The sequence below is a fragment of the Ruditapes philippinarum genome, unplaced genomic scaffold, assembly GCF_026571515.1.
Source record: "Ruditapes philippinarum isolate M1 unplaced genomic scaffold, ASM2657151v2 ctg3830_1_1_1_1, whole genome shotgun sequence".
NCBI classification, from domain to species: Eukaryota; Metazoa; Mollusca; class Bivalvia; order Venerida; family Veneridae; genus Ruditapes; species Ruditapes philippinarum.
Window position 1 is genome coordinate 10,952 of NW_026855848.1, and position 72,089 is coordinate 83,040.

A 72,089-nucleotide genomic window follows, 5' to 3' on the forward strand; every position below is an offset into this window, starting at 1 on the left:
CCGACAGTGCACTAATGCGATAGTGTGATGCCGATAATGCGATGCCAACAGTGCGATAATGCAATGGCGACAAATACGATAGTGCGATGGTACTAGAAATTTACATCCAGTCATAATTTTATCTATATAATTATCTAAAATAAGAGGTCAGCAATTTTCAGTAGTTTAACTGGTCAGCAGTTTTTTCGCATGACGAACATGAATCAATATTGAAGAGCACATCTATCTTGCTATATATCCATTAAATCGAATATCCAAGCTACCAATACCTACCAATTTTACGCTCCGTGTTCTATACACCTTTAATTTTATTTTTATCAATATATACGATGGGGCATTTTTTGGTACTTGGTAAACCAAACGCCCGAACTATTTCTAAAAGACAGTAAATAAATATGATGAGATAAACAAACATTTTGCTTATAACTAGATTCTGTGTCCTCAATGTTTAAATATATATATAAATGTAGTTCTCAAAACAGCCTTAAAAATTGCGATGGGTAAAGGAAGAAATATTTTTTTTGTTACAAGTATCAAACAAATTAACAGGACGCCAAATTCAAAGTTTAAAAAGTAGCGTTTGACCCTTCAGAATTTGTCAATACATTGCACGCCGGATGAAATGAAATTTTTAATCAAATTTAAAATGCTATTTTTAGGCGATGTCTAAGGAATATTAACAGGAAAAATTACATACAGATATAACAGTACGAAATTGAAATTGCAAAGAATCAGAAAATATCACAGAGCTTGCAAAGCCCTTTGATTATTACTTAGGGGACAATAGCCGCCTTCATGGAATGGCACTTCTGTGGTCACATTGGAGAAGGGTTCCATGATTCCCGCCGTTTGAACACATCTGCGGATGTTTCTAAATTCAAAGTTTCACCATTCCATGTTAAAATGTTGAATTCTGCTAAAGACGGTACAAGGGGGCGTAGACGGTAGTTTGCACTTGACATTACCGTCCATAAACAGGGTCAATCAAACCGAGCATGCAATATTTTCAAGTTTGACGAGTTTGGTCTTTAGGGATGACACTTTCCGTGCCTTCATAACGCGCCGATTAATACGTGCAAATTCATTTTTCTTTACACAATTGAAGACAATTATAGATTGATCGAAAAAAATCTGGAAACAAAGTGATCCACAGGAAGCATTAATCACAACAAAATTACATGAAAATTGCAGACTCGGTTTGATTGAGTCTATACATGAGGGATAATAAATAAGTGCAACATCCCTCACGCCACCTAGATATTATAGCACAGAAAACAATAAAATACGATAATAAAAATCGGAAAATTTTACATTATATACTTTTAATAGGTTAATTACAAACTGTGAAACGGGTGCCCTTTTGATAAACTATACTCACAACTTTTCACAGTTAATTGGCGACAGTCGATGTCACGCGTTATACAAACATATGAACACCGGTACAAGTAAAGGTCAAGGGTTTAATTTACGATCTTGATTGAAATTTTGAATGTACAAAAAATACAACATTTCTTCTGTTTTTCGAATGTTCTTATTCGTTTTTAAATGTTCGAATATTCTGTAGTGTTTCGAATATTCAAATATATTTCCCGGCCTCTTATCAATCGTTGCTTACATTTTCAATATGCATAACGAATTAACGAAATTACATGACGGGGGAACCACCGCAAACATACTTCCTTTCCTTGTTGTCTTGTTTATCATATTTTAAAGTAAAAGTTTATACAAATTATCGACGGGAAATATGTGTTTTGGATTTAATGCAAATGATGAGTACTCTTTAAGGGACGGTAACTTTTCCATTTTCGCTTCAACTAGAACATTTCTTGAAATTGATGTTACTATCCTAAAAGAATGATTATTTCGCGCAGGATTGATTCCGTATGATTTGATGATGGGCCACTTAATTCTTACACTCCTGCCTATCCTGGTAAATATAGTACCATCAGAATAAAATTGAAAATTAAAACATTCCACAGACCACTTTATAAATGATACTAAAATATTTTACAAAGATTGACTATATTTTCCTTTGGATAGCAAATTAATACACTCATTACTCATTATACCAAGAATTTGCGCATTTTTGGGGACTAGCAGTTGTTAAGGGCCGATTTGGTTAGGGGGCGAAACGTCCTGTTTGCTCGAGATGATTCTTTTGCGTTAACGGAATATTTTTACAAATAAAAGGTTATAAGGGTGCCCCTCCATAACATTTGTACCAATGCATCTCCCATCATTTCCTTGTCTTTTCCTTAGCAAGGTCCTTTATCACGCAGACTGCATGATACTAGAAAGAAAGCCCGGAAACTAAAAATGTAATTGCAAAATATTTATAACAAAATTATGGTGTTTAAAAGTTATATATAGTTTAACAAGTAAAGTCTGTCATTTATGTTATTATATAAGCATATTGTAATAAATGCCGCTTTTCATGGAATGGTACTAACGTGTCACATTAAAGGTTTCCATGATAACCACCATATGAACACATATGCAGATGTTTCAAAATTCTAAATTTACCAGTTTATGTTAAAATGTTATATACTGCTTAAGCCGGTGCTAGGGGACGTTGACGGTAATTTGCACTTACCAGTAAAAGTAAAGTAATTGCATTTTATAGTCTAAGTTTCATGCTTACGCACGTTCACCGACTTTACAGCTACTAATATTACCCCTGGTCATCGGGCTACTGATATCTATCTATCAATCTCCCTAGGGAGTCTTTTAACTCCGCTTAGTGCAGCCGACACTTTGGCGCAACGGAATTATACCACCATCGCAGGTACCCATTTACACCTGGGTGAAGTGAAGCAATCGCTGGTAAATTTCTTGCTCAAGGAAATTAGCAGTGCCCCTGGTTGGGTTCGAACTCAGGACCTCTCGATCCCTAAGCGCGCATTCTACCACTGGACTACCAGTACCGTCCATGAACAGGCTCAAATTTTCAAATTTGCAGTGTTGGGCTTTCTCTAGGGATTCTTATTTTTCTCTGTTATATAACTACCACTCAAGCTTTATTATTATTATTTAGCATAAATGATTATATATTTGATCCTTGATCTCATAATTATTGTCATTTTAAAATGTCATATACAATCTATTCTAATTAATAGGACCCGTGGTTGAAAAGATATTCTTTGCGTAAACTTTAAAATTTTAACATTATATTCCTTAATATTTCATTTGCCATGTATAAATTTATAAAAAAAAAATTCAAAGAAAAAATGTTTTTTTTTTTCATTGATAATATTTTGCCATGACAAACTTTTATGCAATTGCCATGGCAAATTTTTTTGCCATGGACATGCCATGGAAAATTTTTGGAATTGCCATGGCAAATTTGCCATGGCAGAAATTTGCCATGGCATTTCTATGGCAAAAATTTGCCATGGCATAATGAAAAAAATTAGAGATTACAATAAAAACATAACAATACGACCAAGAACATGTCATAAGATAAGTTTTAGAAAGTTTTGTGATGTTTTTAAAAAAATAATTGCCATGGCAAATTTGCCATGGCAAAAGTAGGAAAAACCTTGCCATGGCAATTCTAATTTGCCATGGCAAATTATTTGCCATGGCAAAATGCCGAAATGCCATGGCAAAACACACTTTGCCATGGCAAATGCAAACTTTAAATGCATTTTTACAAAAAAGTATTAAAGATAGAAAAACAAAACACATTAACTTTTAAACCTTTTAGTAAATATGACAATTTAAGATAGTTTTCATTTTTTTAAAGCGCGTAAAAATAGGGGTTGAATTTGCCAAAAACTGGCGCGGCAAAAAGAAACCGGCAGCTATTTTATATAAAAATCGTAGCATTAACATATATACAAGCCATGAGGGACCCATATGGGTCCCATTTGGACAACCCGATAAATATTAGCATGCCTGAGCAGGTGCGAGAAATTAATTTGTTTTGTTTTTATATTGGTTTTAATATTTATAATCTAAATATAAAAATGTGTTTTTTAGACTATTAATTCAGAAATTATTTATAAAAATCAGCATTTGATGAAAAATTTATTTCGAGCATGCGCAGACGTGATTTCCGCTGCCACTTAAAATCAAATTGTGAATTGAAACGTTAAATTGTAAAATTGTACACGAAAACAATATTTCTTTTCAATTCGGAACATTTAACAACGATTTCGTATAACGACCTTTCATAATATATCCTTACACATTTATTGTGTGTGTAGGTAAGTGTTAACGTCATTTATTTTTTGTTTTTGCATTTGCCATGTAATTTCGCGATAGTCGTTTGTCAGTTTAATTTGCGACATTTTCTAGAATTTACGCCCACTATAAGGCACTTTAGCTGACCTATGGATGTGTATAGTTGTTATTGTTGATTTGCTTAACTGTGACAGAGTCGACACTAACATTTTACTAATATTGTTTCTATCTAGACAAAATTTTAAGAGATCCTTTTTTAAGGGACACAAATCATTTGAAATCCAGTGACCCCTCCTAGCCTTAGAAGTCCCTTCCATTTTGTACCAATATTTCATTCATAAGCATTTTAAATATTAAATGCAAATACTTATTATTACAAATTCAAGTATTTTTTCCAAGTACCAACCAAGCCCTATGTTGCACAGGCACGAGTATCAGACCTGGGAAGAAAAAAATTGACCCGAAAGGTAATTAAACCTGTGTTCATCTTTAAAAGGTCAAAAACCGAAAAAAATTGTAAATTATACCCCCCTTTAAAAACATACTTTAAGTTAAGAGAAGGCCAGAAACTCCAGATTCGAGCCTGCAAGCAAGGGATTCACTTCCCGGGCCATCGTGAAAACAATTGTCCAGACAATTAAAAAAAATCTTTTATCACTTCCACGTTTGTATTAAGCTTCCAAATGGGACCAAGTCTTTAGCCCTTCCCGTTCATGAAATATCTATCGGGGAAACTAACGCATTCGTGCTAAAAATCCTTGGTAGACAAAACTGCGGCACAACAATTCGGTACGTAAACATAGACTAGTACATGTTTGTCAGCCGATTACGGGTCATAATCATATTGTCACTTGGCGCAATAACTCACTTAATGTATATGTATTTTATAATTACTTATTAATGTATTTTCATTTTATTGTAAATAGGCCATCAAAAAAGGCTGTATGAATCGGATAGTGGCACTAATGAGAATGAGACAGACACAGAGAGTAGGCCACCACAAGTTATTGACCAAGCAACAACGCCCAAAGAGTCACAAAGCCTACTTTCATTTCCGCCTCGCTTATCTGCACAGGCATTGCGAGAGGCCAGCAGTGATGTGCAAAGTGCTTCTCCAATACAAGGTGCTTCTGAATCTGATACACCCTTCCGTGGGCAGATTATTGGGCCCAGTAAGTATAAACTTCGGAGCTATAAATATATTTATTATTACAGTACATACTTATTAAATGTTATATTCTCAAAACAAGTCAATAAATGTTATAACAAGCTGGATTGAGTGACACAGCCAAAAATGGAAAGTTTCACCTTGTGACGCCCCTAGTTCAAAAAATATTCAAAAGAAATTGATGATTACTTGTGTTAGTCTTTATCATGATGTGAATTTGTGCGCATATTCTTGCCTGACCCCACTACTGTTATCCAAAGTTACGGTACCCCTGGAAGAATCAAGAATGTTTATTTTCACCAAATGACATGCCTAGGCTCAAAAATATGTTAAGTTTAATTCATGATTTCTTATCATTTTCACATTTTGTGACCTTGCACACTCAACAATCCTTTTGAGATTTTAGCGTTAATTACTGTTAAAGCCAAGGAAAAAATAAAAATACTGGATTTTTTTCATTTGAGCCGGGTCATGACAAAACCAACATAATGGCTTTGCGACCAGCATGGATCCAGACCACACATAGCTCTAAAAGTATATGGCCTAGAATTATGAATCCTTTTTTTCAGCTGCTGTTACACAGATTCTCCGAGTCTTGGAGACAATGCGAGAGAAGAATCGTGAAATTAAGAGGATAGTGCAGCGAATGCTGTTAAGGTCAGCAGCAGATGACCAACCGCTGCAACTTCCGAAAGATATCTCATTCCCTATTCGTTATCCTGAGCAGATGGAATCATTCGATAAGCCTCTGGGAGATCAGACAATGCTCTCTTCTGTGGTAAGCATAGTGTTAGTCATGTATGTTGCTCCATTAGTAACTGAAAAAGTATACCCCATATCCACTGGCCTAAAAGCGAAATAACATAATGGTCTGTGGTGAGCACTTGATGATAATGTATAATCATTCTGCTATATTTATGTTGGAAAATATTGCACAGTGGACAAACACTTTGCTGCATTAATTTCAAAATTAAAAACTGGCATGTTTCAATTTTTTGATTCATATTGACACAGTTATGTTATTTATATATGCTATAATAGCCATGAGCACAAGACATGGGCAGTTGGCCTCGTTTTCAACATTAATTATTAATTAGGACAAGACAGTCAATTCATTAATCAAAATGCTGGCAGCTTTCAAAATACCAGGAAAATGACTAGTACCCACAAAATCCAGGAATTGAGCTGTTATTATATTATCAAAAATTATTCTGTTGATATTGAATAAACTCTTGTATAAAAAAACAATGATAATGTGCCCCATAACACTCGGTGGAGGGGACAAACATAAAGGCACAAGTCACTAAGGTGTTGTCCTAGGCTGTAAATATATGAGGAAAGATCTTTTAATTTGTCAATCCAAACAGTTTTCTTGGCAGATTATGTTTTTGAGGTTCAGTTGACAATTATTTGTCATTTGGTGACTTGCAGCCCATCACTTAGTAGTGTTAAAATTAACATTAAAAAAAGTTTATGTTCTGCTTTATTTAAGGTGCGGTTCCTCTCAATGTTTGGTACGGCAGATGTACAGGAAACTGTTGACCGCTTGATGAAAGAAACCATGTCAAATGAACTGGCAAGAATGTACAATATGAAGTGGCTGAAGGGGAAGAAAAAGTTTGTGGGCCTCTAGATACTGAATGTATTATATAGTAAGTGATATTTTACAAAATTTGCAAAGTGGTGTCTTCAAAATAGATATATTATCCAAGATCTTGTTATTGTGTCTTCGGGTATTGCTTTAATGAAGGAAAATGCTTGACTAGCTTTTATGGAAATTAATAAGAGAGAATATTTTACATGCTGTGTGGTTTTGATCCCATGCATTGTGTTGTGATGCATAATATAAACAGAAATCACCTTCCTGTAAAGCAAGTTATTTGCTTGCCTTAACATTCTTTACTGATACACCGATAAGATGATCTCAGCTTACAACTGACTGTGCACAGCGATATCACAAAAATATTGTTAAAAGCTATGTAAAACCAGGAAACAAACATCTATATTTGGTAAAACATACCAGAATTAGTTTATATTCCAATTTATACTGCTCAGAATGCTACAAGGTGGCTTATGACCTTTGAATGGTTTCAATACCTTCATTTCACTTCATTTCATTCTTTAAGGATAAGAATGCTTGTTTTGTAGAATGTGTCCAAAGGAACTTGCCGACAAAGGCTGCAACGAGGAGGGATGTTGAAAAAGAGGTTTCAAAGTGGCTGGCTGGGGGGCGGGACCGCGATGGGGGAAGGAAAGCAAGAAACAAATTGTCAGAGACCTTACCTGAAGAAAATGAAGGAAGTGACTAGACATGTTTTTAATTTAAAAAATGCAAATTTATAGAGGATATTTGTTTGTTTGTGTGTAAGATGAAATTTTATATCATCAAGAGAGCTTTAAAAACAGTATTCTCATGAGTGGCTATGCGCTCGTGAGAACACTGTTTTTTAAAGTTCCTTCAATGATATAAAATTACATCTTCCACAACAAACAATAAAGTGTCTTTTTATTTTATGCTAATGAAATTTCCTCAATATTAACGTTAATATTAAATCTGTTTTCCCCACTGTTAACATCAATTTTAGTTGAATTTAAATCCAATTTCTCATAAATACAGGTAGTCTTGGGCTGAAAAAAAAAGTTTGACAATCAACGTTGAATAGCCATAATATTATTTATTGAATTCAAAAAATTTGAATGATGATAAAATCTTTAAAAAGTAGTCTCGTCATAGAAAAGTTTGAAATTTTAATCATTTCACTGTGAAATTATCAAATACATTTTTCACAGATACATCAGTAATACACTCAAAAGCATAAAATAAATGACTTATTTACATTTTCAAACCTTTACTTCATCTGCATATAAGTTATTCCACTGATTGAAAGTCAATATGTATCAAGGTATTTTTAAAATGTGATAAGGGTCAGAACTACAGTAAGCGGCTCATTTGTTTATCTTGTTATACTTTTTGTTGCTAATTTTAATGTTTTAGGTCATCAGCATAGCATGTCTTTCTTGTAAATGCAAAATTCTTGTCTAGTCAAATTTTGCCTTCTAGTCAGTATATTTTGCTGCTATGTTATGTTTGTTGTTGACATTATATGCTGTTTTTCTGTTGTCTATATGCTGTTGTTTTTTTTTCCCATTAAACATTGTTACTGCACGGAGGAAGGTAGTCTTGTACTGGTGTAACTCTCCAGAAACGATGGTTACGAAACTACCCGCCTATATGATGTTAAAGGCGTAAAATGAAACAAACAAACAAAAAACATTGTTACTATTTAAATCAAGACATTGAAAGCTTGGGGAATGTTTTTGATACTGATCAATACAATTATAACATCTTGTCAAAACTTGACACTAACAGGGAACACATGTATTGATATGGTATTAACCTTTAAAATAAAGTTGAAATACTTTACAATGATGATTCTTGTAATCTTTATTGTTGTTATTGTTGAAACTTTGATAATATCGGAGAAATTACTGAAACCAACTATTTTTACTGACAATTTTTTAATGAATTTCTTCACAACAAATTTGATCTTTGTGTAATATCACATTTTAATTATTATTGATTTTTACAAACTTGTACAAACTATTTTTTTACTTTTCATCAGCTGCATATTTTGTTTACATGTCTATAAACAGTATTTCAATGTGCCAAGATTTTGTGTATTATATTTGTCACTTTTCATTAGCTGCATATTTTGTTTACACGTCTATTAACAGAATTACAACCGTGCCAACCTTTTGTGTATCATATTTGTTACTTTAGCTGCATATTTTGTTAACACGTCTATATAAACAGTATTACAACCGTGCCAACCTTTTGTATTACTTTTTGTTACTTTTCATTAGCTGCATATTTTGTTGATAATTACAACAGTGCCAACCTTTTGTGTATTATATTTGTTACTTTTCATTAGCTGCATATTTTGTCCACACGACTATAAACAGTATTACAACCGTGCCAAGGTTTTGTTAATTATATTAATTTTTTTTCATCAGCTGCATAATATTTTGTTTACACATCTATGAACAGTATTACAACTGTGCCAAGGTTTTGTTTTATTATATTTGTTACTTTTCACGAGCTGCATAACATTTTTTTCTTCAGCACTACCATACCAAAGTGTAATACATGGTTGTAATGAACAACTTTTTATATTTATTGATGTAGATCTAATATCATTTGAAAATGAAAGTAATTGGTAGATAGAAATTTGTAATGAATTACAGTAAATGTATAATACTTTTTCTATGAATTATGTAGAAAGTTAAAAAAGACATTTGGGGTCATACTGTTGATTCACTGAAATTTTAAACATTATACACAGTTCCAAAGACCTTCTGTAAAGTTTTACCAGTGTCTAGCATAAGTTTCATTTTTCCTTATAGTGATCTGTAAGGTATCTAATGTTATAAAACTGCATTTTTAATTATTTTGTTCGTACATTATAAACAGTTTTCCATTACATGTTGCTTATTTAGTGTACCAAAGTAATATTTACTACATAGGACTTTTTGAATAATAATTAATATTTCTGTATTTTTGAATTAAAAACTATGTAGTCAAAATGAAATTCTGTGGATTTACAAATATGTACAGTTTACTCGGATTTTTATATTGTACACTTTTCTAAGTTTATTTACATAAGTAAAGGTTTCTTTGTTGACATCAGTCCACAGAATGTATTGAGAATCTGTATATATATGATATACACTTACCATAAGTGAGATTACTAAATAAAGTTACATTGTTAAAGCATATACATTGTGTATTGTTTTCTTGCATGATCATAAAGACTTTGTGCCATAATCTGTCTGTTCCAGGAAACAGAACGAGTTAAAACACCACTTGAATATTTAACGCAAGTACAAGAATCATGCTCTGTAGCAAGCGGTTGCTATCTAAACGTTCAGCAAACTTATAATTGAAGTAATTGAAAATAGATCTACCCCGGAATTCAAAATCTACCCATAATGGAAGTATCTGGGCTGCCCATTTGAAACCCATATTTAGTACAAGGGCTGCCCATATGGGGCCCATGTGGGGCCCATATTGTGTACATGGGCTGCCCAGATGGGGCCCATGTGAATCCCATATTGAGTATAAGGGCTGCCCAGAAGGGACCCATTTGGAACCCGGTTGCACTTCCTATATGGGGCCCATATGGGCAGCCCAAATGGGACCCATATAGGTGCCCATATGGGCCCCACATGGGTCCCATATAGAATGCTATCTGGGTTGGAGCTTCATACAGAAATGAATATCCTGAGATAAGAAGAGACGACAATGCTGATACTTTTGATGAAAAGAGCAAATATAGTACACCATGTTCTTTGACTAGATTCATGACATCTGCAGTACCTGAAATGGAAAGAAAAGATACAATTAGTTCAAATACATTAGAGAAAACTCATGTGAGAGAAAGTAGTGAAAATATTAAAAGAAATGAAGAAGAATTTGAATCATCCATTGATGGTACGTTCAATGAATTTAAAAGGAGAGTCCAAAAATTGAACTTTTCCGAGCTCATTGTAGATGATGTTATAGAAGATGATTGTTCAGGAAAGGATAGAGAATTAGAAAAGAAATCTTTGATAAAACAGGAAGAGATTACTACTGAAACAGAAAGAGAACGAAGGTAGCAGATAAGGAAAAGAGATAAACAAAGAGAAGATGCATTGATTGAAATGGAATGTTATTTGAAAAGATGAATCAGCTTGAAAGAGAACATAAGCTTGGTCAAGAATAAATGGTGCTGAGCAATGGTTCTGGTTAAGCATTGCCATGACAACTTCCTTCTCAATATGAACTACAAATGAAGGATTATCCCATTATGGCGAGGAAATACCATAGAAATTGGAAGAAGTTATTTATTCACGACGGTATTCTCTTTCATCGAATCATGTTTAGAGGAGATATTATGGAGCAAATTGTACTCCCAGAATCTGCCAAAATAAATATATTTAAAATCCTTCATTCTGATATGGGCCATCAGGGAAGAGACCGTACCACAAGTTTGTTTAAAGAAGGATTCTATTGGCCGGGTATGGACTCTTGACATTTCGTTGTGGGTGAGTCAGTGTGATAGGTGCATTCGTCAAAAGGTACCACCTACTTTAGCGACAGGGTTGGTGAACATCTGTTCTTCGGCGCCGATGGAGTTAGTATCCATTGACTACCTTTCGCTCGAGGTATCTAAGGGCGGCATAGAGAATGTACTTGTCATCATGGACCACTTCATTCGCTTTGCTCAGGCCATACCAACGAGGAACCAGACTGCTACTGCCACAACTAAAGCTCTCTTTGACCAAGCTTAGAATTTTCTCTCAAAGGTTATTAAGAGACCTTGTAGGATTGCTGGCATAAGAAGGCCAAGGAAGACCCAATACCACCCACAATCAAACGGACAAGTGGAGCGTTTTAACCAACCATTTCTTCAGATGTTTGGATGACAGGAAGAAAGACTGGAAAACAGCCATACCTTCACTTGTCCATGCGTATAATGCCACTTGTCATGAGAGCACTGGTTTTCACCTTACCAGCTGATGTTTGGTAGACCACCTAGATTAGCAATCGATGCATTTATTGGTCTCAAACGTCAGCATGTAAGCGGAACTTCTCCATCTGATTATATGCAGAAGCTAGAACAACAGCTTTGCGACGCATATCAAAGGGCTAACGATGCAGCGATCAGGAGTGGAGAACGGGGCAAGAAATACAATGATCAAAAAGGTTAAGGAATGTAAACTCATACCTGGAGATAGTGTTCTGGTCAGAAATGATGGACTCAAGGGAAAACAAAAACTTGCCAATGTCTGGGAAGAAGTACCTTACATAATTCAAAAACAGCCATATGAAGATCAGTATTTGCTGTAAAAAGGGAAGATGGCAAAACACGTGGTCTTCAAAGAAATATGTTGTAACCATTTACCAGCTTGCCGCCTTCTATCTCTGGCAACACTGATGAAAGTTCATCTGAACCTGAAAATTAATTCTGTTTTCCCTGATTCTTTTTCAGATTGTAACAGCTGTTCATCCTCTGCAGACAGATATCGACCTCCACACAGACGAGGACCAAATGAACCCGGACTTCTTCCTCGCAGAATACGACAGAAACCAGGTTGGATGACCTCGGGAGATTTCATGTTAGGTCAACATACGTTTACCGTGCCACGGGACCGCGTTGTTCTGGTGTAGATATCAGCCAACAGCTATCATGATAACACTATGACTTGTACCAATATCCTGATACACATATTGTAGATTTATAAAGTTTCTAATATATGTTATCTGACAAGAGCAATCTTATGTCAGTTTTGTAACTGCATTTATATAATGTTGTTATTGCTTAAATTGAATTGAGTGTTACATGTATATTACAATCTGGAAACAAAGTGATCCCTCGGACGCATTAATCACAACAAAATTACATAAGAATTGCAGACTCGGTTTGATTGAGTCTGTACATGAGGGATAATGAATAAGTGCATCTCTCACGCCCCCTAGCACCGGCTTGAGAGGTACTCAATTCTCAACACTTAATAGTGCTGGCATCAATGATCCCGAAGGACCAGAAAAATATAACAATTCTGGAAACAAAGTGATCCCTCGGGAGCATTAATCACAACAAAATTACAAGAGAATTGCAGACTCGGTTTGATTGAGTCTGTACATGAGGGATAATGGAAATGTGTAACATCATTCACGTCCCCTAGCACCGGCTTGAGCGGTACTCAATTCTCAACACTTAATAGTGCTGGCATAAACCATTTGTAACATTGTCCATCATATCTGAATAAATACAACGATAACACTTGATAGCATTGAACTTGTTTCTACAATATTCATGTCACCTTTATTTATGGGTAACATATCGCACACGCGAATTTGTAATAAATGCATTGTATCTACCTCGTTGCTATATTTTCACTTACGGTAATGTCGAGGACGAAATTTTTAAAGGAGGGTAAAGTGTTGCAGGTGCTTCAATTACTATATATATACTATAAATAAAATTCCCTCAAATAAATTATCCAATCATTAAATAGATAAATACAGAATCCGTGAAGAAAGCCCAACACGGCAAAATTGAAAATTTTGCAGACTCGGTTTGATTGAGCCTGTTCATGGACGGTACTGGAAAGTGCAAGTTACCGTCCACGTCCCCTAGCACCGGCTTAAGCAGAATTCAACATTTAAACATGAAATAGTGAAATTTTAAATTTAGCAACATCCGCAGATTGTTCATACATTCTATTTATCTATCTCTCTAACTGTGCACGTTACACCTTATTCTATCGTTATGCTAAATATTTGACTGTATTGACCAATCGCAATGTACAATATCGATGATACCATGTTATCATTGAATTGTATATTCGATTGAGAAATACATTTGAATAATTGCAAAATATGTATTGTTTTATATATATTTTCCAGGTAATTTTTATAGCATCTTGTTTGATATTCATGTTTCTACAATATTATATGTTAATATGTAAATCTGTTTCGTAAATAATGCTTTTGAAGATGTTTTTCTATGCGTCTTTGTGTAAACTGTATACGTCGCCATATTTGTTCATTGTTTACGTTGACAATATCGATAAGACTACCATGTTATCATTGAATTGTATATTTGATTGAGAAATACATTTGAATAATTGCAAAATATATATTGTTTTATATATATTTTCAAGTAAATGACCGCTGTCAGTCCATCTTATAACCCTCACTCTTCAGTCGACGAACTTATAAACCTTATCTACAGAATCATATGACATATATAATTATGAGACCCATACTGTAACATTAAGACAACATGTTCCTCCCGCATAAGTATGACAACATTGATGGTGATTACCCAACCCATTCGCAATGACGAAAGTGACTGTACAAATAGATAAGTTGGCAAGAAAGTTTTAATTTATATATTTTAAGAATGTTGAATTGAAAACAATATAAAGGTTTATGAAAGAAATAACCCAATGTTCATTTATTTTCGGCATACTTACTTATTGTTCTCGTATATTGATCGAGTGAGGAAATAACATGTTCAGTACTCATAACTTCATCAAAAATAAAAATATATTTCAATTTGCTTTTATTGTATATATGAGAATGCATTTGGTATAATGTATCTATTACGAAAACATGGCCATTTTGACAGTTGGCATATGCAGTTACCATCAGAAATACCCGTTTTCAAAATATCTTACACGTCAACATATATTTTTTTATGCCCCCGAAGGGTGGCATATTAAAATCGTACCGTCCGTCTGTCTGTCAGTCTGTCACTTAGTCTGTCAGTCCGTCATCCGTCCGGCTTTATACATATAAACAGTGGTGGTCGTATGACAGGATTTTTTTTCACAAATGAATTAACCATAGATGTCACTAACAAGACTCAAGTTCCAACGACTAAGATCAAGATCACTGCGGGGGTTCAACTTTGTCATTTTTTATGTTAAATAAATATATATAAATATAAAATATGGTGATAGTGTCCGCTCTGAAACTTCAGTATGCATGAAAGGACTGTAATTTTTCTTTCACATATGAAATAACCATATATGTATGGTGTGTCGCAAACAAGACTCGGGTTTCTACGAGATAGGTCAAGGTCACTGCGGGGGTTCAAACTTTGTCATTTTATTTATTTTATAAAAAATATAGAAGGTGGTGGATGTGTCCGCTCTGAAACTTCGGGATTCATGAAAGGATTGTAATTTTTCTTTCACATATGAATTAACCATAGATGTATGGTGTGACGCGAACAAGACTCATGTTCCTACGACAAAGGCCAAGGTCACTGTTGGAGTTCAAACTTTGTCATTTTTCTATTATATAAATATAGAAGGTGGTGGTAATGTCCGCTCTGAAACTTCATTATGCATAGAAAGGGTTTTAATTTTTCTTTCATATATCAATTAACCATAGTTGTATGGTGTGGTGCAAACAAGACTCGGGTTTCTACGACTCAGGTCAAGGTCACTGTGGGGGTTCAAACGTTGTCATTTTTTGTTATATAATTATAGAAGGTGGTGGTAATGTCCGCTCTGAAATTTCAGTATGCATGAAAGGATTGTTTTCACATATGAATTTACCATAGTTGAACGGTTTGTCACGAACAAGAATCGGGTTCCTACGACTGAGGTCAAGTCACTCTGGGCGTTCAAACCTTGTCATATTTTATGTTATATAAATATATATACTGGTGGTCGTTTCCGCTCCGAAACTTCAGTATGCATAAAATGATTTTAATTTTTCATTCATATATGAAATAACAATAGATGTATGGTGTATCGCGAACAAGACCTTGGTTTCTTTGACTAAGCTTAAGGTCCCTCTGGTAGTACAAACTTTCTCATTTGAAATTTTTATGTTATATAAATATAGAAGGTGGTGGTAATAACCGCTCTAAAACTTGGATATGCATGATAGGATTTTAATTTTTCTATCACATGTGAATTAACCATAAATGTATGGTGTGTCGCGAACTAGACTAGGGGTTTCTATGACTAAGGTCAATGTCACTGTGGGGTTCAAACTTACATTTTCTATTTCACAAATTAAATTATTATAATTGTACGACGTGTGTCCCTTTAGACCCGTGTTCCTAAGCCACAGTTCAAAGTCACTGCTCGGCTTTTAACTTTTTTAATCTTTATGTTATATTAATATTAATGGTTGTTGTTGTTTACGCTCTCTAATTTCCATATGCAAGAAAGTTTCCATTTTTATTTAAAAATTTAAAGTCGTCATAGATGAACAAGACCCAGGTTTCTTTGTCTTACTTAAAGGTCACTGCTTGGGTCAAATTTTTCCACCACTCTTAACATCTAATAGGTGGTTTAATACTAAAATCCTTCGGGGACATTTGTTACGTTCTGTGACAGCTTTAGTTTATTTTTTATTTTAAATTCAACATGAAAATTTACGTTTAAAATATAGAACATTCTATCACTGAATTTTTTTCGATATTCTCGTTTATTTACAGAATTAATGTTAATTTTTCTCATAATCTTTGTTAAGACATATGAAATAACCATTGTGTAAAGACAAATGTTCAATATATTGATTGTTCCATACAAAATTAAAATATAATATGATTATATAAAAGAAAGCACTAAGAAAATAATCTCATGCAAAACATCTGAGTGTCGACCAAAATCTCAAGTACAGTGGTATCTCCGAAATAGTACGGGACAGGATGAAAATAACCTTACACAGTCATCAACCCCAATTTACATTAATGGTGAATATGGTCTCAAGTCTGTGGAGAGTATACTACAATTTAGTCCAAATAGGACATCTTATAATTTACGTCTGTATTGTGAAGTGGGGACTAGAGCTGATGAATCTGATATAAAGAGCAGATAAATCATTGTAAATGTTACATGTAAGTCCACATTTTTGGTTTTAAAATCTTGTGAACTGTGTTTTTATTTCTATTTGAACAAAACAGTAACTTACATCTTGACTATGCTGAGCAATCAATAATACCCTTCAGGAAATAGTATTTTAATACTTACTACAAAATCTATCGCTACTTTGGTATTTCCCTGCTGATTTTATTACTTAATATGTTTTGTATTATTATTTAATGTCATAGCACATATTTTTATGTTCTGGTCAAAACACACCTCGAATGAAATTTAAGATTGCTGTTGAAAGTAAAAGTAACCGTCATATCTAACATATATTGTCTAATACCCTGAAGAAAGACGTTGTCAAACCATTAAAAATGTTTCTCTGATAGTTTAAAGACTCTCTGACGCTCAAGGGCTTTTGCACGAGTTAAAATTTAATCAAATACTTATAATGCAAATAAAACGCTTATAAATGCAACACATGCGATCAAGATTTGTTTTTCTTCCCTCCCTTGAAATATAGACATTGAACTTGACTACAGAAAATCTCAATTGTCCAGTAGAAAATGTTGGCACTAACTTGTAAGATTATGTTTACAGGTATACTATGGTTAAAAAAGAAAAAAAATCACCGAGTATTTCGATCCTGTTTGATTCTACAGTGAACTGTGTTTAGTCAAGATTTCCTTGACTGGAAATCACGAGTTTATTTCGTTATATTTCATTAGAATAGGACAATATTTTATATTTTCATTAAGTAAATTCATCTTTAATTCTAGAATGTATTTGTAGTCATGATCCTGTGTTATTGAACCATGATACAATTACCAAACCAAAAATACTCATTTTAAGTTAACGTTAAAATTACTTAACAAACTAGTTATGTTATTACTTTTGGGACAAGTAGTTAAAATAGGCGAAAATAAGTAAAGTTGAAATAAAATTAATGCTAGCATTTTGCTGAAGTACACGAAATATTCCAATTATGCGTAGTTAAGAATAAACATGCATTTCATACAAAAAATGATAAACTATGATATGTTTACGATTATTAAAAATAAACTAAGTTTGTGTTTTATAAGAATTTTACTAGATAAGCTATAATATATATTTGAAGTAAAACATTATAATTTGTATATTCATAAATCTCTAAATGAACAAATATAAAAGCTTCTTCATGTTCAAATTCAATTGACATAATTAAATTTATAACAAGCCTACTTAAGATAAATACTAATAAATAAATAAACTACAAAAATAGGGTTAAGAGTCAAACAGGTTACATTTCTGACATTTGTATTGTTTTTCAGATCCCCCTGATAATTCACCAGTTAAAAATGGATCTGTTTCTAGCAATATTATACAGGTCATTGAGTCAGACACAGTCACATTTGTTTGTTCGGAATCAGGAGGAAACCCACTGGCATCATTGAACTGGAACTGTTTCGACAGTCATGACTTAACAGTGAAAACCCAAGAGGTTATCGTATTAAGCACAGTTAAATGGACGAAATTGGACGATTATAGCACATGTTTCTGTACGTCAAATCACGTGTTAAGTAATTTGAAAAGAACAGCAAACGTTACAGTGAATGTACAATGTAAGTTTAAGTTATAATTTTCCTTGTGTGTGTGCGTGTGTGTGCGTAATTGTGTGAGTGCCATAAGATTATGCAAAAAAGACTAACATCTTATCTATTGAAAGCAACAAATTGACTGTTTACAAATAAAGACAAGCGACATTTGGTATACATTGTCATCAATTGTTAAATTTAATTTCAGATCTTACGATAACGTCCTAGTCTTTAAATTATATTTTGTTTGTGTTTTTAATTCACTGAAAATTCATTGCTTGATACTTTCGCAATTATTATTAAAATGATTTAGAAAAAGTGGTCATTATCCCCCACCGAAAGGCGGGGGTGGGGGATATAGAAATAGTTTCCGTCCGTCCTTCCGTCCGACATTTTTGCCCGAAGCATTTCTCCAAAAGTATTTGTCAATGAGGTATCAACTTGAAACTTCATAGATGAAAAGATCATATAAAGGAGGAATGCAGTGCAAAGAATGATAAACTCTGTCCTGCATAAATTTTCACTTATTGCCCTTTGTGTTTTTTCAAACTTAATTTTTGTCCAGAGCATAACTCAAAAAGCCTTTGACCTATCAACATGAAACTTCATAGATGGATAGATCTCACTCAGGAGGTGTACTGTGCATAAAAAATGATAACTCTACCCTTCATAATTTTTTAGTTATTGCGCTTTATTATTTTTCATAATTAATTTTTCACCTGCGTGGAGCATAACTCAAAAGTCTTTGAGAGGTAAACATGAAACTTCATATGTGGATTTAATTTATTGAAGAGGAATGCTGTGCGCAAGAATAATAACTCTTCCCTTTATAAATTTTGAGTTATTGCCCTTTGTTTTTTATACTTTTTGTTCGGAGCTTATCTCAAAAAGTGTAAGAGTAGGTGGATAGATCTCATCAGGAGGAGTGCAACACACAAGAACGATAGCTCTACCTTGCATATTTTTTTTTTGCCCTTTGTTATTTTTCATGCTTAATTTTTGCCCAGAGCATAACTAAAAAACCCTTTGAGATATCAACATGAAACTTCAAAGGTGGATAGATCTCATTAAGGAGAAGTGCAGCACACAAGAATGATAACTCTATTCTGCATATTTTTTCAGTTATTGCCCTTTGTAACTTTTCATGCTTTTTCCAGAGTATAACTCAAAGCATTTGAGATTTCAACTTGACACTTCATAGGCGGATAGATCTTATTGAGAAGGAATGCTGTGCGCAAGAATGATAACTCTTCCCTTTAAAAATTTTGAGTTATTGCCCTTTGTTTTTGTTCATACTTTTGTCCGGAGCTTATCTAAAATATTGTAAGAGTTATCAACTTGACACTTCAAAGGTGGATAGATCTCATTGAGGAGGAGTGCAGCTCACAAGAATGATAACGCTACCGTGCATATTTTTATTCTTTTTTATTTTTCATGCTTATATTTTGTCCAGACAGTTACTCACTAAGTATTTACTATATAAGGTATTCACTTCAAACTCAAAATATAACTAAGTCCCCGTCCATCCGTCTGTCTGTCCTTCCGTCCGTCCGTCTGTTTTTCCCTCCGATAATTTTGTCCGGAGCATATCTAAAAAAATGTTTGAGATATCACCTTCAAACTTCAAAGGTGAAAAGGTCATATTGAGGAGTGCAGTGTACAATAATGATAACTCTACCCTGCATAAGTTTTAAATTTTTGCCCTTTGTCCTTTTTAAAACTTAATTTTGGTCCAGAACATAACTCAAAAAGCCTTTGAGATATCTATATACAACTTCATACGTGAATATATCTCACTCAGGAGGTGAGCAATGCACAACAATGATAACTCTACCTTTCATATTTTTTACTTATTGCCCTTTGTTATTTTTCATACCTATTTTTTCAACTTAAAAAAAAAACTCTTCGAGATGCCAACATGAAACTTCAAAGGTGGATTTAATTTATTGAAGAGGAATACTGGGCGCAAGAATGATAACTCTTCCCTTTATAATTTTTGTGTTATTGTTATTTTTCATACTTTTTGTCTGGAGGTTATCTCAAAAAGAGTTAGAAGTATCAACTTGAAACTTCATAGGTGGATAGATCTCATTGAGGTTGAGTGCAGCATACAAGAATGATAACCTATCCTGCATTATTTTTCTGCTATTGCCCTTTGTTATTTTCAGCCATCATTATTCACATAGGTTTTAAATCTGTAATCACTTCAGCCATCAGTTTTCATTACCAAAAGACCTTTTTAGATGGAATTATTCTGCTCTACTACATAAACATTCTTTTTTATGAGCAAGCACATTCGGCGGGGATGACCATGCTAACATGACCCTTTCTTTACAAATGGTTTTAATCTCAAAAAAGTTTAAATTAAATTTAAATTAATTCATATGTACTGTTTATTTTAATAATTTATTTGTTATTTTCCTTTTAAGATCCCCAACCAACCCACGTTTTAAAATTGGACAAACAAGCGTTATTGGCGATGTCCGTGTTATACAAAACAACACATTGCGAGTTGTCTGCAAAAGCAGAAGTAATCCTTTATCTAACTACACATGGACTGGTCCAGGTTTTTCTGGCAAAGGTGATACTTTAGAAATAGCAAGCGTTAAAATAAGCGATCATGGTAAATATAAATGCATGGTGTCAAACAGGATGATAAGAACGAATGCTTCATATGAAGACGGAAGTAATTCATCATCATTCAATTTAAAAGGATTGTGTAAGTACACACACCATTGCAGTAAACCAAACCAAAACAGAATGCTTTACTAACAAGAAGAATAGGAAATACTTACTCATCAAAATAACACACATCATACTATCGTAATCTGTTACATAATTATATTCATTTAATGGACCTTGATGCCTGCACATTTAAGTGCATTGAACGCCGCCTTTCCTTGTTGATCTTGTTTATCAAATTTTCAATTAAAACGAGTCTGCAATTTTCATGTTATTTTGTTGTTATGCCCCCTTCGAAAAAGAGGGGGTATATTGTTTTGCTAATGTCAGTCTGTCTGTCGGTCTGTCGGTCGGTCTGTCGGTCTGTCCGTCGGTTGACCACATGGTTTCCGCTGATTATCTTAAAAAGTATTTGTCACAAAATCTTCATTTTTCACATAGTGATTGGTCATAACTATTAGATGACCCCTATTGATTTTGGGGTTACTAGGTCAAAGGTCAAGGTCACTGGGGCCTAAAATGTCAAAATGGTTTCCGCTGATTATCTTGAAAAGTATTCATCACAAAGTCTTCATATTTCACATAGTGATTGGTCATAAATATTAGATGACCCGTATTGATTTTAAGGTTACTAGGTCAAAGGTCAAAGTCACTGGGGCCTTAAATGTCAAAATGGTTTCCGCTGATTATCTTGAAAAGTATTCATCACAAAGTCTTCATATTTCACATAGTGATTGGTCATAACTAGTAGATGACCACTATTGATTTAAGGGTCACTAGGTCAAAGGTCAGTCACAGGGGATTTAAATGTCAAAATGGTTCCCGCTGATTATCTCGAAAAGAATTATCACATAGTCTTCATATTTCACATAATGATTGCTCATAACTAGTAGATGACACCTTTTGATTTTAGTGTCATTAGATCAAAAGTCAAGGTCACAGTGGCCTTAAATGTCAAAAAATTGTTTCCGCTGATTATATTAAAAAGTATTCATCACAAAGTCTTCATATTTCACATAGTGATTGGTCATAACTAGTAGATGACCCCTATTGATTTAAGGGTCACTTGGTTAAAGGTCAAGGTCACAGAGGCCTTAAATGTCAAAATGGTTCCCGCTGATTATCTTAAAAAGTATTCATCACAAAGTCTTGATATTTAATATAGTGATTGGTCATAACTTGTAGATGATTCCTATTGATTTTGGGGTCATAAGGTCAAGGTCAATGTCACAGGGTCCTTAAATGTCAAAATGGTTCCCGCTGATTATCTTGAAAAGTCTTCATCACAAAATCTTCTTATTTCACATAGTGATTGGTCATAACTAATTAATGACCCCTATTGATTTTGGGGTCACTAGGTCAAAGGTCAAGGTCACAGAGGCCTTTCTTGTCACAATGGTTTCTGCTGATTATCTTGAAAAGAGTTCATTACAAAGTCTTCATATTTCACATAGTGATTGGTCATAACTAGTAGATGACCCCTATTGCTTTTGGGTTCACTAGGTCAAAGGTCAAGGTCACAGGTGCCTTAAATGGCAAAATGGTTTCCGCTGATTATCTTGAAGAGTATTCATCACAGTCTTCATATTTCACATAGAGATTGGCCATAACTAATAGCTGACCCCTATTGATTTTGGGGCCACTAGGTCAAAGTCACAGGGGCTTTAAATGTCAAAATGGTTTCAGCTGATAATCTTGAAAAGTAATAATTGCAAAGTCTTCATATTTCACTGAGTGATTGGTTATTACTAGTAGATAACCCCTATTTATTTTGGGATCACTAAGTTAAAGATCAAGGTCACAAGGGCCTTAAATGTCAGAATGGTTTCCACTGATTATCTTGAAAAGTATAAATCACAAAGTCTTAATATTTCACACATTGATTGTTCGTAAGTGGTAGATGACCCTTATTGATTTTGGGGTCATAAGGTTAATGATCAAGGTCACAGAATCCCTGAATGGTAAAATGATTTCGACTTATTATCTTGGTTATTTTTTAACACAAAGTCTTCATATTTCACAAAGTGATTGGTCATAACTAGTAGATGATCCCTATTGATTTTGGGGTTACTAGGTCAAAGGTCAAAGTCACAGGGGCTTTAAATGAATGTAAAAATGTTTTTCGCTGATTATCTCGAAAAGTATTCATCACAAAGTCTTTATATTTCACATAATGATTGGTCATAACAATAAGATGACCCCTCTTGATTTCGGGGTCACTAGGTCAAAGGTCAAGGTCACTGGGGCCTTAAATGTCAAAATGGTTTCAGCTGATAATCTTGAAAAGTATTAATTGCAAAGTCTTCATATTTCACATAGTGATTGGTCATTACTAGTAAATAACCCCTATATATTTTGGGATCACTAAGTTAAAGATCAAGGTCACAGGGGCCTTAAATGTCTGAATGGTTTCCACTGATTACCTTGAAAAGTGTTAATTACAAAGTCTTCATATTTCAAATAATGATTGGTCATAACTAGTAGATAACCCCTATTGCTTTTGGGTTCACTAGGTCAAAGGTCAAGGTCACAGGGGCCTTAAATGTCAAAATGGTTGCCACTGATTATCTTGAAGAGTACTCATCACATTCTTCATATTTCACATAGTGATTGGCCATAACTAATAGCTGACCCTTATTGATTTTGGGGCCACTAGGTCAAAGTCACAGGGGCTTTAAATGTCATAATGGTTTCAGCTGATAATCTTGAAAAGTATTAATTGCAGAGTCTTCATTTTTCACATAGTGATTGGTCATTACTAGTAAATAACCCGTATTTATTTTGGGAGCACTTAGTTAAAGATCAAGGTCACAAGGGCCTTATATGTCAGAATGGTTACCACTGATTATCTTGAAAAGTATAAATCACAAAGTCTTAATATTTCACACATTGATTGTTCATAAGTGGTAGATGACCCATATTGATTTTGGGGTCATTAGGTTAAAGGTCAAGGTCACAGAATCCTAGAATGGTAATATGACTTCGACTTATTATCTTGGTTACTTTTTAACACAAAGTCTTCATATTTCACATAGTGATTGGCCATAACTAGTAGATGATCCCTATTGATTTTGGGGTTACTAGGTCAAAGGTCAAGTCAGAGGGGCTTTAAATGTCAAAATGGTTTCCACTGATTATCTCGAAAATTATTCATCACAAAGGTTATATATTTCAATAATGATTGGTCATAACTAGTAGATGACCCCTCTTGATTTTGGGGTCACTAGGTCAAAGGTCAAGGTCACAGGGACGTTAAATGTCAAATGGTTTCCGCTAATTATCTTGAAGAGTATTCATCACAAAGTCTTCAATTTTCACATAGTGATTGGTCATAACAAGTATATGACCCCTATTAATTTTGGGGTCACTTGATTAAAGGTCAAGGTCACAGGGGCCCTAAATGTCAAAATGGTTTCCACTGATTATCTTGAAAAGTATTCATCACAAAGTCTTCATATTTAACATAGTGATTAGTCATAACTAGTAGATGACCCCTTTTGATTTTGGGGTTATAAGGTCAAGGTCAAGGTCACAGGGGCCTTAAATGTCAAAATGGTTCCCGCTGATTATCTTGTAAAGTATTTAATAAACTGTTTAAGGATCATCATGTCTTACTAAGGCAGCTAATATGTATTGTTCTACTTGTTGAAATTGGCTATTATCAGCTGTTTTCAGTTTCAAAAGCTATATTGTAGTGACGAAATGTAAACATCATAAAACATGCATGAATAAATGAAGGTAATTTAACTTTTTTTTTCATTGACAAAAATAATGTATTTGTTTCAAAAAATAAATACACTTGCAGATAGGTTTAAAATAGAAAAGTCATTTTTTCGTATTTGAATCAAAATTCAAAACATATTTTTATGTGGACGTTTTTTTTAAGACATACTAGGTCGTACTTAAAATCAGTTTTCAATTTGTGTCCAGAAACAATAAGTATCTATATAATAAGTATCTCCAATACAATGTTCCCGATTGATTTATAATTCATATAGTATTATACTATATAATATTCAACCTCATATCAGTACATGCATTGGGACTGATTTAAAGTATGAACTTACAATTCGATTAAACTAAAAGACGTTTTCAGATTATTTCTGTTCTGGTATTTTATTAAACAAAAGCAATAATACTGCATACACATAAACACTATTAAAACAAATAAAACAAGTGAAAGAGACAGTAATACAAATATTGTTAATTGAGTTATTGTCATTTGTCATCACAGATTGGATAGGTATAGTCTTGTCTAATACTGTTGACATTGTAGTTAAAACATCTGTAAGCTTTCTCCCCGTACCAATGTTAGCTTCCTGATTTGTTTGTAAAGCGGTAGTGACAATATTTAAGGTGGATGAAAGAAACACATTATCTGAAAATAAATAATAATTCGATAACTTTATCATGGCACATGTTTAACAAGCAACCAGTAATGTTGTTTTAAGTAAAATCAGTTATTTAATAAACTTGCATTTTGCGCGAAAGGCCATATTATTTTATTTGTTATTTTATACCAAATCTAAATCCTTTTATCTCTTTTGTGTCTATCACCTTTTCAAGTAAAAATTTTATTTGTTCCGTGTGAGAAATATCTCAAACCCTAGTCGGATTTTGGTTTTATTATTTTCAAGCGATGCAGAAAAAAAATCATGCTCTCCTTTTAATATCCCGTTTTCGTTAATCAAACTTTGACAGTGTGATAATATCGTCTTTGTTGTCGTGAAATTCGCACGATGTGAAAGTCTATATAAAACATCATGTACTTGATAGCTGGTCTGTATGCAGTTTATGGACTTGATGAGTTTATATTAAGATAGAAGGCATATGCATATGAGGTATGATATTCACAGATATTAACATTATTTAAAAGCTTTCCTTTGACTACTTTAGTAAAGCTATGCTTGAAGCTATATGTGTGAAAAATGTCCTTGATAAACATTGGATTTTCCAATACATACAATTGCAGATTATACTTATATGATGATGTTTGTAAAGTACTTATATAAATATGTACACATTTGACATACAGAAAACAATTTATATAGGTTTTTTTTTATATTTGATTTTTTGAAATATATTTACAAAATTCAGTTAGATTAATGCAGTATTATTATGCAATAAGATTATGTCTTCATGTACAGCCTTCATCACACCTACAAACTGAAAACCCCGTTTAGCGAAAAATTAACATTTACATTTATCAATCAAACAGTATCATTAGTGCTACGAAATATGCTGATTTCGAAATAGTATGATTATAAGGATTACACGTGTATAAATAAAGGAACCTTACAAAACACAATGAATCGCTATATCAAAAATAAGCTAGGACAACATCGTTGTGGTAATTATATAAAACGGACAATGCATCATTTACCTGTATCGCTTAAGCTAATCCTCCCTCGGTTCTATCTTTTTAGTGATATCACAACGAAATAGTGCGCAAACTACCTAAAAGAATGCACTATATATAAATACGGAATAATATAAATATGTGTACTGGAATGAACAACTGTACATGTTGCTTACATTTAAGTTTAAAATTGAGTGAAAAGTAAGAGTTTGAAACATTTGATCATTTAATGTAATAAGTCTGCCATTTCATATATATTTAACAGAGTCTTATCAGTCAAACCATTTAAGTCAAATACAGAGTATTGTTGTCGAAGGTTTAACGATATGAACACTGTGATGTCCAGCTTGTGTCATATATATGAACCTGAAACTAAGATAGGAAATATGTCTATGCAGGTCCGCCCTGACAAAACACACTTGCTATAATAGTTGCAACAATTATTGACGTAATTGACGTTAGCATAACACTACGATTTGCCACTTAAAAATATATTGATGATTTAAAGAACACAGTTTTTAGTTAGTTTAAAATACATGTTACATTGAAATGAGATACATAAAATATATCAAGTTACCTTGAACAATAAAAGTAAGTATTCGCTACATGTTCGCACCCGTTATGTTTAAATAGATAACTTGTATGCATTTAATCTTACTACTTACTTTTCTTTCTTTTTTTCTCCTTTTTTGGTTGATATTTTTGTGAATGTCACACACTCGGGCTTTTTGAAATATATGTTATACCTTGCAGAATGCTATACAAATATTGATACCAAAATGACCTAGACTGAATTAAACTTTTTTGGTTAATCATTTAACAAAAAAAAATCATCTATAACTAGATGCAGTGCATATGCCAACACCAACAATAAGGAAGTGAATACCTTAAGAAAACGCACACTGCATGACATAATTAAGTGTTAATCACATATGAATTTAAATAACACCTTCATCATATTTACGGATATGATTCCGATTTATATAAATAATATATTATTTGTAAATAGTCATTGAAATTGGAAAAAAATAAATCACATTTTGTCGAATATTTATACTGATAATTAAGTGTCGTTTTTTATTTATCACAAAATGACCTTGACTTATCGTTATAGATAGTTATGTATACGTAAGATACTGTTTACACAAAATTCGAATCAGGAAGTTGTGGAGCTGTGGATTTATACACACGGAATGTGTTTATCGACAAGGATACCTTTAAACGTAAGTAGTCTTTTATGATTCCATTTAACAGTAACCGAATAAAAACAAGTTTAGAATACTTCATGTACTTAATATCTGAACATGTTAGAAAAATATACAAATTATCCGATGCGTTAAAATTGCATGATGGTAAAAAATTAAAATGTTACATATTTAAGCTCACCTGTTCACAAAGTGCTAAAGGTGTAAACATTTGGTTTTCGCTCTGTCTCCGACATGCCTAAATTGGCGTCAAATTTGATACAACTCGCTTGAAAGGCCCGTTTTTTTTAAATAATAGTAAACATGCTTTTCTATGTTAATACAACTTTTTTTAGAAATTTAAATTTGGTACGTAGCATTCATTGTTTTTTTTTCTACTAAGATTGAAAACATGAACATTGGCCCGGGATAAGTTGATTGTCTAAAGAACGCATGATTAAAAAAACACAGAATTGCTTGTTGACATAAACATGCATATTAATGTATTTGTTTAAAGCATACTTAGTGGAGCATTTCCTTTTATGTCAAATATCAGAATTTCTGATATTCGTTCAGGTTAAAATTTTCGCACATGTTGTGTTTACTGTTATAAATGACATGAAGGAATGCCTTATAGTAAAAATTGAGTAAAATTTTCTTTGTGCTTTATTTTTTTTACTGTTAAGTGGGCGACATACTTCAGACATATGATCGGTCTTGGTAGCTTACAATGAGCCGGGTCACGTGAATCTATTACTTTCATTGATGGCAAACCGTTTATATATCTAATGCTTTAAAATTCTACTTCTGCAGTGAACTTTAAAATAATTATCTAAATGCAAAATGCTTTTACTCAGCAATGAGGAAAAGAGGAAAAAGAAATTAAGTAGGAATAATATGCAAAAAGTATAAATAGTATGATTAAATAAGGAAATATAGTATAGGAAACAGAATGAATGAATGAAAGAATGAATGAATGCCCAACCGAATGACCGACCGACCGAACAACCGACTGAGTAAATAGTTTGCATTAATATACATCATTAACATCGGTATTTACATGTTAATGATAAGTGCACATAAAATGGCACTTTACTAGACTTAGTACATAAATAGGTTTCACATTTTAATGAATACACGAGTCAGTAAAGTCAGAATGAAAGGACGAATGTAATAAATGAATGAAGGAATGAATGAATTAATAAATAAATGAATGAATGAATAAAAGCAAAACAAAACAAGGAAAAAGGGAATGAAAAAAAATGTAAGAAAGAAAGAAAAAATAAAGATATTAAATGAAGGAATTAATGGAGGTAAGCAGAAAGAAAGAAAGAAAGAAAGAAAGAAAGAAAAAAGAAAGAAGGAAAGAAAACAGGAAAGAAAAACGGAGGAAGGAAAGAAGAATGGAAGGAAATAACAAACGATCGAACGATTGAATAAACAATTAATCCCATTCCCGCTATATAGGAATGACCTCCGTCTGTCAGTCCGTCTGATGTATGTAAGATATACGTTCTTCCTGACCTAGATCTTTACTAATTTCTGATACTATTAGGGTGATTGGCCTCTTTTAGAACAAAATATATGGCAAGAAGCTTTTCGCTTAAGAAGTTTCGAAAGACTTTATTGAATAGCCCTTATACTATGATTTTGCTACTTCATGTTTCAATGCAGTGCAATTCTCTGGTCCTTTTTTAATTCGACCAATCAGAAGTGCCTATCTTCTCGGCATTTGAACAATTAAACAAATCTTCAGCAGCTGTAAAATGACATCTTGCTTGATTCCTTAAAAAACTAAATAAATTGGCTTCTCGCATCATTAAAGAGACATTATGTCATCTTTTTTTGTCATGTTTAGCTGAATTAACTATATGTTCTAAAGGATTGACTATTATAATGTTGATTTACCAATTAGATATTAGCAAATGTTAAGTATAAATGTAGAAACAGTCTGAATGTAAAAAATAACTACCCCACTTACGTATTTAAATTTGACTTTAGCGATGCATTTCCTTGGATATTTAAATAATTTGTCATGACTCTCATTGGCATTTACGTGTAGATTAAATATATGATTAAAAGAACTTGGCCAAATGTTAAATTACTTTGACTTTTACCTGTGTACACTGACAAATTACACTTGTATGGGCATAAGATAACTTTGATATATACAAGAAAGTTGATACCTAATCTAATTTTTAATTGTTATATATAACCTGGCCATGGACTTTTAAATGTACCAGAAAGAGTGTTTTAAATGAAACGATGCCAAAGAATAAAAGTTGGTTTTGAATTAAAACCGATTTATGATTTAAGATAAGGTACAATTCATCATCGGTTGTAACTGGTGGTAAAAACACACTCTCAATCCGTACCACCAAAGGATTACGAAACTGAAACTAGTTGTAAAAGTTATTTCAACGCCAAATTTCACAGATTATTAGCGCATGACATTTTAGGATCAAAATACCCATGCAACATGGATTAAATGCGCAAATGTAACATGCTTCCCAAAAAAGAAAGAAACAAGCGAAACAAAAGAAACAAAAGAAACATGTTTTTTTTGTCTTTAAGTGGAAAAAGTCAGATTTTTTTTAATTTTCATCAAGGAGTTTGAGCTTTGAAGACCCATATATGTTTTGGATCAGGCACATTTATTTTGTAAACTTGACATATGCACCATTTCAGAAAATACTGAAATTCCTATGTTCTACCTAGGATTGAGGAGGTACTCGACTCACTACATAAAGCCCGCTATTTTGACACCATAGATATGAAGAGCGGATACATCAGGAAGATGTCGACATGTTGCCGCTTGGTCTCACCAATATCAACGTCTCATGGAGGATTGTTTGGGAGACCTGCATTTGAGATGCGTATCCTCTACTTTGATGACTTGATAGTGTTCAGCAATTCATAATTATGAAGTGCTTCACTTTTAAGAGAGAGTGGACATTCTTGGACAAAGATGGAATTAAGACAGACCCTTCAGAGAAAGACAAGATGCGAGCCTGGTCAAAACCATCAACACCAAAGAGTTGCATTCATTTTTAGCCTTTGCTGATTACTACAGGTGGTTCAACAAAGACTTCGCAACGATTACATGCCCGCTTGCTGAACTTCTTCCACATCCGTCCACTAAGACATTTGTCATGTGATAGCGATGTATCGTCAATATGTTTGCACTTATCGATGACAGCTCTGATATTTGTATGTATACATTATATAAGGAGGGTTAATTTTAAGAATCAAACGCTTTAAAATTAGTTTGATTAAATCATGATTGACTGATAAAACTTTTATATATAATATAACCAAATGTAGATGAAGACTTAAGGAAGCTCACAAATATCGTTGCTTTTCTTGTTTAAAAATTAAGGTTACTGCATCTTTATGTAAATCATCAAAATCATTGAGAACATGTTTATGCCATTATAAAAGCAAACCTGGAAAATCTATAACTAGTGCCTTTGTGTCTATCCCATTGTAACATCCAACTATCCTCTTATCATCAGTGAAGTTGATAGGATCAATCTTGGAGATAAAATCCTACAAATAATACTTGGCGTAAATGAATTCCGTGCTGGATTAGTTGAATTATCCGAACAACTAGTGGCACCACATACAACAAATTGAATTGAATCTGTTAACCACTGTTGACTTTCTGTGTACGGACTGAAAACACATATGAATTCCACATCACTCAGTCCATAGACTGCACTTATATAAAAGCAATCTGAAAAAAAAACATTTTCTCACATAAGATAGACATGTGAGTGTGTGTGTGTGTGTGAGTGCGTGTGTGTGTGTGCGTTGGTGTGTGTGTGTGTGTACGTGTGTGTATGTGTGTACACGTTTCTTAAGCATTTATGATTTTAGAACATGACTAAAAATGTATTTATACAGTATACAAATAAGGTAAACGCTTTATCGCTCACAAGGGGATATAGACTCTATGGACAGTTTTTAATTACCTGTAAATTCCTAAGTTACATGCCAAATGTCTAAGCTCTAGCCTGTATGATTTTATGAAAGATGACTTCCAAAAATACGAGTATCCTTATTAATGTCAGTGAAACCTATGACCTTAATCCAACCCACTAAGCAGAGTTCAAGGTTGTCTTGTATAAATAAGTTGTTAATTCCATTATGATTTATGCTTATCATCTTCTACCCTTATAGTTCTAGAGAACATTTTTTCACTATGAATATATATATATTTTTAAATTCCTAATACAATTAAATATTGCACGAGCAATTTAAGAATTGTCTATTCACATCTGGATAAGAAAACCCATGACATATCTGGGCAGGGTCACGTTTCACCAAATGGCTTTTTGACAATCTTCGAAATGGCTCACTAAATCATCAATTATCAAAGCTTTAGGCATTTTATTATTATATACTTTCAGAGATGATTAAAAAAATTTCACAATATACATATAACAAAAACTTATGAACATCTTTGGCGGGCCGAATAATGCTCTAAGTGCTATTTTTTGAACATGCTTAGTAAAGGTAAACTACAAGATGATTCATGCTAATTACTTAAGGTAACTGGCATTTTTCCTACCGAAATTTCTCAGATCTTGATGATTTTTGGTATGCAAACATGTAAATATGAAAGCTTTTCTTCAGTTTCTATATCTAAATAGCGGAACAATCAGATCACATGTGTCTCCTCATGATAGCCATCGGCAAAGCTCATAAACCTAAAAACCCTGTGTCATATGCACAATAATCGATCAATATCGATCAATTCTGTATTGTCTAATTGAAATTACATTTATGGTATCACAGGCGTATTTCGGACAAGTTTCAAAATTAATATCACGAACTGTAAAGTGTTGATGAGATTCATAACTAGACATGGTAGAGATTATTCCCCTAAAGATTTTATGAAATTGCACCAGTAGTTTCAGACGCACTTCAGTGTAGCTGGCAACACGAAAAAATCTTTTTATATGCCCGAAATAATTTTAGGCATATTAATATGGTAAACCCCCTGGCGTTCGTCCGCCCGTCTGTCTGTCCGTACAAACCCAGAGGTACTTGTGTGACTTGGAGAACACATTTTCTTTGATCTTATTCATTCCGTTTTTACTTGTGTGTCTTTTTACAGGCCTTGTGTGACTATAAATGGCTGAAAAGATCATAGGAAAAGTCACAAAAGTACCATTTCGTAGGTACGTCCGTCCGTCCGTCCATTAGCAATTTGGTTTCCGGAGCAAAATTTAAGTTCAATTCGGCCAACAATATTCAAACTTCATAGGGTGATTGCCCATATAGGTTAGAAGACCAGTATTGATTTTGGGTCACAAGTACAAACATCAAGCTCACTATGACCTTAAAACTGAAAACAGTTTCCGGAACATAAATTAAGTTCCATTTGGCCCAAAATATTCAAACTTCATAGGATGATTGTTCATATTAGGCAAAATACCCCTATTGATTTTGGGTTCACAAGGTCAAAGGTCAAGGTTACTATGACCTCAAAACTGAAAACAATTTCCGGAGCATAACTTAAGTTCCATTCGGGCAACAATATTCAAACTTCATAGGATGATTGTCCACATTTGATAGAAGACCCCTGTTGATATTGGGGTTACAAGGTCAAAGGTCAAGGTCATTATTACCTTAAAACTGAAAACAGTTTCCGTAGCATAACTTAAGTTCCATTTGGCCCATACTATTCAAACTTCATAGGATGATTGTCCATATTGGGAAGAAGACACCTGTTGATTTTAAGTTCCATTTGGCCCAAAATATTCAAACTTTAATAATTGAACGTTTGTGCAGAGTAAACTTTGCCTTTTTAAAAAAAAATATAATAAAAAAATACATATAGTACTTTGCAAATGTATGAATTTGTGTGTATCATTTCAGAACATTGTTATTACATCAAATTTCATGGTATTGTATTATTGTACTATTTCATGACTTTTATTGTTTGCATTGTACAATAAAGAGAAATAAAAAAAATATTCAAACTTCATAGGAAGATTGTTCAGTTTAGGCAAAAGACCCCTATTGATCTTGGGGTCACAAGGTCAAAGGTCAAGGTCACTATGACCTCAAAACTGAAAACAATTTCCAGAGTATAACTTAAGTTCCATTCGGCCAACAATATTCAAACTTCATAGGATGATTGTCCATATTTGGTAGAAGACCTCTGTCGATTTTGATGTTTCAAGGTCAAAAGTCAATGTCATTATTACCTTAAAACTGAAAACAGTTTCCGTAGCATAACTTAAGTTCCATTTGGCCCATACTATTCAAACTTCATAGGATGATTGTCCATATTGGGAAGAAGACACCTGTTGATTTTAGGGTCATAAGGTAAAAGGTCAAGATCACAATGATTTTAACACTGAAAATTGTGCTTCCTTGAGCATAACTTAAGTACCTTTAGACCCACAGTGTTTAAAATTCATAGAAAGATTGTCAATATTAAGTGGAAGACCCCTATTAATGTTTGAGTCACATGGTCAATGTCATTATAACCTTAAAACTGAAACGGTTTTTGCGCAATAACTTAAGTATTAATCAACCTACAGCTGTAAAATTTTATAGGATGAACAGCCATGTCAAATACATGACCCCTATTGATTTTAGGCTCATAAGATCAATGGCCAGGGTCACAATGACCTTAACACTTGAAATTGTGCTTTCCAGAGCATAATACAAGTTCCATTTGGCTTACAGTGATCAAACCTCCTGGGATGATTGCCTAATTGAAAAAAGATCCATATCTATATTGGCGTTAAAAGGTCAAAGGTTAATAACAAATGACCTTAATATTGTTAAAAGTTTTACAACTCAACTTTATAGAATGATCACATAATTATATTGAGTACATTAATTATTGCCCTAAAAATTGGTTATATTATGTTATATCCACGGCGTCATTCTGTCCATCCGTCGTAGTAAAATTATTTAATTCCCATGTCTTACAAATGATTCATCCGTTCTCAAAAATCACTTTCGGGCATATAATGCTCCGCCTAACGGTTCTCTTGTTTATTCAAGGCAATAACTCATCTAAAATCATTCAAGCGAATAATTTGTGTATTATACACAAGTACTACTTATCAATCTTGTAAATATTAATTGAAATTGCATTGGCGGTATAAGAAGAAGTGGTCAAACTTTATTAACACCTTTTTTATTCAAGGGCAATGCCAGGGCCAAAACTCATCCAAGCAGAACAACCCGTGTCAAATTCGCAAGTACGTGACCTACCACTTATCATGTAAAGTTTCATTGAAATTGCATTAGTGTTATAAGAGGAGTGGTCCGAACAAACTTAAAAAGAAAGAAAATACTAAATATAATTAAAGAGCCATAACTGAAAGAAAATACATTGAACCATTAATGGTATATCTAGCAAGACACAAAAATGCCTTTTTATAAAAGAGCCACAACTCGGTAAATAATAATTCAACTGGAAACCAGTGCAATATGCGTACGGACTAGAGCTACAAATACATCCTCTTAAATATGCATTGAAAATGCAAAAGTGGTATTAGTGAAGTAGCCCAGACATTTTTTTTAAAATAAAGATAATAGACAGGCCATAAATGCTGACAATATGCACAATAAGACATAGTACTTATTATTCCTGTAAGATTTGGATGAAATTGCACCAGTAGTTAAGAAGGAGTAGTACGGACAAGCTTTGTGACAGACAGACGACGGAGAAGTGGTCCCTTTATGTCCCCACTACTCCGCACAAAGATGACTACCTTGACAATGATGTTATTTTCTGTAACTCTGCATCGTTTGGTATTTTATTTTATGCTTTTCAGTGGATTACTGATTTATCCGTGAAAATTATATTTGATAATTTCACAGTGAAAATTATCAAAATATAATTTCACACTTTTCAATGACGAAACTACTTTTTTTAGATTTTTCCCATGTGGTACCTCAATTTTATTTTTGCTAACAATTCTGACAATGACAGGCTGTTTAAAGAAAACGCAAAGCTGAAATTGATAATCAACTTAAATGTCAAAAGTAATAAAAAGAAGAAAACTTACAGTAAGTTACTTCTATTCATTCAAATTCCAATCCCCAAATTTCATCTCTAAATTTTTTGTTTCATTTTTACAGTCTGACAAATACATTCCTTCCACATGCAAACTGCTCTTGATGACATTTGGGCACATTAAAGTATCCTACGAGCAATAACTGCCGTATGCTTTAAGAAAAATTGAAAAGCAATGACAGCTATCACCTCGTTGAACAATTAAACCACCCAGCGTTCCGAGCAAGTTCCAAGTTTTCCATTTTCATAGCTGCTTTTTTCATGTTTTCACATCTGTCAACACTTATTTTTTGTCTGTTTCAATCCTCAAATATGTTTCCTTTCTTTTAAAAAGGTGTATGACTAACAAATCCAAATGATATCCCTCTGAATCAAACACAATTATTTTCCTCCCGTGAAATACACAACTTTAAAAAATGGCTGCCGCTTACATTTAACAAAGCCAGGTCTAATATAAATACGCAGTAAGTAACAGAAATATGGATGGATGGTTGGAATTGTTCTCCTACAAGAATTGTTTGTTTTTATTATTAAAACAAGCGATCATTCTTATTTTTTTAACAAAATAAATAATATCACTGTCATTTAACGTTGATTGTCGGACTTATTTTACAGCTCAAAACTTCTTGTTTTTAATGAGAAATTCCGACGAAATGGGGCTCTCAATGGGGAAAACAGATTTTAATATTTACGTTAATATTATGGAAATTTCGTTTTAACTTGTTTTTTAGCATAAAAGAAAAAGAAAATTTGTTTGTTTGTTGTGTAAGATTTAATTTTATTTCATCTCGTGAACTTTAAAAACAGTATTCTCACTCGTGGCTACGCCACTCGTGAGAATACTGTTTTTAAAGCCCACTCGATGAAATAAAATTTCATCTTACACACAAACAAACAAATATCCTCTATATCTCTAATTCGAGCGTTACAATACCTTTAAATGTTTTCCTTTAAAACATATCTGAGGGACGGGACTCTCCAAAAATCAAACAGGCATTTTGGAGGTATTCTTTTCCAAAATTGAAACCAAAATTTTAAAATCTGCAGACACTCACTAGGAACAAAAACATCAATGCGCTTTTCAACAATTATCAGAATAACTTTTACGCAGCTTTTAAAAAATAGGCAGAAGAGATTTGTTATCGGCTATTTCCGTCTTGCTCATGATAGGCTCATATATGTATATTCGGGAAAATGTTTAAAAGAACAGCAACAACTCTTAACACGATTCACTCGGTCATATATTGTAGCAATAGTGATTACTGCTGCTTTTTAGAAACATAAAATAGTAAACCGCTTTTCAGATAACAAATCAATTTTTATATTTTAGATGATTCAAAATTGTATGAAGCACTGTTTGTTATGTAAACTTTAATGTAAATGATATTTGTATACTGGTACAAAATTTAATGAATTAAGGCTTGAAATGAGATTTCATACACAACAATGGATGACGCAAACAATCATTTTCAACATCTCTTAGTCTAATAAAATATGTCAAGTTATCCGAAGACGTAATTATTCCGTGCATCAATTCCGACACCATGTTCATATTTACTTAAAGTTTGAATTTGTTATAGCAACAATTATAAGAAATAATTTCTTCTTTGCCTTGTTTATCTATAAACAGCTTATTTTAGGAAACGTTTGCCAATATACATAAGATTATCTCGATAGTTTAGTAACTCCAGTCAATAGCATTGGTGAACGATTCTTTAACAAATGATTTATGGCAAATGTACATAACAACATATTTTCTTACATAAGGGTTCAGCATTAAGAAATTGTTTTAGCAAGGGGAATGCTCTTAAAACAGTAAGTACTTAAAATCTGGAAACAAAGTGATACCTCGGAAGCATTAATCATAACATAAATAAAAAAGAATTGCAGACTCGGTTTGATTGAGTCTGTACATGAAGGATAATGAAAAGTGCAACACCCCTTACGCCCCTAGCACCGGCTTGAGCGGTACTCAATTCTCAACACTTAATAGTGCTGGCATCAATGATCCGGAAGGAGCAGAAAAAGATAACAACACTGATGTGAGTAAAACGTAAACGTATTTACACTACCTGAAAATCGAATTATAAATCCGAAGAAACAAACAGGAAAAAAGAACCTTGAAGTTGACGTGACATTCATTCTAGCTGGAAACAAATCACACAGATATTAAATCGTTCACGTGTTACATCGAAGTAAAGTCTTTTGTAATGGAAAACATAAAGCATACTATCTGTCACTAGAAATGATAATAAATGTATAATTCAGTAGTTACTGTATCGTATTACCGATGTCAATACCAGGTTAAAATCCGTTTTCGCGCACGTATACGCATACACCTATCCATATTAAGTTTAAACTTTGTTTCAAAATAACACTAATATACACAAAATACAAACATCGACAATTCACATAGAGATAACTTTATCAACTTTATATCGCAATTTAGAAAAAATATGTTCGTAGTACTATCCGGTTCATTATGTTTCGATTTATATTTCTCGTATATGTCAAATCAGATAAATAAACTGTGGAAATTAATAGGCAAAATAAGACAGAACAGATTGTTGAAAAGTGGTCAGCTGTTATGAAGGCTGCATATCACAATAAAAAAAATATTAAAAACAAGCAGACAACATGTCTTGTCCCCTTTACACTACGATAAGGTTTTTGGATACCGATGTCTAAAGATTTCACGGGCCGGAACCCAGATGTACGCAAAACGTTGCCCGTGTGGTTTTATGGTGCCCGAATGTAAACCTCTGGGATAGCTTAGGGGTATTAACATACCTGATGGCAGGTAGAGCGTAGAACTGTTAATCGGGCGACAAGATTCGATAACCGGATGGTGAAGATCACTTGTTGTAGTTGATAATGAAATATTTTCCAGGGACACTTGCCCTGAACCTCATCACTTGCATAAATGTCATCAGTTCCTTGCGAAAGTAAGGCAACTGGTACTGGTTAACTACTTTACAGACTGCACAGAAACGATGCACAGTTATTCCCACCGTTATGCCAGCCTGCATAGCTCAATTGGTTAGATCGCGAGACCTGTAATTTCGACATTGTTCGATTCCCGGCCTTGCCATCTAAAATAAGTAAGACACATTGGATCAATGTCCCATGTATGAGAAGCAAGATATTCTTCTGAAATAAGGGCATATTTCTATATCTTGCACTGCCCTCAGAAATCTTAAATGATCAATATTTTTCTGAGGAACCGTCCAAATGGACAACCGATGGCGTTTATAAATAAACTCACACACAAGTGCGCGCACATTTGCAATCTCTCAGAAAGAAAAGCACGAAATGGTGCACTTTGTTGCAAGAAATGCAACGTTATTGAATAATGCTTATAATCAATTCATTTTATCATTTGTTATGTCAGGTCAATTCTGCACAACATACACATTTAGAGTTTAAATATTTTGGACTGTTAGACATGATCCGTTATATATACTGTCACGCTGGAACATTGTTAGCAAAATTACTGAAACATAAAAATATATACGACATTTAGAGTAAAACAGTGTTTCCCTTTTTTTCTGATAATAAATTGATTAATAAATGAACTAACGAATCATAATTTAGTAGCGACCGAATTGTGCGGAAAAGGAAAGCAGCAGGAGAAATAATTTCCGCTTCAAGAAACATCATTATTGATCTACCTTTCTTGCCTTCAAGTTGTTAGAATCGAAAAATGGATATATTTGTGTTGATACCAAATGAGAAATATATACCACTCAAGCCTACGGCCTTCGAGGTCAATTTTAACGCACCAAGACTCCAAACCTGTGATAAATAGCCTATAAACATCACCGACACTAATGCTGTAAAAATCTTCTTTTTTTAATCTTACTTGCGGTCTTTTTTTGTAAATTCCTGAGCATCAAAACACAAACCAGATGGTATATAACTTGTTTACAGTCAACCTTTTTATATATACAAAAATTGCTTTGTTATATTAAAAAAATATAAATGTAAATTTTCCGACTTTTTAAAATCAAACGTTTATAACGTTATTTGACATCATTAGCATGTAATTGAAACTAACGAAGTAAAGAGGTTTCTCTGTGAATCAGGGCCCATCTTATCAACTATCGTACGATTTTGGAAATCTTATCGTACGATTTTGATCTACGATTGTCGTACGCTCGATCGCAATACTGTCTTATCAACGTGGTCCTACGTTCAACCTAAAATCTTACGATTTTCATAGACGTACGGCTCTTAATCCTACTCTCCAAAATGGAGAAAAGGCGCAAATAAATGTCAATCTGAACGAAGAGGTCTGTTGTAATTAGAACACAAAAAGTAACTGTGCTGTTCACTTGAGTCTGATGCGTGCATTTATAAGTGTGAGGATGCTGTTATTGTGAATAAGAACTATTTCTAATCGCTGACAGTTGCTGGTAAATCCCGTTTATAAGATAACCATTTTGTAGCATGTATTGATATAAACAGATAAATACAGACTGTTTAAGCGTTTAGGAGCCCCACTCCAATTTTTGTTGGCCAGTGTTGTCATCTTTCATTTCTTTTGTTTTTGTTTATGTCAAAGGCATGCCATGCATCACAGACTATTAAAGATAAACAGTCATTCGAACCCACTATGCATGAGTTGAGAAGTAAAGCACTCTCCTTTGTTTATTCAACTGCTTGTTGGCTTTTATATTGCCTACTATGAAATATCAGCCAACCTTATTCATTATTGTATTATAAAAGAATAAACATTATTAATACAAGCCTACTTGTACATGAACATGTAATCATATTTGATTTTTTTACATTATTTGCGGTTAAGTACTAAATAAAATTAATTATATCTAAATGTGTTTATTGGGGCTAGATTAAAGCAATATAAAGATAAATTATCATTTACCACTTTCTAATTTTTATTTTTACATGAATTTACTGTTTTCACATTCCACCCTCTCCAAAAATATCATATATTTATTTTCATTATTTTTCTACACAGGAATTTTAGTTTTATTTAATATATTATTTTCTCTCATGGTGAGAATTATAGGAAATATTGTAAGCACCATTTTTATTTTATGAATAATATTATTAAGGAAGCAGTTTCAAAATCTGTTAATTAAGTATAATATGAAATTAAGTTGTTGAAGCTTAATCAAGATCTAAAGATCATAGGTTTCTTTAATGAAAATTAACCAAGCTGATGTTCGGCCACAACTAAATGACTACCCGGGCAATCCAATAGATGCGATTGATGCCTGAAAGGCCTACTTTTTCTACGGCCTTGTAGCATTTACAGAGAGCACGGATCTACGACTGCTTCTCTGCGATCGTAGAAATAAATGCACGATCTTACGATAATCGTACGCTAATGAAAATCTGCGACATTCGATAAGACACCGCCAAAATCGTACGATCGACGTACGGCAATCGTACGATAAAAACGGTCGTACGACCGTTTATAAGACGGGCCCCAGGATAATCTATTCATCTTATAAATTATTTCTGAGGGGAGTATGTAAACACGTGAACAATAAAGACATAAGTGTACATTATCGGAAAGTTGTGTTCAATTTCTAGTAAATACTGATACTTTAACTTATATGTAAGGAAGAGTGTCGAATGCCTTACAGATAAATCTCAAGAATACTCACTTAGCTCTCCGTAATTTATCCTGAAATTTATATGATACGTGTAAATCATCTGTTTTATTATGAAACCAAGTCAATTTATCTTAACTATTAAAAATGATGCATGAATCTATTTGTATAATACCTACTACGCGTGCGGCAACACTTTTGTTGAATTGAATATGATTCTTTAATTATTTTCAGGAGCTGATAAACGATTAACAAAATGTATACCAACGGATGTTGTTTTCTTTATATATTGTTGATCTCTGATATCGGTAAGTCCATTTTATGGCCTTATCAAAGTCTTTTTATACCCCCGCACAACAATGTTGTAAGTGGGGTATATCGGAATCAGCTCGTCCGGCCGTCCGGACGTCCGGCCGTCGGGCGTCCGTCGGTTTTTTCTTGTCCGTCTAATAACTTAAGATTCCTTTGACCCACAGCCTTATATTTTGCTTGAAAGTTAGTCATGATTAATAGATGACCCCTGTTGATTTTGAGGTCACCAGGTCAAAGGTCACAGGAGCCTTTACTGAAATAATTATGTCCGCCCATTAATTTTAGAATCCTTTGACCAACAGTCTTCATATTTGGCATGGAGATTAGTCAGGATTAGTAGATGACACCCTTTGATTTTATAGGTCGCCAGGTCAAAGGTCAAGTTCACAGGGGCCTTGACATTAAAAAGCTTGTCCGCCGAATAACATAAGATTCCTTTGACCTCCAGTCTTCATATTTGGCATGAAGGTTAGTCATTAAAAGAAGATGAACCTTATTTATTCTTAGGTCACAATGTCAAAGGTCAAGGTCACAGGGGCCTTGACTAAACAAAATATTGCCCGCCAAATAACGTAAGAATCTTTTGACCCACAGTCTTCATATTTTGCATGCAGGTTAGTCATGATAAATAGATGACCCCTTTTTATTTCACCAGGTAAAAGGTGAAAGTCACAGGGTCCATGACTGAAGAAAGCTTTTCCGCCAATTACTTTAGAATCCTTCGACCCAAAGTCTTCATATTTGATATGGAGATTTGTCATGACCCTATTTATTTTGAGGTCACCAGGTCAAAGGTCAATGTCACAGGGGCCTTAAATAATAAAAGCTTGTCCGCCCAATTACCTAAGATTACTTTGACCCACAGTCTTCATATTTGGCATAGAGGTTAGTCAAGATTATAAGACGACCCCTTTTGATTTTGAGGTCACTGGGTCAAAGGTCAAGGTCACAGGGGCTTATTTTAATTAGCTTGTCTGCTCAAATAGTCTCATATATTCACCATATTAAAACACCTCCAGGCAAGGCTGCATGAATGTGGGGGGGGGGGGTATTGAAATCATTCAATGGCAGTTTCATTTTGAGGTTAGTATGTCAAAAGTTAAGGTCACTTTGATATTTTCTCCTAAAACATGTAGAATACATAACCTAGCAATGCACCGGCTTACTTCCCTCCGATTTGGCTGGCAGGTTGTCCTTGAGCTCTAAATGACTACTGTTGATTCTGACAAATTTGTATGCGCGGGTATTCACGCTATGACAGGGTAGGTCTAGTTCATTCAGTTCCCGTATAAGCAACATTCTATCATCAAGAATGGACATTACTGTCTTAAATAAAATTACGCAAGCGATGACCAGATATAGTTTTACTTCTATTAAGTCCCACTATCAGTATTTAACAATATATGTCAATAGTCCCAATGCAAAAGATATAACAGTAATAAATATTTGATAAAATGGCATTTAATTCCTAAGCCAATTTCATCATCCTTGTCAAAATATTTCAAATATAATATCTTTTAAAGGTACACCAAAGGGTTTGCTTTACGTTTCATTCATTAGCATCTACTTTGGATTTGGATTTTTATCAATCTGACTAAAGTGAACTGATTTTCCTATTTATTTGACAAGGAAACCGTATTTCTTCTCATGTTTTGATATAATGCTCAATGTAATTGTATTTTAATGAGTATCTTACATAGGTGTATGGACGAACATGATCCAGCTGACACCAACTCGATTATATGCCGTAGAAAATTCAAGTGCAACACTCACATGTTCGAAAACAAATGGAATTATTAGCGAATCCATTTGGTTTAACTCTCAGATGTTTGGTGACGCAAATCTATATTACTCAGATGGACAATGTGTAACGTCACGTTTTCTACGAGACAGTGATTTATTTAGTGGTGTTTGTAACAATAACGGTACTTATTCTGTTGTCCTAAAAAAGATTGATCGTACTCAACATGGAGCTGAATGGATGTGTGTTGAGCTTTTATCAATGTCAAATAAAGTCGTTATAGAAGTGTCAGGTAATATAACAATGACAATTGTTTATATGCATAACAATTGCTGATTATGTTTCTATCAATTCCATATCTGGCATAACTGTTGTGTTATACATGTATGTTGCCAATATATTATGCTTATATTGTTTTTAACATTCATATTCCATACAATTCACATATGTTTTTGTTTACCGACTTTCTTACAACCATGTGTTGCAAATTCAAAGCCCGAAACAGTTCCATTGTGACCTCATATGATAATATCTTTATAGTACTAAAACTTATAAATGTCAAAGACTTTATTTAAATTCTTTAAATTGATGTTTATTATTGGCGTATTTTGAATCTTTCAATCTACCATTATTGACGATAATAAAACAATGTAATTTTTCTTGATTTAAATTAAACGTTACTGTATGTCAATAAACTTTGAAATATATATGCCTTGTAGAATTTAGGGGCATTTAATTTACTTCTTGAAGGTATATAAAAACCCCTTTTTCGGTATTTGCACATGTGAATATATGTCTTTTGACTTTCACTTAAAATAAATCTACATAATTTCCAGATGTAATATTTTACAGTCCCCGCTACAAGTGTTACATTGAGTCAACAAAATGGGGAATACATGAAGGAAAATCAGGACAAAAATATCTCCTGCATCACACCAGCATGTCGACCAGATCCTAGAGTACAATGGTATCTACGTAATGGTAATAACCAGATCATATATAATGTGACACAGTTTTCAACCAACAGATACGTTAATAGTGAATATGGTCTCAGAGCCGTCAATAGCGTACTACATTTGAGACCAAATAGAACTATAAATAACTTACGTCTGTATTGTGAAGTGAGAACCCGATTTGACAAGGCTGACATATTAAGCAGAGACGTCATTGTTAATGTTACATGTAAGTCTGTTCATTTTGTATTTTGTTTGCTTTCTACGTTTTTTTCATGAAATTGACACCATATTCTTAGGAAGTTAATATACTTTACGATGCTTAAATAAATAGATAAATACATATTATATATCTATATATATATGTCTTGTCCCTGCGACTAGAAGTGCAAGAAACGCATTTTTGTAGATTTTTCCATGCTAATGTTTAATCATGCATTTTGACTTTAGTTAGATGATTACTATTAATCATATAAACCGCGGCGCAGGAATGTAATGAAGACATAAAAACGATATTATACAAGTGAAATAGCACTTTGACGTGACGTCATTTGCGCCATCTATAAACATACCGTTAAAACACGCTAATGTAAGCGTTATACTATAGGCGTGTCAAGACAAATGACTCGTTTTAACTGTAAACCGTTCTTTTTTTGAATCTGTGATAACATGGATATAATTTTCGTATAGATTCAATACTGAATTTATTGGACTCGTTGAATAAAAAAATCATCATGCTCGTCAGAGGCTCACATAGTATGATTTTATTTACTCGATCACAAAATAGGCATTAAACCTACACTCAGTCAATATACTCTAATCATTAGAAAATTGTCGTAATAATGTAGGGACTGGCATGAACTTAGTTTTAAAGAAATACAATAAAGATATTTCTAACCGACCGTCCGTAGAATTTCGAACAAATGCATGCATATTTGAAAGAGAAAAAATGGATGTATAATAATGATTGTTTTCTTACTTATATTCGGTTATGTATTATAATTTTATATCTTTATAATTTTCATGATGCGATCGTCATTTTTATATGGAGTATTCTTTATGGTAAATACATGCTACTAAATATATATCTGTACAGCGATGGAACATGCAAATGTGAGAGGGGAAAAATACCGCGCGACGTATAAATCGTTGTTTGATATTCATTCATCGGTCTGTCCTTTACAAGCAAACTGACAAAAGTAAAACATATCCTTACTTCTTTGCCTTTATTATCCCCCGCCGAAAAATTTCGGCGGAGGTTATAGAAATAGTCTCCGTCCGTCCGACTTTCCGTCCGTCCTTCCGTCCGTCCGTCCTTCCGTCCGACATTTTTGTCCGGAGCATATCTCTAAAAGTATTTGAGTTATCAACTTGAAACTTCATATGTAAATAGACCTCATTGAGGATGAGTGCAGTGCACAAGAATGATAACTCTACCTTGCATGATTTTTGAGTTATTGCCCTTTGTTATTTTTCAAATTTGATTTTTGTCCAGAGCATAACTTTAAAAGCCTATGAGATATTAACATGAAACTTCATAGGTGCATAGATCTCACTCAGGAGGTGTGCAGTGCACAAGAATGATAACTCTACCTTTCATAACTTTTGAGTTATTGCCCTTTGTTATTTTTCATACCTAATTTTTCACCTGAGTGGAGCATAACTCAAAAAGTGTTTGAGATATCAACATGAAACGTCATAGGTGGATAGATCTTATTGAGGAGGAATGTTGTGCGCAAGAATGATAACTTTTCCCTTTACAATTTTTGAGTTATTGCCCTTTGTTTTGTTTTTCATGCTATTTTGTCCAGAGCTTATCTGAAAAAGTATCTGAGGTATCAACTTGAAACTTCATAGGTGGATGGATCTCATTGAGGAGGAGTGCAGTGCACAAGAATGATAACTCTACCCTGCATAGTTTTTGAGTTATTGCCCTTTGTTATTTTTCATTCTATTTTGTCCAGACTTTATCTCAAAAAGTATTTGAGGTATCAACTTGAAACTTCATACGTGGATGGATCTCATTGAGGAGGAGTGCAGTGCACAAGAATGATAACTATACCTTTCATAATTTTTGAGTTATTGCCCTTTGTTATTTTTCATACCTAATTTTTCACCTGAGTTGAGCATAACTCAAAAAGTGTTTGAGATATCAACATGAAATGTCATAGGTGGATAGATCTTATTGAGGAGGAATGTTGTGCGCAAGAATGATAACTCTTCCCTATACATTTTTTGAGTTATTGCCCTTTGTTTTTTTCATGCTATTTTGTCCAGAGCTTATCTGAAAAAGTATTTGAGGTATCAACTTGAAACTTCAAAGATGGATGGATCTCATTGAGGAGGAGTGCAGTGCTTAAGAATGATAACTCTACCCTGCATTATTTTTGAGTAATTGCCCTTTGTTATTTTTCAAAATTAATTTTTGTCCAGAGCAAAACTCAAAAAGCCTTTGAGATATCAAAATGAAACTTCATAGGTGCATAGATCTTACTCAGGAGGTGTGCACTGCACAAGTATGATAACTCTACCTTTTATAATTGTTGTGTTATTGCCCTTTGTTCTTTTTCATACTTAATTTTTCAATTCAATTTTTTTCTCAAAAAGTATTTGAGGTATCAACTTGAAACTTCATAGGTGGATAGATTTTACTGAGGAGGGATGCAGCACACAAGAATGATAACCTACCCTGCATTATTTTTCAGTAATTGCCCTTTGTTATATTCAGCCATCAGTATTCACATAGGTTTCAAATCTGTAATCACTATAGCCATCAGTTTTCATTACCAAAAGACCTCTTAAAATGGAATTATTCCGCTCTACTACATATACATTCTTCCAATGAGCAAACACATTCGGCGGGGGATGGCCATGTTGACATGGCTCTTGTTACTTATAGCATTTGTTATGACTGTACAATATACAACCTACACTCTTTTGAATATTTTGTAAAGAATAAATAAAATCATAATTAATAATTGAACATAAGTATTACAAGTCGATGTCATACGCCATGCGGTATTTTTTTCCTCAAATATACATTAACCTTTGCGAACTGTCGCGGACGGACGGACAATGATAATTTTAATTGCAACCGTAAAGTATACACGCTATGCTATAATATCGCTCAAAAAACTCTTTAATACAATTCCATCAAAAACATTATTGATATTTTGAAAGAGATAAACTTGTATTCCAGGATCTAATTGGCTCATTTTCACTGTCATTTACAAAGTTTAACATAACATTTTAAGCATATTATAGCATTCGGCACGATATGGCCAGTTATGTGTTGACGTGCAGTAAAAATTCAAAACAAAAAACAAAAAAGATCGCCATTTTATCATGAAAAATATGAATTTATAAAATTATTGATTATACATTCAACAAGTCGTTTTTTCTTCGCACAGGTTTTGTCTCAAATATGCATGCACTTGTACAAATTACACATACAATCTGGCAATTATCTAAATAAGCATTTTTTTGCGTTTGATTGGATTACTGGTTTTTTCGTGAAATTATATTTGATAATTTCACAGTAAAAATATCACAATATTATTCGGCACTTTTCAATAGCGATACTTCTTTTTTAATTGCTTTCGCGAATTTTCTTCCTAACTTAATTTTTGCTTACAATTCGAATATGTTTTAATAAAATAAATTATATCATTGCCATTTAAAGTTGATTTCTGAACTTATTTGTTAGCACAAGACTTTATGTTTTTATGAGAGATTCGTCTGAAATTTAGCGCTACCAGTCGGGAAAACCGATATTGATATTTCAGTTAATATTACGGAAATTTTATTTTAAATTGTATTAAAGCATAAAATAAAAAGAAAATGTTACTTCATTTCATCTTACACAAAAACAATTCTTAAACTCCACGTGATTTTGTCACTTTACACAAAGAAGAAAACATAACCGTCTTAAACTGCCAATAAACAATGGTACGGAATTACATGTATATGCGGCTGTTATTTATACCTTTGTTTCACAAGAGATAGGACATGAGAATGTTTTTTGTAAACAGTCTTAGACGATGCTTAATAGGTTGTTGTACTCACAATTGCAATGCGAGAAGATGACACCATTATAGTTATTTCGAAAAGTTATTCAATTAAGAACGTTACCATTTATTAGAAATCCTTGACAAACATAATAAGCATAACATTAAATGTCAACAAAATGTCGACCATGTTCAAATTGCATACTTAATGTTGAAATTGGTACACATTTAACAATACCTTTTTAATAACATTTTTGCAACTTTTGTCTCTAAAATCATTTATCACATTGACTGTGGATATTATGAATCTTTTCAATGAAGTAAATGTATATATAAAATAGAAATACCAGTTCAATAATTTAGAAGGGGTGCAATCCGGAACTAAATTGCTATATTTTTTGATTTGTTATCATCCAAATGATAATTTTGTAATTAAACTTTTTTTCTGCTTATATTTACACAATCATGACCTCATACAACATAGTAGATAATTATATGTAATAACATATACCTTCATATTACATAATACAATATCGGGTTATTAGAATTAGTCATAATTTACGAAGCAACCTTATAAGGCTAAACATTACATTTTGTATGATAATTATTTTAAGCCGTTGGTTTTTTCTTACTGAGTAAATGAGTTTACTTGTTTAGAACAACAGAAACAACGAAATTGATGACAGGGTTCGAAAATGTTATAAGTTGCCCGAAAATGAGTATGCTGAAAAGGTGTTTAAACTCAGACCCATAAGCATGATCTTTTTCAGATCCCCCAGATATTTCACCTGTCATACATGGAGTTGAAACTAACGATCCGTTATCGGTCATTGTGTCTGATAAAGGCGCGTTTGTTTGTTCGGTTACCGGAGGAAACCCACTTGCATCATTGGAATGGAACTGTTTCGACAGTCAGGACATAACAATGAATACCCAAGAAAGCACCGTAACAAGCACAGTTAAATGGACGGCATTGCGCAATTATAGCACATGTTCCTGTACGTCACATCACACATTAAGTAATTGGAAAAGAATAACAAACCTTACAGTTCATGTACAATGTAAGTATAAGTATTACGTGCCTTTGAGTGTGTCATAACATTATGTAAACCAAAAGGCTAATATCTTATCTTTTGAAAGCAACACATTAATAAAATTTGAAATGCATGATAATAAAGGTGTATTATTGTTCCGAATCTTTACGATTTACGCCCTTAAAATCCTTATTTTATTTTTGTGTTTTCAATTCATTGACCGTTTATTGCTTGATATTTTGCCGATTATTATTTAAATTATTTATAAATTGTGGTTACTTAACTTAATATCATAAAAGTGTATGTACATTATCAATTCATATGTATTATTTTTCTTACTAGTTTAGTTGTTGTTTTTTCCTTTAAGTTCCTCCAACCAAACCACATTTTAAAATTGGACAAACAGATGTATTTGGCGTTGTTCGTGTTATACAAAACAACACTCTGCGAGTTGCTTGCTACAGTGAAAGTAATCCTTTATCTAACTACACATGGATTGGTCCAGGGTTTTTTTCTGACAAAGGTGATACGATAGAAATAACAAGCGTTAAACTTAGCAATCAGGGGAATTATAAATGCGTGGCGTCAAATAGGATGATAAGAACGAATGGTTCATATGAAGACGGGAGTCATACGTCATCATTAAATCTAACAGTATTGTGTAAGTACATTATAGTAAATCAATCATAAACAGATTGATTTGTTCACAGATGATGTTTTAATATCAAATCATTTACTTTACCTTTATATTGTGTCACGTTTCACAAAATATGTTACTAATTTTGATAATTTCAGATCCTCCAAGCAAACCAAAATTTAAATTTGAAAACTCCAGCGGACAGCTCATTCAATCAAATATATTTTACGTAGTGAGAAATGATACGTTTTCCATTTACTGCGATGTCAAAGGAAATCCTGATCCTGACATCAAATGGGATGATAACAAAAGCAATCCCAGATTGAGTATATCTAACATCTATTTGGACATTAATAGTACATGCAGAGCAACAAACTTGATGAAAGAATTTGCAAGTCAAATAGAAATAATTTCAAAGTCGGAAGCACCTTTTTCAATAATTGTCCTTTGTAAGTGTATATTTACAGTTTCTTAGCTAAAGTAAGCACATAATTGATTATTATATTTGAAAGAAAAAATATTGTAATCACACATTAAGATTTGATAGTGTTAGTTTTCGTGACAAAATGTCTTTGCCATTTTTACTTTATATATATTTCATTCAAAGGTGAAGTATTACAGAGGTTCAATACTCGCAACAAATTCATTAAAAGTATCTTATGTCAGTTATAAATTTATCTCATTACGTTACATTTTATAATTTGTACTCAAGATCCTCCAGGGCCCCCTACAATACACGTTTCAAATGATAATGCGACAGCGTTCAGGTTCAAAATGGAAAACGTCAGTATTATTGAATCAGAAACAATCAATGTAAAATGTTTTTCGACAAGTAAACCAATGCCGACATACAAATGATACATGAGCAAATATATTAAAACACAGTCGACGAACGTTTTGAAATTTGTCAACATCAATCGACGGGAAAGTGGAAGATATGCTTGCAACGTTGAAAATATTATGAAGAGATCAATTGGCAAAACTGAAGTAGGGAAAGATACCTCACAATTAATTTTGAACGTATTATGTAAGTATAAAAATTATACACTAATTTTCAAAGTCCTTTACCTAAAAGAGGATACCGGTATGTGTAAAATTAATTGTTTCAAGGATTTCACCTTAAAGATTTTTTACTTCAAATTATAAAATAGAGAGTGAAACCTACGATTTAAATTTTTTCTAGTTTTGGGTTATAACAACTCGTTTTTCATATTATGTCGTTGTAGCGGAATTTCTTATATTTTACTTTTAGAGACAAGGCATTGACGGAACACATTACATTGCAAAAAATCACTGAATTACTTACCAGCTAATTTTTATTTGCACTTTCATTTTTCCAGTTCACACTTTCAGAAGATTTGTTCATAGTTACACAATAGATACCTATACCTATACTTTATACGTACGCCATTTGACAACATTTTGTTGAACGATTCAATAGAAAATAAGTATTAACTTTTTCGTGTTTAACATTTGTTTGATCTATGCCTCTGTCATTCTTGAAGACAATATTCAGTGCAGAAGTATGACTCCATTTGAGTCATTTGAAAATGTCGACCTCTGAAAAACTCTAACTACTGTTTTCTTTTTTAAAACAGTTATCGTTAAGGATGTTTATGTCCGATATATAATACGCTTTATATTCATTATTTTGATAGCACTTGCTTTTCTATTTAAACAATATTTTCTAGTTCTTTGTCCGTTAAAATTGCTTGTTTGTTTAAACATTATAATATTTTTTTTTTATTTATAGATCCAGCTATAGTGAATGGTATAGATGACGTAAGTATTGTTGAGGGATCACAATTGGAAACAGTATGTCCTGTAGTATATGGCAATCCTTCAACCTCTATAGTAACATGGTCCAGACAAGGTGAAGCAAGTCTATCGAACAACAGACTGTTGTTTATCAAGAACGTTTCAAGAGCAGACAATGCAATGTACACCTGTAGTGTAATAACAGAAATGTTTCCTACAATTGGCACTGATTTAAAAGCTGAAAGAAGAAACTCTTTTCACTTGAACGTTTTTTGTAAGATTTTTACATGTTTCTTGATTAAATGATAAATGATACATGCAATTGGTTAAGTGACTATATTTTTTACAATAAAAATACTTTTCTATTCAAGATTTTCTAACATTTATACAATAAAAATAGAGCGATTTTAATCATGTCCTTAGAATCTTCGTCTTATTTCAGTTCCATCAGAAATAAACAAATTTACGATATCTACGGTTAGCTCAGGTCGAACCTTTTTAGTTAATGAAACTCAAAAGCCATACTTTGAATGCATTGCTGAAGCCAATCCTCCACCAGATTTAAAAATAAAGTCTCCAAGGGGTGATTACATTATCGAGGTATCACAGTCAAATATTGCTCGCCACACATTTTTACGTAGTGCAACGTATAAAGATGCCGGAGAATATATTTGTAGCGGAAGAAATAACTACACAACGGACTCACCATCACAGTCAAAGTTGATTCTTATAGTTAAAAGTAAGCAACCTAATGCTATTTTTATTTATTCAATGCAAGTTAGTTACCTAGCAAGATAATTGTAATAATGAAATATAATTTCATAACTTACACCTTTATTATGATAATTGAATAAACCCGTATATAAATTTTAAAAAAAGCATTGTACGTCAGATTACATGACTAATATAATTATTTTAAGTCAAATGGAAATACATATTTTTGCCTGCAGGCCAACCAAGACCATCCTCTGGCGACACAAGTGTTATGAAAGTGGCAACAGTTCTGAACGTTGATGTAACATTACCATTTATAGCTTTGAATTATCTCGATGAACCAAACAAAACAATGTTCCGTTGGTTTAAGGACAATGTTTCCATTCCCGATAATGACAATAAATACTTGATACATTCAAATGATTTACAAACCAATATTACTATAAAGAACACAACTCAACGCGATTTAGGGCTTTATAAAGTAGATGTGGAAAATTCAGTTGGAATGTATACTCAGTATTATGAATTGAAAGCCACAGGTTAGTACAGTTTATGTTTACTTAAACAATGGTGTAGTATTAGTTCTTGACAAAATAATATACATAAAATCCGACGGTAAGTATCTTGAATATATTACACGAGTTGTATTTAATTATCATCTTTACACTTGAGTGCAAGCAACATTGTTATTATTGGTGAAAGTATTCACTTTATTTTTTTTAAGATAAGCTTTTGAGTTTACCATATAACTTATAATTTACAGATAAACCAGAGCGACCAAAGGACTTTAGTGTCATGAACGATTCAATTACAGACACAATGGTTACACTAGCATGGAGTCCTGGTTTTAATGGAGGATTTCAACAAACATTTGTAATACTCTACAAAATAATGCAAGAACATATATGGTTAAACAAATCAATAAAAGACAACGGTGATTTCAATATGAATTATACTTTAAATGACCTCTCAAGTCTACAAGAGTATGAAATAGAGATGTTCGCAAGAAACATAGAAGGACACTCGTTTCACACAAATCGTCTTCATTTCAAAACTAAAGGTAATCAAACACATGATGTATCAATTAAATACTTGTAACTGGTAAAAGTAATATGTTAAAATACTTATCATGTCAGAAGTAAAATCGAAAGGTGTATTGAGCTTGGATCTACTTTTTCCTTTCACATGTCATGTTAGTAAACACAAAAACCCATGTATGATTATCGTATCGATCGCACTCATGATAGGTTTAAAACATGACCTGCAACTGTTATAACCTAATTATTTTTAAACGGTCAAGGAACGTGTCCATTATATTGAATTTAGTTCTAGCCTTTAAATCATTATTATTATGTATCATATATTTACAATGATTAAATTGCATAATTTAATTTAATATTTACACCCACCGAATATGCACAATTTTATTTTTTTAAATTATAGATAGGCCTATTTTTTTATTTTTGTATTAATTCATGTTACTGTTACAATAGTTTTATCTTGATGATATGACGGAGATATCATGATGATAAACAGCGTATATCATTTAGTTGGGATGCTCCTAGTTATATCTTTTCTTAAATTGTCAGAAAAGTATACTATCGGTATTCAATTTAAGCGACCATTAAGAAGACGAAGGAAACTATAGGATCTTCAAACACGGGGGCATTTGTTGGTGTTGGTGTCGGTGCATCTGCTGTTACACTCGCAATAGTTGCTGTGTCTTTTTTCGGATACAAACGATTTAGGTAAGTGGGGGATATATTTTTTTCTGATAAAACAAATAACATGAAAATGTTATCGATATTCAATTTAAGCAAGCCTGCAGAAAACAGAGGAAACCACGAATTCTTCAAACATGGGGACTTTTGTTGGTGTTGGTGTCGGTGCATCTGTTGTTACACTCGCAATTGTTGCTGGGTCATTTTTCGGATACAAAAAGTTTAAGTAAGCAGGGGATAATTTTTTCTGATAAAAATTTGATAATATGTTCGAATTCTCATTTAATAAACAAAACATCCATATAACAGTATTTTTGAGCCATGTGTCAAAATATCATTTCAAAGCTTCACTTTGGTCCCTTGACTTTTATTCAGTCATATTCACCAATAAATTGTACAATGAAAATTTGAAAGCATCAAATTTGACATAGACATGACATCCAGTAAGCTGTTTCGATAAGATTTGATTAGTCACGTTTATGAACCGTTCAGAATCAGTAAAGGCGATTTAATGTATACTATGTGCTTATTGTGCGTCTTCATATTGAGAAATTTAAAAACGGCCTTACAATTCCAACATGCATTATTATGACAGCAAAAAATCACAACAATGAATCTCGAATTGTTTATATTACTAAAGTCATGCCTGTGAATATGCATTATATATAGAATAAAGCTATACAATGTAAAACGAATAATAAAATATCATAAAAAGGTCATGTATGTGCTTAATAAATCTGATGTACTCAAAACACTTAAATGATTTTAAAATCCATTTCTGTTCGTATCGGAAAAGCAATTACCTTTCCCACGATGCATATATCAACGTTAGGAGAAATATTGGATACTTGAATACATATATGTTCAAACGTTAGTTAATAGAAACACCAGAAGAAGTTTAAACTATGATTGATTTTACTTTATCTGCTAAAAAAACGTACGCAACATTAAATGATTCAGTCGTAAAAAGTAAATGGTTCCGCCCTTCTCTTCTTCAATTTTCTTTGCTGATTTATATGTTTGTCTAGTTTTTTTGGTTGAAACATATTCATTTTAAGCCAGGTTTCGGAGCAAGTTCCTGAAACAAAATATATTGCTTTTTTTATTATCCATCATGTACAGAACCAATCACTCTAAGTCTGCAGTTTCCATTTTCTAGTTTTGTTGTGATTAATACTACCGGGAGGGTGTCACCCTTCTTCACACTCATACATCACAACAGCAGCTGATAAGCGCCATAATTATGGCAGATTTAAACATTTGCCCCTTATTGCTTTCCAGTATCGTAATTTACTGGTGTAACTCTTCTGGAACGATGGTTAGGAACCTACCCGCCCATATGACTGACATACTGTTGGAAAAAGGTGTAAAATGAAGCAAACAAACAAACAACACAATATATTTGGATCCTTCGGGGTCATTGATTCCAGCAATTTTAAGTATTGAAAATTGAATATCCCTCGTTGCTAGCGGAAGTGAGGGATGTTGCACTTTTTCATTATCTCTCAAGTACAGTCTCCATCAAACAGAACCTGCACTTGTCATGAACTGTTGTTGTGATCTATGCTTTTGAGGAATCACCCTTTCTACAGATCTTTATATAAATCACTTTCCATTCCGTTCCCTGGAACTAACCAGGAGTAGAATTATATGTTGACACATGGTAGTGAACAGGTAAGGGCTCAACCCATGATTCGTGGATTGGGTGGCAATGACTTTTTTTTGTCTGTTTGTTAGTTCAACAGTTAAAAACAACCATAAAAACAGGTTTATTGATAAATAATTTTCTGTATCTTATAACAATGTGATATTTATATAGTTAAATTTTCTTCACTGTTGCTATTGTTATATGACTAATAGCGCTTGACAAAAACTTGTGTTTTCAGAAATATAAGATCTTCACAACGTGAGAGTCCCAAACAAGGTAAAAACATTATATTTTTAATAAACCTGCATGCTTACGTTTTACCTGCTGTTACGTGTATAAGTTGTAACAATTTGTGTGTATAAATATATTAAGTAAGTTATATAACTTGTTATGATATAGAGTTATATTGGAATACTTATAATAATACACGTTTGTAATGTCGCCTTCCATTGGATAATCGTGACGTTTATAAAGTTGTATATGCACAGCTGCTGTCAATTTATGACAAATCTCCTTTTTTTCTCTTAAAAGGAAGTTTGCAGTATTATAAATTCGTTATAAATATTCCTGACAGGTTATATGGATGAATATGGATGGATATAAACAGTTGTTGCAATATAGCTCTCGCCTAGCGGCTCGGGTTATATTAATAACCGTTATATTGGGACAGATCACCTGTCCAAAATCATTTTAACTAATAGAATATAAATGATTTTTAAGGTTCACAGGGTTTGTTGCCTTTAAACGTTACAAATTTATACAATCTCTTACATACTCGAACATTAAAAAACATAGTTGATTTGCGATACCTATAATATATACTCGTTGATTTAGGTGTTACTGCTGGGAGCCATGTCTCATCCAATTACACAGAATTGGATGCAAGCAGGAGAGAAATAAATAATTATGATGACTTCAATGTAGCATATGAACATCTGAACGCTTCAACCCGGGAGCCAAATACTTACATGGAGCTGAAAAATACACATGTACTGAATGCTGACACTTCAGACTACGTTAATATAAGAATATGAACTAAATTTAAATTGATTCATGAAATGTTTCTAAATAGTTAATTTTGTTTAGCGTAACATTCATAAAATATAGGCACGAACAGTTCGCAAAATATCATATTATTATAGTAACTGTTATGTTTAGATTCTATGTGAATTCATGATAAATGTATGCTGAAATCAATTGTGAAGAACACATTAAATGAAGTATTTCACAGAAGAGTACAGAAAAGAAAACTGATACTTAAACAAATAAAGTTATATTGCGAATCATATATTATAAATATTGTTGAATGAAGAATGGCTTTAGTTTTAATTTGTAGTTCTAAGTATCTAATTTATGTTTGTGAATGGTACATGTTGATATTATATTGATAACAATGTTGCTTATAATGGAAAAATGGTTCATACATATTTTTATGGAACTTGAAGTGATAGAAACTATGATTTGTACATACTTATTGTTATAATGTTGTAATTGTTGTTGTTGTTTTTTGTTTGTGCCATACTCTCGAAAGCCTACTGTGAAAACTTCTAAAGAACGTGCAGATGCCTACTTCTGTTATGGACAAGCTTTGTTAGACTTGGCTCGAATGGAGAATGGTGTGCTTGGAAACGTCTTTCAAACATATTAAAGGTCTATGTCTAAATATTTTATAATTATGATAAAAATAATGCAAATAAAGTTATTGAATTCTGAGTACTGTACCTTATATACCGTGAAGAACTGAAACACGCACACATACTATGTATCGTTCCGAAACGTCAATCAGAAGAAGGAGTACATTGATTGCTTAAATTTACCACCCTTTCATACCTTTATAGTTGTTATTATTAACGGTTTAAATGTATGTTTAAGTTATTCGTATTAGTTAAACAAAATTTATAATTATTGATACATTGGGTAGATCAAATCCAAAATACAGATATTTTTATTAAAATAAATAAAGACACACTTGCAATGTTTTTGTTTTTGTTCATTCTAATTTTGAATCATAGAAACGATATAAATATAATTAATTCTGAATGATATATTAACCTTTTCTATATGAACATTTCCATTTAAATATGTTTTTATTGAAATAGATTTTAGCTAAGAGGGTATTCTGAGCAGTGTTGAGCAAACTGCATACAACAATATTGTTTTACCAATTTTATGCGATATTTCTATCTAATGTGCGTCCATAAGGTGATAAACTTTATAATAAATATTTATATAATTATAAATAACTAAAAGCCTATGAACACAGAATTTAAACTTACCTTGTCAATCTTGTTTAAATGAGATTATATTTTCCGCAGTTCATTAATATATCAAACTAGGTAAGAGGTTTGAAACATGATTTATTGAAACATCACTTATTCATTATCACAGTCGTTTTTCACATTAAATGTGTATTCCCCAGAACCAGCCAAAGCAAGTCAGTTCTTAATGTACTAGGATCACGTTATAATTATAACATATCTTACCATTTATGTTATATGTCTGAATATGTATGTATCCTTTATTTTTTTTTCTAACATATTATATGAATTCATACACATTGTCTCAGTAGATTGATGCCATCACTCTGTTGTAAATTCAAAATAAAGTCGGAGAAGAACTATATAAGATTTTATATATTTCGTCCTAATCCTTTTCAACATTGTATATATTGAATGAATGTATATTATGTACTGTGTATGATTATGAATAAAATATACTTAAACTAATTCATTTTCTTTCAATTAACGCGCCAAGGGAAATAGCAAAAAAATAATTACATTACTAAGGTTACACTTGTTATATTAACTGATTGTACAGCATTCCAACTAATTGCAAATAAAGTAATGCTTTCGTTAGGAAGTTGGCTTTATTATTCATTTTAATGATACTTAAAATCACATAATATAGCATAAAATTGATTTTGTATAAGCATACATATAGACATTTGTTAACAACTTATATTTAAGCCACATGGTTTGTCAAATTGGAAGGGCATTATCAACATAACAAAATCCAATGTTTTGTTCACTTGGCTATCTAAAACAAGCAAATACACTAAACTATAAAACGTTTAGAAAGTAATTGTCTTGCTTTCACTAACAATTTTAGAAAAAACTATTCAAAGTAAATGTCACCTAATTGATGAATTTAGAACAAAGATAAGAAATTATGTATGTCGATTTGAATTAAAGAATTCCCTAAATTATTGTATAATCATAATTATTACTTTAAACATAAACGCGATAATTACCAAAATAATATAAATATGGGAATAAAAGACGGATAGTTCAAAATATAAAAGAATATTTTGAAATATATTGAATAAATTATACTTATCTTAAAGGCAGTTTATCCAGAATATTTTATTCATCTAACTGTTAAATTAACAAATACGAACTATATACTTAGTAAGTACACATGCTCAACTTAGAGACAATATAAATTGAAGAAAAGTCGACCATTTCGACTAAAATTGAAAAGAACACAATACGTTAAATATGATTTAAATATATATTGTTTACGTATGACATAAATGCATGCAATTTAGGCGATACATGTACTATGATATGTTGTTGCTCAGCAATTACTAGTGAATAGATTAATGATACATATTCTGAATTACGGCTGCAACGATTAAACTTTGCAGTGTATCTTTTTATTACTTCATCAAAACATAAACACAAAATACAATACATTTGGCAAGTGTCATTTTATTTCACGAAATACGTCACAATTATATTATCATGGTTATCTAATGTGTAGGGAAAATGTGTGGGTCGGATGTTTTAATATATTTTGACTGAAGTTTCAACGACTTATACTTCCAAGTTGGCAGGTTGACCTTATTAGCTATAAAAAGTATTAATTCAGATTCAAATTGCACAATGAGGTTAAGTATTTTGACTTATATTCCTCTATATACTTTTAAACTTTTATTTGAAATGATAAATAAATATATAAAAAACTTTTCAAGTATTTAGATTTCGATCATTAAAGGCACTTTTTGTTTGAGATTATTTACTATTAGATATTGGAGAAAGATAAAAAAAATCAAAAAAAAATCGATATGCAGATATAATTTAAAATGACAAAAAGTATAGTCAGCTTTATGTTTATGTATTACTCTGCAGCTTTCATCAATTTATTACGATTGATATTTTTACAGTCAAATGTCGCTAAAGTTGTAGCTTGTAAATATTGATGTCGATAATAGTAGAAATTTATTTTAAATTATCTTACATCTTTCACATATACATGAATCGTCACTTTTTTTCTGGTCGTTTATTAATAAGTGAAAGTTGGTTTTGCGAGTCGATGTTAGCAAGATTTCTTAGACGTAGACTTTAAAAGCATAGATTTCCTTTTACCCAATCTAATATTTAAAAATCAAATAATCTTTATTTTTCTTTTATTTGTGTCGACTCTTGTTGTATATATAATAGTAATGCCGACGTAGCTTTTAACCATAATAAGTGCCTGTGCATTTTTGGTTGATTTTGATGAAAATAAATCGTGTATTTAAAAAAAAAAACTTGAATTTTCTGTTTATTATAAACTTATTTTCCTTTTTAATTTTATACATTAGGAATGATTCCATTTCACTTTTGTTTATTAGCTGAATTAGGAAAAACTAGTCCGGCAAGACACCATTGAAAAATATGGAAACTATCAGTGAAAAATAATTTTTTACAGTGAAAATACGGAAATTGAAAATACGCATTTTATTTCATCAATATTTCTCAATATATCATTTATAAGTATATAATAAATGCTGTATCTGAGATTTAAGATGCTATTAATGCCTTTTGCGACAAACCAATAAACAAATCGCAATTATTATAGTTAAATGTTAATCTTTTCACGTTTAGAACAGTACATTGTTATTCATTTATTATTTAAAGGTTCTATTTGGTTTTTACATGTATCCTTCAAATATGATATTTGTACAACATAAGCTAATGTGCATTTAACTTCATGTTGAATTCAACATGCATGTATATATCTAACTTTTAGTTTCAACATTATTATTCATAGTCATACACAGTGCTTAATATACATGCATTCGATATATACAAGGGGTTATCCAAAAATTTTCTTAAAAATATAATTTGAACATGAACGTGTATTGTAATGAAATTTTATCACCATACATTGTAGAATATTATCAAGACGTTTGGAAACGAACAGTTAACTGCATCAATAAATAATGATTTTATATTGCTTTTTAATAAGCACATACACGGCACGGATATTGTTTACAACGGGAAATGACGGACACGCAGAAATTAGAAAATAGCGTGATCAAAAACTTGTGTTGTAATTTAGGAACGAGACTAACGAAAAAAAAAACAAAAAAAAAAAAAAAACGGCAGGCGAAAAGAGAAAATAAAATGTCACTTTTATTATTATTTAATTGGCATACAAAATCTAGTGATGAACATTGTTTTAATATATTTTGACTGAAGTTTCAACGACTTATACTTCCAAGTTGGCAGGTTGACCTTATTAGCTATAAAAAGTATTAATTCAGATTCAAATTGCACAATGAGGTTAAGTATTTTGACTTATATTCCTCTATATACTTTTAAACTTTTATTTGAAATGATAAATAAATATATAAAAAACTTTTCAAGTATTTAGATTTCGATCATTAAAGGCACTTTTTGTTTGAGATTATTTACTATTAGATATTGGAGAAAGATAAAAAAAAATCAAAAAAAAATCGATATGCAGATATAATTTAAAATGACAAAAAGTATAGTCAGCTTTATGTTTATGTATTACTCTGCAGCTTTCATCAATTTATTACGATTGATATTTTTACAGTCAAATGTCGCTAAAGTTGTAGCTTGTAAATATTGATGTCGATAATAGTAGAAATTTATTTTAAATTATCTTACATCTTTCACATATACATGAATCGTCACTTTTTTCTGGTCGTTTATTAATAAGTGAAAGTTGGTTTTGCGAGTCGATGTTAGCAAGATTTCTTAGACGTAGACTTTAAAAGCATAGATTTCCTTTTACCCAATCTAATATTTAAAAATCAAATAATCTTTATTTTTCTTTTATTTGTGTCGACTCTTGTTGTATATATAATAGTAATGCCGACGTAGCTTTTAACCATAATAAGTGCCTGTGCATTTTTGGTTGATTTTGATGAAAATAAATCGTGTATTTAAAAAAAAAAACTTGAATTTTCTGTTTATTATAAACTTATTTTCCTTTTTAATTTTATACATTAGGAATGATTCCATTTCACTTTTGTTTATTAGCTGAATTAGGAAAAACTAGTCCGGCAAGACACCATTGAAAATATGGAAACTATCAGTGAAAAATAATTTTTTACAGTGAAAATACGGAAATTGAAAATACGCATTTTATTTCATCAATATTTCTCAATATATCATTTATAAGTATATAATAAATGCTGTATCTGAGATTTAAGATGCTATTAATGCCTTTTGCGACAAACCAATAAACAAATCGCAATTATTATAGTTAAATGTTAATCTTTTCACGTTTAGAACAGTACATTGTTATTCATTTATTATTTAAAGGTTCTATTTGGTTTTTACATGTATCCTTCAAATATGATATTTGTACAACATAAGCTAATGTGCATTTAACTTCATGTTGAATTCAACATGCATGTATATATCTAACTTTTAGTTTCAACATTATTATTCATAGTCATACACAGTGCTTAATATACATGCATTCGATATATACAAGGGGTTATCCAAAAATTTTCTTAAAAATATAATTTGAACATGAACGTGTATTGTAATGAAATTTTATCACCATACATTGTAGAATATTATCAAGACGTTTGGAAACGAACAGTTAACTGCATCAATAAATAATGATTTTATATTGCTTTTTAATAAGCACATACACGGCACGGATATTGTTTACAACGGGAAATGACGGACACGCAGAAATTAGAAAATAGCGTGATCAAAAACTTGTGTTGTAATTTAGGAACGAGACTAACGAAAAAAAAAAAACAAAAAAAAAAAAAACGGCAGGCGAAAAGAGAAAATAAAATTTCACTTTTATTATTATTTAATTGGCATACAAAATCTAGTGATGAACATTTCTTTGTGAAGCAGCAATGGTTATTGACTGCGTTACGTTGAAGCATAAGTTGTACGTTAAATATTATGACGTTGACGTCAACAACTTTTATGAGTGCGCCGCTGTCGCTGACATGTGTTTCTGTAAAATTACATATTTTTGTAATATAATAAGCTAGTAAAATGATTTTGTTCTGTGTTTATTTGCTATTTATTCTTTTAAGAAGTGTAAGAATTTCAAATCAATATCTCAAATATATTTCACGCAACAAAGAAATTCCAAGAATTTTTGGATAACCCCTCGTACAATGTTAAAATGAATTAGAACGAAAAATAAAGTTCTTCTCCGATTTACAACAAAATGATAGCATCAATCTTCCAAGACAATGTGTATAAATTCATATAATATGTGGAACAAAACTGAAAAATACATACATATTCAAACATGTATAATAAATGGTAAGATATGTAGTAATTATAACGCTATCTTAATACATTTAGGTCTGACTTACTTAAGCTAGTTTGGAGAATACAAATTCAATGTGTAAAACGACTGTTGTATTGAATAAATGATGTTACAATAAATGATGTGTCAAACCTCTTACATAGTTTGATATATTTATGACCTGCAGAAATATGATCTAATTTGCTTCAATTGATTGGGAACCCTCCATGAACGATGGTTAGGAAACTACCCGCCTGTATGACTGAACTATTGTTGGGAAAAGGCGTAAAATCAATCAAACAAACAAACAAGATGACTTCTTACAAAGGTGCTATTACAATTGAAATTATATTTAACAGAATGTTTCTCATGTTATCAAATACTTGACATTCATAAAAATAGTGGTAGGTTGACTCAAGTTTAATACAGTGACGAACGGGCGATTGGACAATATTCTTTAGAAATAAATATTGACTGAGAGAGCTTCAAATTCTTCAGAGACGCACGTGAAGTACTTTCCAGTCATCTTAATAGAATAAAGAATTGTTTCGTAACTTCCCTGCTATAAGAAAGACTCCAAGCTGGGCAATGAGTCTGTACATCTTATATTGAGTAGTAATTCATTTTATTAATTCAATGATGAAGGAACGCAAGAGTTAGCGTAGAGGGAGGTTCTTTTAGATTAAGTTTGAAAGCTTGTGGAATTACGAACAAACATAAGTAAACGTTATAAATTAGACTGTTTGTCCTACCGTTCAATTGAATTTGTCCATCATTCAAGGTCCGATTATTTTCTTGGGAGGGGGGGGGGTAAATCTGTCATTTGTCATTTTGAGAGGTCTGTAAAACAAAAATTACAGACTCGAATCTTTCCTTTTTTATAAATCTGGTATTTCTTTGTATGAAATAAATAAATAAAATAGTAGGATGCTCACATTAAGATTGGCTTTACATCTAAGTTTTAATTGTTGTTCTTCTTCTAATTCATACCGAATGTTTGGACCTTTAGTTATTTTCATTCAAGGCTGTGAAAAAAACCCACTAAAAATCTATTAATGTTGGTCCTTAAATAAACAAAATTAAATTTAACAATAATTTTCAAAAAGCGTTTGTAAATTAAAGGCGCAATATGCCTCAGATTTATGTTTTATTCTTAGGAAATGTCAATCATTAAATTTTGTTTAACTAGTTTTTAAAATAGATTTTAAGCAATTTAGATGTTTAAAAACTAAAGAAAATTGGACTGTACGTGCAGTAATGTGCTGCAAAGATTACATGTACATGCAAACAAAATGGTATTTTGACTTTCGTACAGAACACTATTTCACTCTAGTTATACCAATTGCCAACTTAACAAAAGAAGGAGACAAATCGAACTATACTATACTAGACTAGCGAACTAGTTTTTTTCCAGAAAATGTTATCACATACAAATTATAAAAAGTTTTGTGAAACGAAATTGATAAAATGTCAGAGGCATAATGGGCCTTGAAGATATCAAACATAAACATTTTTATAAAGTTATTAGGCTTTTAGATATCAACAAGTTATATGAGGAATATTTATTGAAATGATAATTATCAAATGTACATTTTACATTTTAGTATATATTTGATAACCTGGATAATTTCATTAGTTCATATATGAAAAAACATTTAAATAAATAACAACAAAATACTTACGGTATTGGCGTATAAAAGTATGTTATAACGACTGCATTATTTTCATTTTCATTAGAGTTGTATATTACTTCATTCTTTTGATATACCCTGTTCTGCTATATCGAACACACACAGAATTGTTACCGTCCGTAAGCAATATTGTTGTAATTATACGTTGCAAAAGAAAGATCATCAAAACACGAGGCTATTTGATTTGTACGAGGGCGCGTAGTCCCCGAGTATAAATCAGATTGCCGAGTGTTTTGATGTTCTTTCTCTTTTGTATCATAGTCAAACATAAAAACGCGTTCCCTGTGGTCACAATATGAAATCCCAGAAAAAAAGTAACAAAAGAACGAGCATCTGAATATGAAATTTCTGTCGCTTCCCCTTGCTCTGCTCTTCATAATAAGTAAAGCCCAGCACAAATGAGCCAGTCAATGTGCGATAACTTACACCAGCACTCCAGTTAACGCACTGTGCATGTATATGTATACGATTTAACTCTGACATATTTTCAACAGAAAGGTCCTAAAGCTATGATTCAATAAAACTATACAGATCGAAAGTATTTCGTTTGTATTAAACTATATTGGTTAATCATTTAATAAAGACATGTATAAACTAGATACAGTGCTTACGCAACATTTGTAAGCATCAATAATATGTGAATATCTTAAGAAAACACACAATGCATGATAAGATTTAGTATTTGAAGAATTTACTTTGGGCATAAAACATCGTGCATGCAATTAATTAACACCTTAACTATATTTACATGTGAATGGTAAGCATAATGACATTCCGATTTATATGAATAATATATAATCTGTTTATTGCTCATTGAAGTTGGATAAAAAGAAGAAATCACATTGTGTCGAATATTCTTTAGTGATAATAAAGGTTATGTCATTTATCACTAAATGACCTTGACCTACCGATTTAGGTTTATTGTATATACATAAGATACTGTTTATACAAAATTCGAATCAGGTTATGGAGCTGTGTATAACTTATACACATGTATTGTGTTTATCGACAAGGATACCTTTTAACGTAAGTAGTTGTCATTGAATCCATTTAACATTAATCGTCATATATATTAGAATACTAAAATGTATTGAAAATATTAGAAAAATGTAAAAGCTATCTCATTCCATTCTTTAATTTTAATTCACATGTTTCAATTTTGCCGTGTTGGGCCTTCTTTAGGGATTCTTATTTATCTTTATTTTATATAAGCAAAATGTTAAATGTAAAACACATTTTAGCTCACCTGCCCACAAAGTGCTAAATGTGTGTACTATTGTATTCGCTCTGTTTCCGACAGGCATAAATCCGCGTAAAATTTCATACAACCGCCTTAGAAGGCCCCATTTTAAAATAATAGTAAAAATGCAATTCTCAAAGTATAAAGAGCTATTGATGCAAAAAAGAAACATAAGCATCTCCTTGTAGAAATTTGAATTATTTGTGGTACGTTGTGTTCATTGTTTTTTATCCACTAAGACATGACATATCAATAAAATTGGTCCGTGGTCAGTTGGTGGTTTAAAGAATGCATGGTTTTAAACAAGGAATTTCATATTGACCTAAACATACATGGTAAGAATTTGATTGCAAATTGAATGTTACACCCCCCCCCGCCGTTTTAAGTTACCAGTATTCTGATATTCGTTCTCAAGGTAAAAGCTAACATGGTTGTGTTTAATGAGATAAATGTATTTTATGATTACGCTATGGTATCAATTGTATACTGTTTCTTTTATATTGTTGAACGGGCTACAGACGACGGTGGTATGACAGCATTGTAATTTAAACTAGAATTCTAGTGTGTTTTTTTTTGTTTTTTCTCAAAAGTTTGATGCATACCAATGGTTTTTTTTCTGAACACCTTGTTTGTACTCCAATTATTGTTATGTGCTTAGCGGATGGCCTTAATGGATTGTGTAACATAAAAGCTGAATGACCATACCAGAACTAGTAGTTTTTGCACAACAAATTTATCTGAATCATTTCCTTAGAAAACCAAAGGCTTTTATTCCTTTGCACAAACATGCCATCCCAACCAACCTCTAACCAGTTATATTATCCGTTTCTGCTATGTTAAAAACGTATTTGGGACTAGCTAGATTTTCACTTACCACTTGCACGAAAAACATTATATGAAGCAATCTCTGTAGCTAGGAAAATAACATTAAAACTAGGGAAAAGTAAGAGCTTTCTTGTGTAAAAGCAATAAATGCTGAAGTGATCATTTACATGGTTAAACTTATTAACATAAAACTATTGCTATTTGTATCAGATTCAGGGTCAGTAAGAGTTACACCACAACACTGACTTAGTATAGAGCTTGCTTTAACTTGTGATTCATGTAAGAAATCTTACCCCAGTGATAGAGGAAATATTATGACAAAACATATCATTCACAGGTTATTGGAGAGATCATCAAATCTCTCCATCGTGTTGAGAATTATTGCTGACGGCATTAATTTAAGTTAATAAATATCATTGAAAGACTAAACTCATTTTAAAGAGTCTGCAAAAAATTAGAAAGGAAACAAAGAAAAAGCAACGAATCACTGGAGAGCCTTATAAGGTGAAAAGGTGTTATGTAACTAGTTTTCTTCATAAGAATATTAGTATTTCCATTCGGTCTCGACTTTAGTTGTTCTATTTTCAATAGTGAAAAGCTTTCGGACCCGGAACCTGTCTAGTCGAATTCTGGACGATTTTTCAATTTGTGTGTCTTGTTTATTCCTCTGAAAATTTATATCTCGGATCCGAACAGATTTTGCCAAATGTCACAAACAAATACTAAAACATCTTGCAGGTGTAAACGAAAATCCGAACTTTTCTTTTTGTCAGGAGTTTGGATTAGACAGGTTCTACTTTACAGAATAACGCCAGGTCGTATCACTTAGTTCGCTAAACTAGATTTTATCATTCTTAAATTAATGTCTATTTTAATGACTTTATTGTTATGGTTTTCTTAGATTTTAAGGTGCGTTTTGCATTCAAGTAAAACATTAAGAGATGCAGAATATACACATACTTAAATGTTTTTCGTTTATCTGTATCGTAAAACAAATCATATATATAGCAAAGAACAAAATGCACATAGTTGAAATAGTTGACATTCACATATTAATTATGAAAATATGAAACAGAACCTAATAATAAATATATGGGAGAAAATTCCATACCACGTACTCCCAGAAAGAAGCACCAGTAAGTATATTATGTAAGTCAATATCAATATTAACAATACCTATTTGTTGCACATTTTATGTAGTTGACTTAAATTCTAGTATAAGTAATGAGAAATTGGATATCTTTCTGATGGTTATTTGATAACGGAAACTTGTCACCAAAGCAGTCCAGTGTTGTTCTTTGATATTTATAGTTTTTTAGATGGATATTCTTCTGTGATACAAAAATATTATAAATGATTGATAAATGGTAAATCAATTGAACAGCACTTCCTTTAAGCTTAACATCTAAATGCCCATTGAAACAGTGTTAAGATTCTATGTAACAATGCAAACTATAGTACGGAATACTTCTTTTTAGGTTACTTAATATATCCATGTAGTGATGGTCTAACTTTTGGAAATGCAGAACTTGAAATTCCATTTAAGTGTCTTTGCTCTTTGTTTCATTCAAGGTAAGTGCGAGAATTTATACAGTCATTTTTTATACACAATTTGTTAGTGTTTTGATAAGCATTAATTTTATGTTTAGTACAGCTGCTTCTGACATATATAATGAACTTATACGAGGGGTGTTCAAATATGAATGCAACTGGGTCAATTGGCAGAAGTGCTTTACATACAGTGTCAAAATGATTATCTCAATCCTTCAAAATATTCACTACCATGCTGTTTACAAAGTTTTAGTCTTAAATCCAACATTAAAAACGTTTTCATAACATTTTTGAGTTATACTGTTCGGACACTGGAAAAAAGCCGAACCGATTTTTTTCCAGTTTGATATTGTCTTTGAGCAAGGTCTTGTTATGAGCCTCGGAAATAGGATAAAGTCACTAGGGGCAAGATCTGGCGAATAAAGAGTGTGTGGACATTAACATATTTATTATGAAAAAAAATGAAACAGAACCTAATGATAAATAAATTGGAGAAAATTCCATACCATGTACATACACGACATATTTCATTAAATAGGTTTTTCGCCTGTATACATAGAATACAACGGTTCTAAATATAGGACAGTATTGGTCAGTGAAAGGAGTCCTTTTCCCAAACATTTTTTTGGCTTTGGTATACAAGAGAAGATACAATGTAGCTTTAATCGAGCTATGGGTAAAGCTGGACTGAACTGATTTACATACGTATTATTTTAATTGAGAGCCTACACAGCCATCTGCGTCAAACATATCATAGGTCGGACAAAACATGTTAGAAGCGAGATATTGGTCTAGTTGCATTCATATTTGAACTCCCCTCGTATCACAATAAACACTTATTTACATCGTTGTTTGTTTCCTTTTTCGATTATTTTGAATTCTGAAGTCTCTTCAGCAATGTGTTACAGTTTATTAGCGCATTTGCACTTAGGTCGTTTTCTTTGCATTGTTAACATGTGTATAGCACTTTCTGACGCAAGCTTAATAGCTGTCTATACATGTATACTGTATACTGATACTTAAACATTTACGTAGCGATCCTTAACAATTCTTAAACATGCACACAAATTTGCTACGGAAAAATCAACCACGTATCCCTTCTAGTCCGTTTTAAACCGTACTGATACATACTGGTCCGTACGTAGACCGTACTAGTCCGTATTGATTCGTAGGCCCAAACTTGTCAACGATTTCCACGGTTTGATATTAAGAACTACGTATTTGTATGGTTACCCTACGTATAAGCTACGGTTTTAATACAGATTAATACCGCATTGCCACGGAAAACCACGATCGTAATACTTTGTACTTCGGATAGGCGGGGATAAGCACGGTCTGATATGCCCCGGTCACATATTCACGGACAATGCCACGGAAGAGCTACGGTCTAATCGTTCACGGAATACTACGGAAATGCGAAATACCGTAGTCCGCTACGGTTACAGTACGGACACACAGTGGTATGAGTACGGAGATCGACGGATTTACCACCAAAAGCCCCGGGAGAGATACGGATTGTTACGGACCGACACGGTTTGGTACGGAGCGACACGAATCAGGACGGATGAACTACGGATATAATACGGTCTGTTACGGTATAAGCACGGGTTAGTACGAATAAGTACGGTCTGATACGGAGAAGAACGAATTGATACGGAGAAGAACGAATTGCCACAAATCTATACGGACATATTATATCCGTCTACAACCTCTTGCATGCTCATTTTCATAATGCTTCACAAGAAAAGAACACATTGAAAACCAATTACAGAGTTCAATGATTCTGGCCAAGAGGATTCGGAACCGGTCTCATCGCGCCCGACCCTCGAGACATATCAGGGCCGATTCAAGTGAATTTCTTGAAGGGCGCCGGATCCTCACCAAGTCCTCACCATGAGAGCCTCATACTAAACATGAAGGGTCTTCGTAAAAGCCCATTTCTACTCCACAATCTTCTCTGTCTTCTTTTACCTGATAAGTTATGGACTAGTAATCATTAATGAAAAATTTTGATTAATACTGCTGCTTTGCTGTTCATTTTACAATTACGTTAATTATCGTAAATGTTTATGCTTTAAAATAAGTAAAAAGCTTGTTAATTAGTCTTATTATCACTCAAAGGCCAGCATCCGAGGCTTATGCGACACTTCGTTCTAAGTAATATTTAGTCCAACTTCACGATCCAATATAACATTACAGTAAATGTTATTCTATTACTTATGAATTGTAGTACGATATTAACATATCTAACCTTTAAGCATGCCATCAAGCAGCTCGACCACTGCCTCCGCATTCCGAGCCATCTCAATATAACGTTGCAGCCAGTAAAGGCAATTATCATTTATTGAATATTCACGCAAATTATTAGTCGTTTTATGATCGTGGCTTTCCGTGACGATGCCGTATTAATCCATATTAAAACCGTAGCTTATACGTAGGTTAACCGTACAAATACGTAGTTCTGCGTACCAAACCATGGAAATCCTTGACAAGTTGGGGGCCTTTGAATCAGTGTGGACTAGTATGGTTTTCGTACGGACCAGTACGTATCAGTGCGGTTTAATACGGACTAGTAGGGATACGCTTCGGTTGATTTTTTTGTTGTGCATGTTCAAAAATTATCAAGGATCGCTACAGATATACAAGGACTACTACGATTGATTACGGTTACAATACAGAGAGCTACTTACCAGTACGGGTAGCTACGGACGCTGCCGGAATTTATCCGTGGCTCTTCCGTTGGTGTAGTTCGTGAATATACAATCAAGGTAATACGGTTGCAAAACAAAATGGTACGGAATGGTACGGTCCACCACTGTTAAGCACGGATTAATTAAGTAACATGTATCATGTACGTTTCCAAGGGTATAAATACTACCTTCTTGTTAAAAACAGACATTCTTTGCGATTTCATTTTGTCGTACAATTAAGAACATTCAATAAAAGATGTTTTGCCATTAACTGGGTGCAACTGCATATTGAAATGCCTCAGAATAGGCAATGGTCAAGCTGCTTGATGACATGAATAAAGGTAAACATTATATTAATAACATTTAACGTTTCATATTTTACAAAACATTGGATCCGGATATTGGAGTAAATATGCACATAGAACCTTCGTCTAATAAGTCTCGCACGCTGACCCTTGAGTGATTATAAGATTAACACGCTAAACATAGTCTTAAAATATAATTCTTAACGTATTTGAAAATGGACAGGCAAGTTTAATTTAAAACAGAAGCAGTATTGGTCAAAAATGTTCATTAATCATTACTATTACATATTTAATCAGGTAAGAGAAGACAAAAGAGATGGTTGATTAGAGATTGGTCTTTTCAAAGATCTCTCCATGGCCGAACTTGTTTATGAGGGTCCGCTTTCCTACTGAACCCTTACTAGAATCGGACCTGATACGCCTCGGGGATCGGATGTGATGAGGTTGAATCCTCTCCGACAGAATCTTTGAAGTCGTGTTCTAGATTTTTTTTTTTGGCATTTTGAAAATGAGCATGCAGGAGTTTGTTGACGGATATACTAGTAATGGGTCCGTGGTGATTCGTTTTC

The 72,089-nt window shown here is 32.6% G+C and overlaps 2 protein-coding genes across 2 annotated transcripts in view; both read left to right on the forward strand.

Moving 5' to 3' along the window:
• Positions 1-10,714: 10,714 nt before the first annotated feature.
• Positions 10,715-57,886, forward strand: LOC132744596 (hemicentin-1-like). Its single transcript, XM_060733355.1, has 19 exons — positions 10,715-11,007; positions 11,365-11,473; positions 11,912-12,101; positions 12,388-12,489; positions 16,489-16,650; positions 18,049-18,339; positions 43,182-43,514; positions 44,075-44,404; positions 48,953-49,243; positions 49,584-49,877; positions 50,012-50,302; positions 50,566-50,685; positions 51,607-51,885; positions 52,054-52,350; positions 52,562-52,864; positions 53,089-53,385; positions 53,944-54,073; positions 55,933-55,970; positions 56,529-57,886. Exons 1-19 carry the CDS (start codon positions 10,715-10,717, stop codon positions 56,726-56,728), a joined length of 4,350 nt encoding a protein of 1,449 aa, XP_060589338.1. The 3' UTR covers positions 56,729-57,886.
• Positions 57,887-65,872: 7,986 nt separating this feature from the next.
• LOC132744598 (nephrin-like) overlaps positions 65,873-72,089 on the forward strand; it is a 15,652-nt gene continuing 9,435 nt past the window's right edge. Inside the window, exons 1-2 of the mRNA XM_060733357.1 lie at positions 65,873-65,935; positions 68,453-68,546. Of these exons, the coding sequence (XP_060589340.1) occupies positions 68,495-68,546 (52 nt within the window). The 5' untranslated portion in view covers positions 65,873-65,935; positions 68,453-68,494. The remainder of the gene's footprint in view (positions 65,936-68,452; positions 68,547-72,089) is intronic.

Excerpts from the sequence above, each read along its gene's own strand:
- LOC132744596 (XM_060733355.1), top strand. The coding sequence starts at position 10,715 with ATGACATCTGCAGTACCTGAAATGGAAAGAAAAGATACAATTAGTTCA. Across the intron at positions 52,865-53,088 it reads TTATGAATTGAAAGCCACAG|ATAAACCAGAGCGACCAAAG; the intron begins GTTAGTACAGTT and ends TATAATTTACAG. Across the intron at positions 55,971-56,528 it reads ACGTGAGAGTCCCAAACAAG|GTGTTACTGCTGGGAGCCAT; the intron begins GTAAAAACATTA and ends TCGTTGATTTAG.